The following is a 68060-nucleotide window of genomic DNA, read 5'->3' on the forward strand; positions in this document are numbered from 1 at the left end:
TTCCTCAGGAAATCCTATATAATAAAAGGCTAATATGCAAGTTGACCAAACGCTGGAACAACCAGTCGCTATGACGCACACTGACCACCAGGGGGCAGACGCTCAATGCAGGAGCTGCCCCTGGTGGTCAGTGCGCTCCCGCAGGGGGAGTGCCACTCAGTGGGAAGCCCTGAGCTGGGCTCACGGCTGGCGAGGGCAGCGATGGTGGTGGGAGCCTCTCTCCTCCACAGCAGCGCTAAGGATGTCTGACTGCCCGCGGGCAGCAGGCCTAACCCCGCAGTCGGACATCCCCCGAGGGCTCAGGGACTGCTCCAGCTGAGGGACCCCTGGGAGTGCACGAATTCATGCACTGGGCCTTAAATTATATATATAATTTAAATATTTATATATATTATATATGTTATATATATTTAAATTCGTGGCCCCGCACCTGGAACCCCTCCACGCCCCCTCCCCCCCTTTCCCACCAGGGGCGCCCTCCCTGCTGGCCCAGCTTGCACCTGCCCCCTGGGCCCCAGTGCCTCCTCCCCCACCCCACCCCACCCCACCCTCCTGGCTCAGCCGCCGCTCCCCTCGCCGGCAGTCCCCGGAGCTGCCCTCCCCCGGGCCTGGCCGGTGTCACCGCCGCGCCGCCGCCGCCCCGCCGGGCCTCCTCCGCCCGGCGCCCGGCGCCGCCATGAGCTGCCTGGGGTGAGTGAGCCGCCCCGGGAGGCCCGGAGAAGGAAAAGTTCTCTCTGCAGCCGGTGGGCCGCGGGACGCCCCGCCGCCCGCCCCTCTCCCGGCCCAGGGCGGGCGCTCGGCTGCCCCCGGAGCTGCCCGCGCCTCCCGCCGGCGAGCGGCGGGCTCCCCGGAGGCCGCCCCGGGCCCCCGCCTCCGATCGGGGCTGCCGGTCCGTCCCGCCGCCTCCGCCCGGCCAGCCGCCTCCCCCTCCGCAGCGGCCCCAGCGGCCGGGGGCCCGGAGAGCCGGGGCGGCGGGGGGGGGGGGGGGTCCGGGGAGCACGCGGCTGGGAGCCGGGAGGCGGGAACGGGGCGCCGCTGGGGAAGCCCGCCCGCAGGCAGCACCCCGGGGCGCTGGGGAGGATGGAGCGGCGCCTCTGTTGTCAGCGCCAGGGAAATGCGGCAGGGAAACCGGGGAGGCTGGGAGGAGGGGCCGGGCGCAGCTGGGCCACCCTGACAGCGCGGCTTCAGCCACCCCCACCCCACCCCCACCCCCTATCCCACCCCACCTCATCCTCACCTCCCTATCCCACCCCCACCCCACCCCCTATCCCAACCCCCTATCCCACCCTCACCTCACCCCCACCTCCCTATCCCACCCCCACCCCCCTATCCCACCCCCCTATCCCACCCCCACCCCACCCCCACCCTCCTATCCCACCCCCCTATCCCACCCTCCTATCCCACCCCCTTACCCTCACCTCACCCTCACCTCCCTATCCCACCCCCACCTCACCCTCACCTCCCTATCCCACCCCCACCCCACCCCCTATCCCACCCCCCCACCTCACCCCCACCTCCCTATCCCACCCCCACCCCCCTATTCCAACCCCACCCCCACCACCCATTCCATCCCCACCCCCATCCCCACCCTCACCCCCACCCCACCCCCACCTCCCCATCCTACCCCCACCCCACCCCCTATCCTACCCCCCTATCCCACCCTCACTTCACCCCCACCTCCCATCCCACCCCATCCCTGGCGGCCTGGCATACAGCCATCCGTGCCGCGCGTTCCCGGGGGAGCAGGGTGTGTGGAGGCTCAGACACATCCATCTGTGATCCCCAGGGCTGAGTGCCGGCGGAGACAGCCCAGGGCTGAGTCTGCAGGGGCAATCAGGGCGGACCCCAGGAGGAGGCCGGCGCTAGTCCGCGGCTCAGGCAGTGACTGGCAGGGTCTGGCGGTGTGCCCTGCGGGGTGGGAAGACAGTCGCCTAAGGGTGTTCCTCAGGGCCAGGCATCTAGCCACAGGGCAGCCCCCCCCAGGCCTACGGGGACCCACACCGGGGACCCACCAGTGCCCGGCTGGGACCCATCCTTCACGGGGACCGCCCCTCCCCCGTCAGTGAGGTTTGAATGAGAGGCTGGGCAGCTAAGGGTAGCAGTGAGGGCGTGTGTGTGTGTGTGTGTGTGTGTGTGTGTGTCACACTCAGACCGGGAGATGGTCCCAGTGCCCCGGGGGCTGCAGCAGGCCTCAGGGGGGAAGGAGAAGGAGCAGGGAGACCCGGAGGCTGGGCCTGCGGCTCAGCAGCCGCTGGCCACATGTTCCTTAGAAAGTGCAATTGCACGCGTGCCAGAGGAAGGTTTAAATTCGGCGTCCTGGTCTCACGGGTGTGCTAGCCACAGTTGGAGTGCTCGGTAGCCACACGTGGCTGGTGGCGACCACAGAGATGGGGCACACGCGCACCATCCCGGAGTCCCCGCCAGCACAGGCCACGCCCGCAGTGCCCGCAGCGCCGGCAGCGGCTCATCTTCCTTTGGCGCAGCAGCCACCCCGAGGCTGCAGCCTAATTTGGGTCCGTCCCCAAAGGGCTCCCGGCGGACGAGGCCATGAAACGGCTCTCTAATTAGGACAGACCAGGCAGTTTGGAAAGTGTGACGTGGTTCTGGTTCGGAGGGAACAGGGATGCCAAGCCCTATGGGCTGGGGGTAGGGGGCTGTCTGCTAGTGTTTCAGGAAATATGGAAGGAGAGGGAGGGGCAGGCCTGACGGTGGGAGTGGGGGAGCATCGGAGGTGGTGGAGGGAGCTGGAATGTAGGATCCCGACAGACCTAGCTCGAACCCAGATCCGCTGGCTGGCTGCTCGACCTTGAGCAGGCTCACTGACCTCTGCCGTTGACCTGGGAAAGGGGGTTGGGGACACCCAGTGTGCCCCCCAGCGGGGTTCTCGGTGGGAGACAGCATAACGAACTCTGCCGCCTACAAGCAGAAAAGGGCGATTCCGGTGATTGGGGGATATTGGTTAAGAAAACTATATAGGTTTTAGGTGTACAATTATAGGATCTGTCGTCTGTATATGGCAGCGATTTTCAACCCCTGGGCCGTGAGAATTTTTAGAACATGCAACAGCCGACTGTCTAGTCAGGGGCACTGACCTCTTTTCCCTTAAATTGTTAAATTAAAAAAAAAAAATGACAACAGCCAACACAGTGGCCATCTGGTGCCAATGAGCCAAACGGTGCCTCGCTGTCCATCGGCACGTTGGCCGTTGGTCTGTGTGCCAGGAGACGGAAAGGGTGACCATCGCTGGCATATGGCCTTGTGTGCCTGCCACCCAAACGGAAGGAGGTGGTTGAGCACCTGGGGGTGGCGGGATGGGGACTCTCACCTCCTTCACCCGCTCCTGCTGGAACAAGGGTCAGGGTCCCGCAGTGCAGTTACTGGGAGTTTTCTGAGGCTGCGGGGCTGGCAGTGGCGGGCATTCACAGGTGCCAGTGGTCTCAGCCATGGTGGCACTGCCATCTGGGCCCAGTAACCCTCTGTGTGGGTGGCTGTGCTGTGCATAGTAGGATGCTTAGCGGCTCCCTGGCCGCCACCCACAAATGCCGGTAGCATAGTTCCCTCCTCATGGTCATTTTGTGACAACCAACACTGTCCCCAGACAGCCCAATGCCCCCTGGGGGATGCCCCCTGCGGGATGCCCCCTGGGGGACAGAATGGCCATGAGAACGGCTGGCCCAGAGCGATGTCTCTGTGGGCACACTCCCCCGGGCAGGTCCTCAGGGAGGTCAGCTGTGGCCGGACGCCTGGCCACCCCTGCTGCTCAGGCATCTCACCAGATGTGCCGGGTGCTGGCTCCTTCGCTGGCCCCAGCGGGTGCACGGGCCGGCTGTGTCTGGATCTGAGCAGGACTTGTACTTTGTGCTGGCATCCCCTCCGCCCCAGCGAGGCAGACAGCACCCCGGCCTCCGGGCAGGCCTGGCTGGGGATCGGCCAGACTGGCTCCATCCTGATGGGGGAACCGTGGCCGTGTGGGTGCCAGGGAGCGAGGGCCTCAGACCTTCCTCTCCGGGCAGGCGGGGGACCAGGCTTGGGAGGACACCGCTCTGGCTTCTGAGAAATGCTGACCTCAGAGGTCCCGCGGGGGCAGCCTGGCTGGGGACAGGGACGGGGATGGGGGCTGAGGAGGCGGGGCAGCAGCGCCGGCACAGAGCGGACCACTGAGGGTCTCCCCGCACCCCCACCGTGACTGAGGCAGAGTTGCGTCCTCCGGTTCCTGCCGCTGCGGGTCCAGCCTGGGTGGTGACCGCCTCCTGGTCCAGAGGGCCTTGTGCTCATGGCACCTAAGGTGCCCCCGGCTGCTCCCTGGAATCATCCATCAGCCCTTGCTGGCGGCAGTCAGGGCACAGATCAGTGAGAAAGGACGATACGGGGCGCGGAGGGGGGGGGGGGCGCGAGGGGGGAAGCACAGGCCCAAGGCCAGAGGGACAGCCCAGACCCCCTCTCCTGTCCCCCCTCCCCTCTCCTCTTCCAGTGGGAGTACCCAGCCTGGCAGCCCTCCTCCCTTCCACTCACTCCCAGACCTAACACCCCTCCTGCCTCTGTTTTCCGAATCCAGACACTTGTTCCATCCCTCCCTTCACCCCATCTCCCCTCCCAGCACCCCCCCCCCCCAGTGCCCAAACTTCCGGGGTCCCTCCACCTCCCCTTACATCCTTGGACCCTCCGTGGCTCCCGGGCCTCAGAGCGCAGCCTCAGCCGCTGCCAGTGGCGTCCAAGGCTCCCTCTCCGGCCCCTGGGTAGGTCGTGAGGGCTCCCTCTTTCTGGCCTGACTCCAGCTGAGCCCCGGAGGCCCAGCGCCGTGGCCACCCCCTCCGGGAAGCCCTCCCGGCTCTACAGCAGACGGCCGGGACTTCCGGGGACTGTGGGCTCATTCTCACTGCAGCGGGGGCTGGGGACTCGCCACTGTGCGGGGCGGCCGGGCTCTGCGGGGACGGGGACGGGGCGCCCGGGGAGACGGATGGATGGGGGAAGCCTGGAGGGGACGGCGCACGGCCTCCGGGCGCCCCAGATCGCTGGGAGCAGCGGCAGGGCCCCCGGGGGCGGGGCGCGGGGCGGGGCTACCGGGGCGGGGCGGGCGCGGGGCCCGGGGCCGGCGGAGCTGCGAGGCGGAGCGGCGCCCTCGCTCTGCCCGGGGCTCGGCTGCCCGCTGCGTCCGCGCCCGCCGCGCCGCCATCGCCAGCTCCAGCTCCAGATGGGGAAGGACCAGGGCTTCTCCCGGCACTTTTGGTAGTTTCCCCGCCCCTGCCCCCGCCCACGAGCCGTGCGTCCCCCGGAGCCCTGCGCCCCCCGAGCCGTGCGCCCCCCGAGCCGTGAGCCCCCCGGAGCCCTGCGCTCCCGAGCCGTGCGCCCCCCGGAACCCTGCGCCCCCCGAGCCGTGCGCCCTCCGAGCCGTGCGCCCCCCGGAGCCCTGCGCTCCCGAGCCGTGCGCCCCCCGGAACCCTGCGCCCCCCGAGCCGTGAGCCCCCCGAGCCGTGAGTCCCCCGAGCCGTGCGCCCCCCGGAACCCTGCGCCCCCCGAGCCGTGAGCCCCCCGAGCCGTGAGCCCCCCGAGCCGTGCGCCCCCCGGAACCCTGCGCCCCCGAGCCGTGCGCCCCCCGAGCCGTGCGTCCGCCGGAGCCCTGCGCCCCCAGAGCCGCGGAGCCGCCCGGGCCGGCCTGGGAGGGGGTGGAGCTGGCACCGAGGGGCCGCCTGCCAGGGTGGGCGCCCGCGGTGCCTGTCTGGGGCGCGGGGCTGGGGGGGGGACCTGAACCGGAGGGGTACGGGGGCGAGCTCGGGTGGGTGCCTGGGACCCGCCCTCGGCCCTCGGACCCGGGAGCTGAGAGCTGCGGTGGAGGAGCCCCCTTTCCTTCCTCGCCCAGGCCGGTCCAGGGAACCGGACAGAGCCGGTCAGGGAATGTGGGGAGAGGGGACCCCCGGGGCCCCTGGAAGTGGGTTTAGACCTGACTCCCCGGCGGAAGGAACACACTGACCCCGAGGGTAGCTCCTCGCGTGGCCCCGGGAGAGCCCCCGAGCCCCAGAAGCCGGGCATGGCAGGGACAGAGTTCTGGGCGGCCCGGCCCGGCTGCCAGGGTCAGGGGCACAGCGAAGGCCGTAGGGGCCGGGAGAGTTGGTGTAGGGCAGACCCAGGGCGGGGGTGCCCTCTCCGCCGGGAAGGGCATCTGCTCGCCAGGTCTGGCCCCAAGGACAAGGTTCAGGAAAAGGCCCCCCAGCACCCCCCTGCACTGGTGGTTCGCCGGTGCCCAGCTGGGGCAGCGGGCCCTCTCTGGCTGCGGCTGGAGGTAGAGCTGGGACGGTGGGCTGGCCCCTGCCCAGGTGGGACCCGAGGCTGCTGGCGCCTGGCGCCTGGGGCCGAGCCGAAGTGTGAGGTGGGCAGTGCCAGGCTCCTGTCTCTCTTTTGTCTGAGCAGGAGGCTGTGGCCGGTGCAGGGGCGGGGGGGGGGGGGGGGGGTCCCGGGCAGGTGGGGTGTCGGGCTGCAGAGACGGTGGGGATGAGGCCAAGCTCTGGATTGGGGGGCTGCTGTGGTTGGCCAGGCTGAGCAGGTCCGACAGGGCTGCTGCTGGCAGAGTGGAGAGGCGTTCATTCTGGCCTCCTGGCCTCCTGGGGCATGGAGGAGCAGGGCTCACGTGAGGAGGGGGAGGGGGAGGAGGATGAGAGGGAGGAGGGGGAGGGGGAAAGAGGGGGAGGGGCTGAGGAGGGGGAGGGGTGAGGAGAGGAGGAGGAGAGGGTGAGAGAGTGGGGGGGGGGAGGTGGGGAAGGAGGGAGGGAGGTAAGGAGGTGGTGGGGCAGGTCCTGATGAAGCCCTCCCTGAGGGCTCACATCCCTTCCCTCCCAGCAGGCAGCTTCCTCTGGTTAATCCCCCACGGAGGGTTAGGGAACTGAGTGACCCCAGAGGGTTGTATTCCACCGACCCCCACCCTGGCTCTGGGGCGGGGAACCGTGGGGTGCGCCCCGAGGCCCCTGTAACCAGACCTTCAGGGCTGCCCCAGTGCGAGGCGCAGCGGCCGCCGTCCAGCCGTTAACCTGGGAAGTAACGGGCCCTCCGAATCCCCTGCTGTGGACCCGGATTCCCCTGGATGGCACCTGCCGCCTCACTGGGGGTTCGGTTGGACCGCCCGTGGCCCGTGCCCTGAGCCCCTGAGCCCCTGAGCCCTCCCCTGTGCGAGTGGGGGTGGCCGGGGTCCCGGCTCAGAGCTGCGCTGCGGACCAGCCTCAGAGGGCGTCCAGGCCCCAGGGAGACCAGGGTCGATAAGGAACCGGGGGTGGGCCCCCCACAGGGACCCTGAGAGCCTCCCGCCGCCAGCGCTCAGGGGGCGGCCAGGGCAGGGCTGCCCAGGCGGGGGCAGGGGGCAGGGAGGCAGGAGGTGGAGGAGCCGTGCTGGGCGGAGGGCGAGCTGGCTTCGCTGCGGGACAGCGTGCGGGCAGGGGCAGCGGGAGGGGCAGCGCAGGGCCAGGAGCCGCGGACAGAGGGCAGGCTGGGGGCTGGGAGGCGGTGGTGGTGATGTGGGCGGGCGCTCTGACCGGGCCATCTTCGTCTTCCCCAGCGGCGGTGCCTGGAGCCGGGCTGGGAGGGGGGTTGGGGATCCCTGGCTGGGCAGGCCCGGCAGGTGCCAGGGCAGGGCGGAGGGCGGAGGGCGGAGGGCGGAGGGCGAGGCCAGAGGGAGAGAAAGGGCTGGAGGAGGAGGGGACCCGCTTTGGGGAGAGAGGTCCGCGGAGGCCGGGGCGATGACGGGTGTCCCAGCCTGAGCGAGCGGCCCGGAGCCCGGTGGGACGCCAGGGGGTGCGGCCGCTGACCCCCGCCAGCCCGGGTGGGGGGAGCCGGGCGGCGCCTGCGGCTGGGGCTGGAAGGACCCGACGGCCGGCTCCCCGCAGGATCTTCATCCCCAAGAAGCACCGGGCGCGCTTCGACGAGGTGGTGTCGCAGGGGCTGCTGGGCCGGCTGTGCCGCGCGCGGAGGGCGCAGGGCGCGCAGAGGCTGCGCCGGAGCCGCAGCGAGGAGCGGCCGGAGCGCCTGCTGGTGTCCACGCGCGCCAGCGCCGCGCCGCGCCGCCCCGACGAGCCCCCGCGCAGGGCCGCCTCGCTGCTGGCCGGCCGCCCGGGCCCCGGCTCCGGCTCCGGGCGCAGGTACCCGGGGCGGGGCGGGGGCGGGGGCCCGGTGGGTGGTCCGGCTCTCGATGGAGACCAGGGCGGGGGATGGGGGGGACGGGGAGGCGAGGCGGGGGAGGGTGACCGTGCAAGGAGGTTAAGGTGAACCCATGCTGCCCATCCCGCCCCACCCCATCCCCATCCCCACGCCACCCCCCACCCTCTTCCTCCCCAGGACGGTCCGCGTCTACAAGGGCAACAAGAGCTTCGGCTTCACGCTGCGCGGCCACGGGCCTGTGTGGATCGAGTCCGTCCTGCCTGGTGAGGGGTGAGGGGTGGCGGGGTGACCAGAATGGGCAAGGGCCCCATCGGGCTGCCGCTCAGCACCCCGACCCCCCCCCCCCCCCCCCCCCCCCCCCCCGTACCCACCTCATGTAGCCTGTGTCCTCCAAGCGAGCGCACAGGGCAGCAGCCAAATCATCCATCTGCCGAGCCAAGTTCAGGGTCACCCTGAGCCACGTGAAACAAGCTCTCCACCCAGACCTTCCTGTGCCCACCTGGTGTGTGCCCAGGCTGGGCTGCCCCAGACCTTACTCCCTGTGCAGGGCCCACCTTCACCGTGAAGGGCATCGCCAGGCAGCCAGACCCACGGCCTCTGCCATCACCCCCACCTCCTCCCGCCCAGCCTGCCTTCTTGCTCCTGGAATGGCAGCATCTTGAAGAAGGCAGAGCAGGAATCCCTCCTTCTCATCCTCCAGGGGGTTTGGGGGGGCATGTCTGGCTGAGGCAGCCCCTCCCTGTCCCACCCCCGGGGCTGCGTCCCCTCCCAGCAGCAGAGTGTGGTGCTCGTGCTGATGCGTCCCCCTCGCTGCCTCCCGCCTCTCACGTGGGCGCACTGCCCGGGGCGAGGGGCATCTCTGGCTCCTGGGAGAGCGTGATGCCAGCCACGGGATGCTCAGGTCTAACCCTGGCGGCTGATGTGGGCCGGTCTCCTCCTCAGATTTGGGTGCCCCTGTCGTTGACATTCTGTTGTTGGGACGAGGTCCCAAGGGACTCTCTGGGGAGCGTCCTCTGGAAACGAGTGGTCTCTCCTCTTTGGATGTGTCTCTCCCACCTATGCCACCCCCACCCCCCTCCCTGCCACCCCACCCACCTCCCTGCCACCCCCACCCCCCTCCCTGCCACCCCACCCACCTCCCTGCCACCCCCACCCACCTCCCTGCCACCCCACCCACCTCCCTGCCACCCCCACCCACCTCCCTGCCACCCCACCCACCTCCCTGCCACCCCCACCCACCTCCCTGCCACCCCACCCACCTCCCTGCCACCCCCACCCACCTCCCTGCCACCCCACCCACCTCCCTGCCACCCCACCCACCTCCCTGCCACCCCCACCCACCTCCCTGCCACCCCACCCCTCTCCCTGCCACCCCCACTCCCCTCCCTGCCACCCCCACTCCCCTCCCTGCCTCTCCCACAGTTAACACTCAGGTGCGCTGCTCTGCCCAGCGGCCGCCAGGGGGCACACTTCCCCCGGTGACAGCCGCAGGAGAGGCCTTCCTGTGGACCGTCAGAGGGGGACAGAGAGCTGTCTCGAGTGGGGTGCTCTGGGGGCGCAGACGCCGCAGAAATGCTGCTCCCAGATCTTTGTTTCAGCTCATGGCCAACAGCTCCGGGCTGAGCGGCCGCCCCAGCGCCCCGCCCGCCCAGACCCACTCCCGGCCAGAGCCGCGGGCAGAGGCGCGGGGCCTGAGCCGTGTAATGCGGGCACCCCGGGCAGTCCTCGCCAGGAGGCAGGCCCGGCTGCCCCACTGACCGGCCTCTCTGCCTGCCTCCAGGGAGCCCGGCGGACAATGCCGCCCTCAGGTCGGGCGACCGGATCCTCTTCCTCAACGGACTGGACATGAGGTCAGAGGCCTCTGGGGACACCAGAGCTTTGGCGGGGAACTGTCCCCCAAAACTGCTGCCTCTCGGGACCCCCAGCCCTGGTCCTGGTCTCCTCTGCCCAGCGGGTCCCAGGGTCTGTCCTTCATCCCAGGGGACCTCCCGAATCTATTCTCCCGCCCTCTCCAGGACAACAGAGCAACCTTCCAACCCAGCCCCACGCGGGGCACAGCGCTGACAGCCTTGCCTGTAGGGAAAGCCCTGCGGGGGGGGGGGGCAGGTGCCAGCCCGCTGTGCCCTGGAGCTGCTCCCGCAGAGATGAACTGGCAGAGAGGCTGTGCCGGGCTCTGGCTGTGGCCCTGCTGGGGACGTGTTGTGTGGCCTCTGCAGGCAGGACCGGGAGAGGGGGAAGGGGGTGACAGGGGCGGCGAGGACGGGGCTCACTGGCCAGGCCCTCCCGGGCCGCCTCTCTCGGCAGGAACTGCTCCCATGACAAGGTGGTGTCCATGCTGCAGGGCAGTGGCGCCATGCCCACGCTGGTGGTGGAGGAGGGGCTCGTCCCGTTCCCCAGCGGTGAGATCCCCACTCCACAGAGTCCAGAGGGCCCCCTCTGCTTGTCCCCCAAGCCCCCCTGTGCTGTGGATCCCAGTGGGACCATCTCTGGGTCCCTGCCCGGCTCTCCCTCCACCCCCAGCGGCGGCCGCAGCTGTGCGTCCCAATCCTGGTGCCCCCAGCCACCCCAGTCGGGGGGTCCCTGGCCTGGGGACCCGGGTCACCTGGCCTCTCCTGCCTGTGACCCGCAGACTCGGACTCTCTGGATTCCAGCCCGGCGGCGGCGCTCAGCTCGCTGCAGTGGGTGGCGGACATCCTGCCGGCCAGCATCCGCGTGCAGGGCCGCACCTTCAGCCAGCAGCTGGAGCGCCTGCTCACGCCCGCGGAGCGCTACGGCGTCTGCCGGGCCCTGGAGAGCTTCTTCCAGCACAGGTGGCCGGGCCGGGCGGGGGGAGACCTGCCCGGGGCCCACACCCGCCCAGACTCTCCATCAGGGTCCACCCTCTCCCTCTCCGAAAAAAAAAAGTATTTAAAAATAAAACCCAGCCGAAACCGGTGTGGCTCAGGGGATAGAGCATCTGCCTGTGGACTGAGAGGTCCCAGGTTTGATTCCGGTCAAGGGCATGTACCTTGGTTGCGGGCACATCCCCAGTGGGGGGTGTGCAGGAGGCAGCTGATCGATGATTCTCTCTCATCGATGTTTCGAACTCTCTATCCCTCTCCCTTCCTCTCTGTAAAAAAAATCAATAAAATATATTTTTTCTAAAATAAAATAAAATAAAATAAAAACCAAACAAGATGTGACTTGATGGCCAAAAAGATGAGCTAAATAGAAAGCTGGATGGGGCCGCATGTTGGCGAGGACCCGCGGACGGAGCCGTTCGGCACCGCCGGGTGAGGGAGGGCAGAGCTCCGGGAAGCACTGAGTAAACAAACGCCTCAGCCTCCAGCAATGTCCTCTCCGAGGATAAATGTCAAATGTGCACGGCTCCCGGGGACATGAGCCCTGCGAGGTCATTCTTATCCCCGTGTCACAGAGAGGAGACTGAGGCACGGAGGGTTAAGTACCTTGAGAAAGGTCGCCTGGCTGGTTCGTGGTGGAGGCAGGATCTGAGTCTGGGCGTTCTGTCCCCAGACCTGCCTTCCCGCCCGGCTCTCTGTCTGGGCGGGGGCGGGGGTAGGGCCTGGAAGGGCCCCCTAGCCCGTCCCCCCATTCCCTCAGGGGAGGCCCTGATGGCGAACCCCGGCTGCTGCCCTCCCCCAGGAACATCGACACCCTCATCGTGGACGTCTACCCCGTGCTGGACACGCCCGCCAAGCAGGTGCTCTGGCAGTTCGTCTACCAGCTGCTCACCTACCAGGAGCAGGAGCTGTGCCACGAGAAGATCGCCTGCTTCCTGGGCTACAGCGCCATGACCGGTGAGGGCCCGCCCCCGCCCCGCGCCCGTCCCCAGGTGAGCGGCCGCCCCCTGCCCCCCCCAGCCCCGCCTCCTGCCCCACCAGGTGAGCAGCCCTCCCCCCCCAGCCCACCCCTGCCCCGCCCCCTCCCCTCCAGGTGAGCAGCCCTCCCCCAGCCCCGCCCCCTGCCCCGCCCCCTCCCCTCCAGGTGAGCAGCCCTCCCCCAGCCCTGCCCCCCGCCCCACCAGGTGAGCAGCCCTCCCCACCCAGACACCTGTTCTCACCTGCCAGGCGCTCCAAAGGACCGGGGCCCCTCACACACATGCCCACATGCCATGCTCATACCCAGCACACCCCGCTGGCTCCACGCTTGGATGTGCCCTCCCGGCTTTTAGGAGCAAATGCAGCTATAGCCCCCCCCCCCCAAGCTCGCCACCGGGGTCTCGGCGGCGTGTGGCACCTCAGGTAGTGTGTCACCCGGTGAGAGGCTCATGTGGCCGCTGTTGGCAGACTCAGATTGTGGGCGTGAGCGGGGCCGCACCTGGCTGGGCACAGACGCCCGTGCCCTGAGCCCGTGAAGCCATGCCAGTCTTCGTTCCGGCCACGGGATCCAAACCCGGGCCTGTGTCCTCGCCGCTCTGCCCCTGCCCGGCCAGCCTGCAGGTCCATGTGCTGGCCCTCGCGTGCCCACCAGCCCTAGTCCCAGGGACCCCCAGTGGGCAGGCAGGGGGAGGGCCCGGGTTTTAGCAAGAAACGGGGTGCAGGTACCTCACACGTCTGCCTGGACCCGGGACCTTCCTTTCCGCCCCATCAGCCCCGAGGGCAGCAGTGCTGGGAGGTGAGACCCCGTGTCACCTCTCCCCTCCATTCTCAGGCTGGCGCCACCCCTGCCCCTGCCCTGGCACAGCTCTCTCACCCGGGCTTCCCCTCGGCAGCTGGCCAGAGCCAGGCACGGCCGGGCACCGATCGATCGGCTGCCTTCCCCTCCCTGGGTCTGGCTGCTCCTCTGGCTGAGGGCGGGCCCATCTCCCCTTCGTGTCCCACAGCGGAGACGGAGCCGGAGCCGGAGCTGGACCTGGACCTGGAGCCGGAGCCGGAGCCGGAGCCGGAGCCGGTGCCCCAGCGGCGGAGCTCCCTGCGGGCCTCCTCCATGTGCCGCCGCAGCCTGCGCGCCCAGGGCCTGGAGGCCAGCCTCGCCTGCGGTAGGCCCGGGCCAGACCCAGCCGCAGGAGAGGGTTCGAGGGCGGCCGGGGCTGCTTCCCCGCCTGCAGAGGGAGAGGCCCAGGAGCCAGGCGGAGCGGCGGCCTCCTGGGCTGCGGGCTAGCGGGTTCCTTCTCCCGGGCCCCCTGGGCCCGGCTGGTGCCTGACTCTGCACCCCCGCCCTCCCCCCGGCTCCCAGCAGGTCCCGGTGACTGCACTGAGGTGGCTCTTCCTCCGATCCCGGGAGAGCGCCAGGCAGGCGATGGCACATCCCTCCCCGAGACCCCCAACCCCAAGATGGTGAGACCGCGGTGCCCCTGCTAGTGTCAGTGGTGGGCTGGGCAGGTCCCTGTTTCTTCTTCTTTTTTCACTTTTTATCATTTATTATTTGTTTTAAAATACATTTTTATTGATTTCAGAGAGAAAAGGAGAAGGGGAGAGAGAGATAGAAACGTCAATGATGAGAGGGAATCATGGATCAGCTGCCTCTTGCACGTCCCCTACTGGGAATCGAGCCCCCAACCCAGGCATGTGCCCTTGACCAGAATCGAACCTGGGGCCCTTCAGTCCGCAGGCCGACGCTCTATCCACTGAGCTAAGCCAGCCAGGGCTTTTACTCTTTTTAAAATAGATTTTTGTTGATTTCAGAGAGGAAGGGAGAGGGAGAAAGAGTTAGCAATGTCAATGATGAGAGAGAACCATTGATCGGCTGCCTGCTGCACGAGATGGAGCCCTCAACCTGGGCCTGTGCCCTGACCGGGGATTGAACCGTGACCTCCTGGTTCCTAGGTCGATGTTCAACCCCTGAGCCATGCCGGCCGGGCAGATCCCTGCTTCTCAGACCACCCCCGCCCGGCCTGCGAGGCCACATTAGGGTCCCCGGGGGCAGGGGGCGCTGGACTTCCCGCCTCCTCTCTCCGCAGATGTCGGCCGTGTACGCGGAGCTGGAGTCCAGGCTGAGCAGCAGCTTCTCGGGCAGGAGGGGGTCCACGTCCCGGGCCCGGGCCTCGCCCCCGGCGCCCAGCCCGGCAGGCACCGCAGGTGGGCGCTCGGCCGCTCCCTCCAAGGGCAGCACCGGCTCTATCCGCCCGCTGGCTGGGTGCTGGCCGCCTGCAGGCCCCCCTGGAGCCCCACCACTTGCTCCATGGCCATGGGCTTGTGTTCTGGGGCCGCAGCAGCCTCCATGGCGAGGGGCCACCAAGGTCAGGGTTGTCTCTGTCCCTGTGTGTCCCCTCTGAGCCTCACCCCGGCTGTGGATCTAGAAAAGCAGAGGGAGGGCTGCCCCCAAGGACCCCCCGGCCGGCATTGGCTGCTGGGTAAACCTCTCAGTGCGGGCCTGGCTCTGTGAACGGCACAGCTGGAAGGGCGGCTGCTCTCAGCGCGCGCGCGCGCGCACACACACACACACACACACACACACACACACGATGACGCCGCTGAAGTTCAGAAGGCAGGACCCCTGGCGATGCTCCTGACAGCGAGGTGCCCATGACGCTGGGTCCGGGGCCTGGCGAAGGCTCCTTGGCCCTCGGAGCTGTGTGCCGGGGCCTGGGCGGTACCCCGGTGTCGCTCCCAAGATGCACTGGGTCTGGCCGGTCCTAGGCGGTGCCCCACCTCGAACCTGTGGCCACCCTCGGGAAGAGCACGGGGCACGGGGTACCCCGGTTTCCCGGTGCCGTGTCCAGAGAGGGAAGGAAGGTGCCCGGGGACGCACAGCCACCCCGCCCCAGGCCCTCCCCTCCAGCCCGCACCTGGAGCCCAGGCCCTGACCCCAGGAGCGGGTCCTCATGCGTGCCCCCCCCCCAGGGCCCAGGACCCTGCCCGGCGTCTCCTGGCCTGGCGAGCGGCTGCGGCCCTCCCCCTGCTACTACCCGCTGTGCTCCGAGGGCCCGGCCTCGCCCAGCAGCTCCGAGTCCCACCCCTACGCCAGCCTGGACAGCAGCAGGGCGGCCTCCCCGCAGCCCGGGCCCGGCCCCCCGGACAGCCCCCCCAGCCCGGCCCCCGGCCGCCAGCCCGGCCGCAGGAAGCGCTTCACCTTCTCCCGGCCCCCGCGGAGCCGCGACACCAACCGCTTCCTGGACGCCCTGAGCGAGCAGCTGGGCCCGCGGGTCACCCTGGTGGACGACTTCCTGAGCCCCGAGAACGACTACGAGGAGGTGAGCGGGGGTGTGTGTGTGTGTGTGTGTGTGAGGCGGGTGTCTCCACGGGGGCAGTGTCCCTGAGGCCTGGCCCGCTCCCTGGCTAGAGCTAGACACTCTTTAAAAATGCATATTAGCTGAAGCAGTGTGGCTCAGTGGATAGAGCATCAGCCTGCAGACTGAAAGGTCCCAGGTTCGATTCCGGTTAAGGGCATGTTCCTTGGTTGCAGGCACATCCTCAGTGGGGGGTGTGCAGGAGGCAGCTGATCAATGTTTCTAACTCTCTATCCCTCTCCCTTCCTCTCTGTAAAAAAATCAATAAAGCCGAAACCAGTTTGGCTCAGTGGATAGAGCGTCAGCTGAAAGGTCCCAGGTTCGATTCCGGTCAAGAGCATGTGCCTTGGTTGCAGGCACATCCCCAGTAGGAGGTGTGCAAGAGGCAGCTGGTCGATGATTCTCTCTCATCGATGTTTCTAACTCTCTATCCCTCTCTCTTCCTCTCTTGTAAAAATCAATAAAATATATATTTTAAAAAATCAATAAAGATATATATTTTTAAAAATGCATTTTAATTGATTTCCGGGAGGAATGGAGAGGGAGAGAGAGAGAGAACATCAAAGATGAGAGAATCATTGACCCGCTGCCTCCTGCACACCCCCTACCGGGAATCGAGCCCTCACCCCGGGGGGTGTTGCCCTGATGAATTGAACCCGGGACCACTGAGCCACACCGGCGAGGGCCGAACCACATTGGACTCACGTATGACACTCAGTGCCTGCCCGAAGCCACACAGACGCCTGGGCTCAGGTCACCTCCTCCTGTGCTGGGCTCCCCCCTCCCTCCCTCTGCCTCCGGCTTCCCCCAGCCCAGCCCCTGGCCCAGCCCGCCGCCCCCTGCTCTGTCCCCGTCAGATGAGCTTCCACGACGACGACCAGGGCAGCTTCGTCACCAACGAGCGGAGCAGCGCCAGCGAGTGCGCCAGCAGCAGCGAGGAGGGCAGCTCCCTCACCTACTCCTCCATGTCCGACCACATCCCCCCGCCCCCGCTCAGCCCCCCGCCGCCCCCGCCGCCCCTGCCCTTCCACGACCCCAAGCCCAGCGCCCGCGCCCCGGACGGTCCCCGGGGTGCCCCCCAGACTCTAGCCAAGCCCCTCACCCCACTCGGCCACCCGGTCCCGCCCCCGCCCCCGCCGCCCCTGCCCCCGCCCGTGCCCTGCGCCCCCCCCATGCTGTCCGGGGGCCTGGCCCACCGCCGCGGCGGGACCAGCCACATGAGCGTCAAGCGCCTTCGCTGGGAGCAGGTGGAGAACTCGGAGGGCACCATCTGGGGCCAGGTGGGCGGCCGGGGGCCCCGGGCCCTGGGGGGGGGGGGCTGGCCAGCAGCATTGAGGACAAGGCCCTGTCCCGCGTCTAGCCCCCGGCATTTCCCTGCCTCCGTTTCCCCAGCGTCGGGAACACGGGCAGCTCACTCCCTGCAAAGGGCCCCTCAAAGGCCCCTGGGTGGCTCCGGCCCCTTTGCAGCCCCTGCTGCCCCACCCCACCCAGGGCTGGCCTCTGCGGGGGGAGGGGTGGGAGTGGGAGTGATTGGCCACCACAGGAGCGGCTCCCCACCTGAGAGCCGGGATGTGGCTTCTCTGCAGGCCGCCCAGCACCAGCCTGAAGTGGGCTCTCCTTGGGGATGGGCGGGGGGGGGTTTTCAGCCCAGCTGCCAGGCTCTCCTCACTGTGCGCGGTCCCCTGCAGCTGGGGGAGGACTCTGACTACGACAAGCTGAGTGACATGGTGAAGTACCTCGACCTGGAGCTACACTTCGGCACCCAGAAGCCGGCCAGTGAGTGGCCGAGGGCCCTGGGGTCCCCCATCCCGGGGCCTCTGGGACAGTCCAGGGCTCAGAGCCCCCGAGGGCTGCCTGGACGGCCATCCACTCACTGTGTCCCTGAGTTCAGGCCTCCAAACGAGGGCTGCCAGCTGGCCCCGATGGCACAGTAACTACGCGCAGACGCCCTGCTCCCTCACCTCAGAGCCAGCCCGGGACTGTGCCTTCCTGATGCGGAAGCCCAGGGGCTGGTGACCGCAGGCACAGCCAGATGAGGCTGCAGGAGGCGTCCACAGTGCCCCTGCCAGTTCCTCCCCCGCCCTCCCTGTGCCCCTCCCTGCAGTTGGTGGTGGTGGGGGTCTGCAGGCAGCCAGGGACACCGTGTGGACAGTGGTCCCCGATGGAGGAGAGCGGCTGTGTCCACCAGGAGGCACCTGCAAGGCCCAGAGGGGGGGTGCCCCTCCCCGAGCAGCTCAGTCGGCCAGCCGGGGGGAAGGTCGGGAGGGACGCGCCATGCATGCTGAGTGGTAGGCTGGGCCCGGGAGGCCGGGCGTGGGGCCTGTGGACCCCAGAGCTGAGTCAGTCCAGGCCACGGAGAGGGGGCGTCTGGGCTGGTGGGGTGCCCCCCGCCCCGCCCTCTCACAGCAGCCTCAGCCTGGCCACCCCCCTTCAGCCATCATGTCCCTCCAGAGCCAGCGCCCAGGCCCGAGCCCTTCAGGAAGAAGGAGGTGGTGGAGATCCTGTCCCACAAGAAGGCCTACAACACCTGTGAGGGCAGGGGGCCCGGGGCCATGGGGGGCAGGAGGCGGCCGCCCGGGGGGAAAGCAGAAATTAGGCTGTACCCCCCCCCATACACCTGCCACCCAGCGGGGCAGAGGCCCCTCCCAGGTCCCACATCCTCCTGGGTGGCACGGCCCTGGGTCCACCCCACAGGCCCGCCCTCTTGCTGGCCGGGGCTCTGACCCGCTTCCAGGCCCTTTCTTGGCCCCCTCGCCAGGTCCCGCTCAATCCTAGATCTCTCTCCCGGAACCCCGCCTGGCTCTCCCCTCCGTCCCCCAGGGGACTGTCCGCCTCTCCGGCTCCTGCCCCGCCCGGGCCCCCCCCAGCCCCGGGCCCCCCAGCAGCCCTGGCGGAGCCCCGGCCCCGCTCACCCGTGCCCCCCGCAGCCATCCTGCTGGCGCACCTGAAGCTGAGCCCGGCCGAGCTGCGCCAGGTGCTCATGGCCATGGAGCCGGGGCGGCTGGAGCCCGAGCACCTGGCGCAGCTGCTGCTCTTCGCGCCCGACGCCGACGAGGAGCTGCGCTACCAGGCCTTCCGCGAGGCGCCCGGGCGGCTCAGCGAGCCCGACCAGTTCGTGCTGCAGGTGCGGCCGCCGCTGCGGGCATCGCCTCGTCCTGCTGCGCGTGCCCCCGTGCCGGGCAGCACTCCACCGGCCCTCGTCCGGCTGCGCATGCCCCCGCGCTCCCGCCCCTGAGTGCCATGCTCACCTTTCTCTTCTTCCTTCTTCTTCTAAAAAAATGTGTTTTATTGATTTTTCACAGAGAGGGAGAGGGATAGTTAGAAACACCTATCAGCCGCCTCCTGCACGCCCCCTACTGGGGATGTGCCCGCAACCAAGGTACATGCCCTTGACTGGAATCTAATCTGGGAACCTTGAGTCTACAGGCCGATGTTCTATCCACTGAGCCAAACCAATTAGGGCTTTCTTCCTTCCTTCCTTCCTTTCTTTCTTTCTTTCTTCCTTTCTTTTATTTTTATTTTTTTTATTTTTTTAAATATATTTTATTGATTTTATACAGAGAGGAAGGGAGAGAGATAGAGAGTTAGAAACATCGATGAGAGAGTCATCGATCAGCTGCCTCCTGCACACCCCCCACTGGGGATATGCCCGCAACCAAGGTACATGCCCTTGACCGGAATCGAACCCGGGACCCTTCAGTCCCCAAGCCAACGCTCTATCCATTGAGCCAAACCGGTCCCGGCTTCCTTTCTTTCTTTTAAATATATCTTTATTGAGAGGAAGGGAGAGAGAGAGAAACATCCATGATGAGAGAGAATCGTTGACTGGCTGCCTCCTGCACGAAGGGGGGATCGAGCCCAAAACCAGGGCATGTGCCCTAACTGGGAATCCAACCGTGACCTGTGACCTCCTGGTTCATAGGTCACCGTGCAACCAGCAGTTCACACCTTTCTGAACCAGGTCCCATAGGGATCCAGCTGGATGGGGTGCTGGTGCCCTTAGGGGCCCTGCTTAGTTTCCTCAGGGAACCCCTGGCCCGGTAGCAGCCGGGGCCCCAGGCTGCACTGGGGGTGGGTCTCCTGGCGGTGCTGGCGGACCCATGACGGGCCGGCCTTCGCGGCAGATGCTGTCGGTTCCGGACTACAAAACACGCCTGCGCAGCCTGCACTTCCAGGCCAGCCTGCAGGAGCGGACGGAGGAGATCCGGGCCAGCCTGGAGTGCCTGCGCCAGGCCTCCCTGGAGCTCCGGAACAGCCGGAAGCTCGCCAAGATCCTGGAGGTCAGCCCGCATCCCCGCCTGCGCCCCCGCCCCCGCCTGCCCCTCTGCCCCGGGCTCCCACGATGGGCCGGGGGGAGGGGGGAGTACCCGCCCGCCCACCGCCCACCGGCCTCTCCACAGTTCGTGCTGGCCATGGGCAACTACCTCAACGACGGGCAGCCCCGAGCCAACAAGACCACGGGCTTCAAGATCAACTTCCTCACCGAGGTGGGCCCTCGCCCTGCTCCGCCACTGAGGATGGGGGGGGGGGGGGACAGCAGAGCAGAGGAGGGAACATCACGGCGGTGGGGGCTCCCCAGGACAGCAGCAAAGGTTGGGGGTGCTCCTCCATCTCCCGCCGGCCTCCGGGTCTGGGGCTATGGAGTGGCGGGGAGCAGGGAGGGAAGGGGAGCGCCCACCTGGAGGTTCTGTGCCCCCGCAGCACCCAGTGTCAGTGCAGACACCCCCACCCCAGGGCTGCGGGCTGTGTACCCAGCCTTCCCCTGAGCTCCTGGGACTTCTCCCCAGGGAGCCTCTTGTCCTTTAACCAAAGAGGAAAACTCCGCCTGCAGGTGTCAGTGGTTTAGATGTCTGAGGCTAGGGGGCCACAGACGCTTCCAGAAAACCACACGAGGGAAGACTGGGAGTGGAGTCAGGGAGGTGTGGGCTCTGTCTGCTGACAAGGGCCAACGCTCCAGACACAGAGGCCTGGGGCCTGCCCCTCCCCGGGGCTGCGGCCTCGTTCCGGGCCTCAGAGAGCTGGCCGGGACCTCCAGACTCCCAGGGGGCCTGTGGCATCCCGGCAGGTAAGACCCGGAGAAGGGACACAGCAGCCGGGGTGTGAGTGTTAGAGCCGGCTGAGGGCAGGGACCGAGGCGGGCTGAGTCTGAGAGACGCATGGCTGGTCCCCGGGTCAGCGGTCTGGCCGGGGCTGAGGAGGATGAGCGTCGGGGTCCCTTGCAGCTGAACTCCACCAAGACCGTGGACGGGAAGCTCACCTTCCTGCACATCCTTGCCAAATCGCTGAGCCAGCACTTCCCGGAGCTCCTGGGCTTCGCGCAGGACCTGCCCACGGTGCCCCTGGCTGCCAAAGGTAGGCGGGCGGGCGGGCGGGCGGGAGGCAGGCTCCGCCGCCGGGCGGGCGGCCCCACGAGGCCCTGCCCCTCCCCGCAGTGAACCAGCGGGCTCTGACCGGCGACCTGGACGACCTGCACGGCACCATCCGCGAGATCCAGGCTGCCTGCCAGAGCGCGGCCCCCTCCGGCGAGGACAAGTTTGCCGCCGTCATGACGGTATCCTCCGCGGCCGGGCCCGGGGGCACAGGGGGCCCAGGGCGGTCGGCGGGAGTGGGGGCGGGGGGGTGGCTGGCTTCGGCTCCGGTGACCACCGCCTCCCGCAGAGGTCCTGGTCCTGCTGGGAGAGGGCCGTCCTGGGCTGTTCAGAAGCCCGGCACCGGGGCCCAGGCTGTGCCCCTGGAGGGCGCTCTTGGCTGCGCCGAGGCCGCCGCCTTGTCCCGGGTCCTGGTCCCCGGCAGAGCCCGGACCTAGGTTAGGAGGTCCAGAAAGAGGCTTGTCCGGCGCTGGCGAGGCAGTCGGGAGAGAGGGCCATTCCCTCTGTGGGGCCCAGAGAGTGACAAATGCCATAGAAAAAGAGAGAGAGCCCTAACCGGTTTGGCTCAGTGGATAGAGCGCCGGCCTGCGGACTGAAGGGTCCCGGGTTTGATTCCGGTCAAGGGCATGGACCTTGGTTGCGGGCACATCCCAGTAGAAGGTGTGCAGGAGGCAGCTGATCGATGTTTCTCTCCCATCGATTTTTCTAACTCTCTCTCCCCATCTCCCTTCCTCTCTGTAAAAATCAATAAAATATATAGTGGTGCCTCACACAACGAACTTAATTCGTTCCAGGAGCAAGTTTGTTATGCGAAAAGTTCGTTATGTGAAACGCATTTTCCCATAACATAACAATACATGTTAAAAAAAATAATTCGTTCTGTAGCATAAAATATGCTTTTTTTAGAAGCCATGATATAAAAAAAATATTGAGTTTAACCTGAAAGGACGACTGCCGTGATGCGTGCGTGATTTAATTCGTAATGAAGAACGATTGCCGCGATACGTGCTTAAGTTAAGCGCAGTGACTAACGACTGCCTGCAGTGCCTGCAGAAGGATGCAATACATCGGCAGCGATCGTGGAAGCTCGGGCAAAGCGGTCGTGGAAGCTCAGGCGACTTCGTTGTGTGAAACGAAGTTCGTTGTATGAATCATGAAATGAAGTTCATTGTGTGCAGCGTTCGCTGTGCGAGGCGTTCTTTATGCGAGGCACCACTGTAAATTAAAAAAAAAGAAAAAGAGAGAGAGGGTCAGGCCCGGAGAGGGGCAGGGGCCGCTCCCGTGAAGGGCTGGGCAGAGGGTGGTGGCCTCTGAGCAGAGTGGGGGGAGCTGCTGCAGAGGGAGAGGCCCCGCCGGACAGGGCGTGGTGGACAGGCCGTGGCGGGGTCCAGGACTAGCTCAGGGCGCAGCGCTGCAGGGCGGCTCCCCGCTGGGCACTGGGTCTGGGCGCTGGGAGGGGGCTGGGCTGGGTCTGGGGCACCGGCCGCGGGCAGTTTCCTGAGCGGACGCCAGGCCTTCCTGGAGACGGCGCAGCCGGTGCTGCGGGCGCTGGACGGGCTGCAGCGCGAGGCGGTGGAGGAGCTGGGCCGGGCGCTGGCCTTCTTCGGGGAGGACTCCAAAGCCACCACCTCCGAGGCCTTCTTCGGCATCTTCGCGGAGTTCATGAGCAAGTTCGAGGTGAGCCTTCGTCCGAGGTGAGCCTTAGTCCGAGGTGAGCCTTCCTTCGAGGTGAGCCGCGGGAGGGGCAGGCCCGCGGGAGGGGCAGGGCCAGCGGCCCCCGGAGGGGTCTTCTGTGAAGTGGGGTGTTGGGAGAGCACCCCGGTGAGTGACCCCCCTGCAGGGAGGGGTGTATGTGGGCCTCTGCTTGCTCGGGTGCTGGCATTGGGGAGGCAGGTGCTGGGCGAGGGGCTGGGGCTCCCGGAACCACTGACAAACCCTCCCCCCTCCTCCCGCAGCGGGCCCTCGGCGACCTGCAGGCCGGGGAGGGCGGGCGCAGCTCCGGCATGGCCTCGCCCCTGGCCTGGTGACAGCGCGATGGCGCCCCCAGCCCGCTGGAGAGGAGCGGGCGCTGCGCCCCGCCCACCCGGAGCCCCTCCTGCTGGGACCCTGGAGCCCACGCCTCCAGCTACCTCAGCGCTGACCGCCAGCCACCGCGCAGGTCGGGGTTCCGCTGGACCCCAGCTCCCGGCCGAGCCCCAGCCCTGAGTGCTGGGGGCAGGGGCCGCCGTGAACTCGCAGGGAAGGTGACCCCCAGGAGGGCCGCCATGGCTCCCCGGCCTGGCTGTGCCCCAGGTCCCGCTGGCCCCCTCACCTCACTGCCCCGGCCCCGGGCACGCCAGCAGGGCTCCTGCCCGAACCCTCAGGACGCAGGGGACTGGGGGTGGGGGCTGCGGCCGGCAGGTGAACTGCGAGTGGCCGGGGCCCGGGGCGGCTCTGCTGTCTGCTCCTCCATGGCTTGGCTCCCATGGGCCCCTGGGGGTCATCATCGGGGGCACAGACCTCCTGGACCCGAACCCTGGAGAGGGCGGCAGAGGCCCTGGAGCACGCCCCCCCACCCCCGGGGCACTGTGAGCCCGCAGGCCCCTCTCAGCCGGGCCTCGGCTGCTCAGAGGCTTGGGAGCTGGAGGGAACTCCCTGGGCTGGTGCCTGGGGCGGGCAGGAGGGGGGGTGAGGGAGGAGAGGAGGCGAGAAGAGGCGAAGGGCTGGGTGAGGAAGACCTCTGTGCCCAGTGGGGGCGGCAGCACTGAGGCCTTATGGGGGCACGTCACTCAGAGGCGAAGCAGCGGCCCCTTTGCAGCCTGCCGGGCGACGGGCAGGGCTGGAGAGCCGGCCGGCCGGGTGGCGCCTGCACAGGCGGTGTCTGTCGGAGGGCGCTGTGACAGCCCCGGAGCCGGTCCGGGCGGAAAGCAGGCCTGGGGGCAGGGACACGTCCGGACCTTCTGGGAGCCCCGGTTGTCCGGCGTCTGGAGCTGCCAGGGCGCAGGGGGGCACGTTGGCTTCTTCCGGGGCTCCCGCTGGCGGCCCCGGGCCTCGGCAGCTCCCTGTGGCCTCTCTCTCTCCTCACCTTCTCCGGGGCCTCTGGTCCGGCTCCGGCCCGTCCCTCGGAGTCTCTCCCGGCCCGGAGGCCGCAGGGCCCGTGTTGCTCCCACACAGACGGGACCGTCCATCCTTGTGATTTCTGCCCCTGCCCGCTCCGGCCAGCCCCCGCGGCCCCTCTCTGAGGCCGTGTGGGTGGCTTTTCCCGGTTCCCCTCTCGTGGCCACACCTAGGACTCTGAAGCCAAAGGCATGATCCCAGGGTGGGGCGGACGGAGCCAGAGGCGGCCAGGGGTGCGAAATCCACGCACTCCCTCGGGAGGCCAGTGCGGACCCACGGGAGATCTCGGAGATCAGGAACGCCCCCGGCCACGCACGGGTGACCCCACAGCCTGTGTGGCACTTCCCAGCGAGTGAGAAACGTGGCGGGTGCAGACCCGGGCCAGGAGCACGGCCTCACCCGCCTCCCGTCAGTGACCCACTGGCCACACAGGCCGTGGAACAAGCCGTCCCGAAGCTCAGCCGCTGCCCTGGCCGGTTGGCTCAGTGGGTAGCGCCTTGGCCTGCGGACTGAGGTTCCCGGGCCCCATCCTGGTCAAAGGGCCGTACCTTGGATGCAGGCCGCTCCCCGGCCCTGGTCTGGGCATGTGCGAGAGGCAACCTACCCAGGTGTCTCTCTCTCACATCTCACATCCATGTTTCTCTCTCTGTGTCTCTCCCCTTCCCTTCATCTCTCTCTAAAAATCAGTGGAAAATATCCTCAGGTGAGGATCAACCAACACGAAACGAAACACAACAAAAGCCTCCGTTGCTTAACACAGCAGCCACTTACTGCTCTGAGCAGGGCCTGTGGGCTCCCGTGTGTGTGTGTGTGTGTGTGTGTGTGTGTGTGTGTGCAGTGACGGGGTCCGCTGGGCGCGCCCCGGGGCTCTCTCCCGTGACGGGGTCCGCTGGGCGCGCCCCGGGGCTCTCTCCCGTGACGGGGTCCATCGGGCAGCCTTCCAGGGCTCTCTCCTGTGCCGGGGGCCTTCCTGGGACGGCGGGAGGCTTTCACGGGACCTCTCGTCCTCCAGGCAGGTGGCCGGGATGGTTCACAGGGTGGAGCAGGGTCCAGGCGAAAAGCAAAGGCCCGAAGCCCCCTTGTGGCTGAGCTCAGGACTGGCACCCCAGTCTCACAGTGACAGAGCCAGCCGGGTCTGGGGAAAGGGAAATACACTCCATGCGTGTGAGAGGCGCCATGAAGGCGCATTGAGGGGGCCCCGGGCGGCTTAGAATCAGGGCCATTCTTGCCGTCTGTGCACCACATGCCCCCTGGCTGGGCCCCTGGCTCAGACCCCAGCCGCCTCCACCTCCTCTGTGGCTGGTCCTGCCTGACCCAGCCCGGCTCTCCTTACCCCCTGTCCCGTGTCCTCCTCCAGGTGGCGTGCTTCTCGCTCCCACTTACCTAGTCACCCGAGTGCCCGTCCCCTCCACTCTCACTCAGTCCAGGGGCGGCAGAGCCCGTGCCTGCCTGGAAACCAGTGTCCCTTCTGCTGGGGGCGGCGGGGGGGTCCCTGGTGTTCCTCTGGGAAATGATCCCTCCCCCGCTGCCATGCCCGGGAGCCATGCCGACTGGATAAGGAGGGTCTCGGGACTGGCCGGTGGCTCAGGGTCAGTTCAATGCTGGAGTCAGACCGTTTGGAAAGGGAGGCTTCGGGGCGAGCTGCTGGGCGCGGGGAGGGTGGGAGGCTGTCTTCAGCACCGCCCCCTGCTGTGCGCCTGCCTGGGTGGGAAGCCAGCGCTGGAGAGCAGAAGGGAGACCGCTCCGTACACCTCCTCGTCCCTGGATCCAGCCATGCCTGAAGCAGGATCTGGACTTGTCCGTGTCCAGGACAATTTGTAACCGTGGCGCCCCCGCCCCCACCCCCCGCTCCATTTGTAAATTCCTAAATTTTATTTTAACGTTTTGGCTCAGGCGGGGTTGAAGGGGTCCTGTCCCTTGCAACACGAAGCGTGTTGCCGAACACTCCCGCCCGCAGGTGGCTGTAGATACTGGGCCTTTTCCTGTTCTCCGCGAACCCCCTTCCTCCATAAATGCATTTGCCAACACCTTTGGACTGCCTCCTGTGTGCCCGGGCAATGTGGGTGCCAGGGCGATGCTGGGTGCCAGGGTGATGTGGGTGCCAGGGCGATGCTGGGTGCCAGGGCGATATGGGTGCCAGGGCGATGTGGGCCAGGGCGATGTGGGTGCCCACATCGTATGGGTGAGATGCTCGCGTGTGGCTCCCTAGGGCTGTATTTCATGGTGGCTCTGCACCCGAGTCCGGACAAAGCCCGACAGGTGAGCCCATAGGTGCACCCTATCCCCCACCAGCTCCTCACCCAACAGCATGATGGGAAGGCAAGCGCCTTCGCCCCAGGATTCCCTGGTCTCTCACTCGCGATAAGGGAGTCACAGCCTGGTTACACAGCCTCTCCCGCCATCGGCCGTGGTGGCCAGGCTGTGTGCTCCGTGTTTCCACAGACCCCATTCCATTCGACTTTCACAAGGACCCTCTGCGGTGGGCTTTACAAATAAAACGTCTGACATGCAGGACGGTCATGTGACTTGCCCGGTTGAACTCGCGGCTCCGTCTAAATCCAAAGCCCATCCTCTGAGTGGAAATATCGTCTTTGTTTTGCTTTACATATTTTTTATGCTTTTTAGATTTTAACAGTCATGTTCCAAGGCCCATGAGTGACTTTGACATAAGCCCTTATAGCTCTTTTTTAAATTCCCCCACCCGCTCATCCCCCCTCCTGCCCTCGTCTTCCTCCGGCTGCTCAGGCCTTGTCGGCTGCTCATTTCTGTCCGTGCTGTGTTCCTGCCCCCGAATCCCCAGGCATCTCAGCACACCAGTGGCCTCGGCTCACTCTCCACTAACTCCTCCTCCCCAGCAGCCCCTCCCCCTCCCCGTCGCACCCTCTAGAGCACATGTGTCAAACACAAGGCCCGCGGGCCAAATCCAGCCCGCCAGGCCTTGCAATGTGGCCCGCACCGCGCTGTCATCACTGCACTCCGCTGTCAGTTTATGACATTGTCAGTTTATGACTGTTCAGTAAACCATTCGGCTGGCGATTTAGGCTGGATTTTAGATTTTGGCCCCTTCTCTGATTGAGTTCGACACCCCTACTCTAGAGCAATCTTGGCTGGTACCCCCTCCGGAGCCAAACTGTTCGGACTGTCGTCTACACCGGCTGCCTCTGCATCCTCGCCATCCGCTCACCTCCAGCGCCGGAGTGTGGCTTTCTCCCTCTTCACCCCGGACCTGCTCCGGCCCCTGACAGGAGCTGCCAGGAGGGCTGCGTCCCTATCGTCACTGCCCTTACAGCCTCCCGGCACTGTTTGCCCTCCCTTGGCAAACCCTCACACGCCCAGCTCCAGTGGCCAGCTGTCTGCCCCCCCAACCCTGTCCTCGGCTTGACTTCCCATGGGCCCCGCTGCTCCTAGACTTTGCACACAACAAGTGCTCAATAACTGCCCCTTAAATCAAACCCAATGACGTCAGGGTAGGGAGCTACCGAGAGTGCCGCCTCCTTCCCATGCAATAACTTGGCCACCCGTATCCAGGCCCTTGAACCAGGCGTGCGGAGGGAGAGTCTGCAGGCCGGACAGGCAGTGCGGACACGCGGCCTGGGCGGGTGAGGACACCAGGACACCGGCTGCAGGGGGCGCCCGGCCCTCCCGCCGGCCCTCCGGCCTCGGACTCCCACGTGGGAGACACACCTTGTGGAGCCCCAGCTTCGGGCTTTCGCAAAGGAGGCCAGAACCCCAGATTTTTATGTGAAACGTTGGCAACCCATTCAGAGCTTTCACAGAGGTGCTCAAGGGGAACCAAAGAAAAGGTCTCGGAGCCGGGGGAGCCCAGCGGGGAGTTTGCAGGCCCTGGAATAGCACGCCTGCCTCACTGGATGCGTTCACACCACCGGGGTACGGGGGGGTGTCCCCCACAAAGGGGCTTGATTGGTTTCCAGTGTTAGCGGGGAGCCGTGCCGGGGCCAGCGGCAGGCCGGTGGAAGGTGCTGGCGGCCTTGTTCTGAGGCGCCCTTTGTTAGGGAAAGTCACCCCGATGGGTCACCGAAGGCGGGCCCCACGCAGTGTTCTGGGGGAAACTGGAGTCACCCCGAAACCAGCGCTGTCCCCAGGCCGGGGCGAGGGCCTGGCTAGTGGTTCGAACCACCCCTTCACCGTGAGAGTGGCCCGATCCCTGAGGAGGGTGTGGCTGGGTTCCGGAGGCCCCAGCAGTGGCCAGCCCTGCGACTGTCTGTCCCAGGGAGCAGGCAAGCCCCCTGGACACGCCCTCATCGTACACGTATTGAATCACTATGTTGCAGCCCTGAAGCTAATGGAATTGGATCGCAACAAAAATGGAGAAATGACAATGCTCTGAATTATTAAACTGTTAATCCCAATACACACACACACACACACACACACACACGCACACACACACACACACACACAGTCAGTATCACGCGAAGAGGTGACCAAAGAGGGTGCAGTGACAAAAATGTAGGAAAGAAGAGCATTTCGTACATGTGGTGTGCGCGGCGGTTCATTAGTAAAAGTGCTGTGAGGCCTTGCCCCGGAGGCCAGCCTGGGTCGGAGACCTGGTCTGACTGCGCGCTCATCTCTGCTGGCCTGTGCCAGTCAACAGCCTGGCACAGGCGCTTCAGCCATGTCACAGCTTCTGCCAAACTGGCATGATTCGTCCAAATCACCCAAACCGCCATCTCTAACTCAGGCTTCCATGTGTGGGATCCGTTTCCCTGGACAGGTCTTTCCTGGGTTGGGGTGTGGTGCCTGGGCTGCTAGGCCCACATGGCCTCCCGGGGGCCGTGCAGTCGCAGAGCAATGGCGGGAGCAGGGGCCTGGGCCCTGGCTGCTGCAGGAGCTGCCTGGGCCAAGCAGGGTTTTGACCGTCCAGGGACTAAGCAGAAGCCCACCGCCAGCTGGTGGGTTCTAGAGTCCTTGCCGGGAGCTGGGGCAGGAAAGCGAGGTACCATCCACGTGAAGACTGCCCTCCCTTCGCCCACAGCGCTCCTTGGGCAAAGAGGTTTGAAGGGAACTTCCTAATGGGGAAGCTCCCGTAGAACAAGGACAGGGTGGTGGGCCGGCACTCCAAGAAAGAGACAAAGTGACCCGCGCTGAGCTGAGTGTGCTTGGCACCCACCCCCAGGGCGTTTACCATGTCTTCAGCCCAGGGCGGAGGATTTGGAAGAGGCTTAGAGTGAAGGGGAATCTAAGAGGCTGTGATTTTGGTGAAGGTGCCTGGTTTACTACTGTGATTACCTTATTTTTTAAATATATATATTTCATGGAGTAAATCCAATATAATAAAAGCCTAATATGCAAATTGACCGAACTGTAGAACATCAGGGGAACAACCGGTCGCTATGATGTGCACTGACCACCAGGGGGCAGATGCTCAACACAGGAGCTGCCCTCAGCCCACAGGCCCCAGGCTGTTGACTGTTGCCCGATATAAAGACAAACGGTAAAACTCAGGATCACAATTTAAGTATTTTTTCTTTACTGAGAATGAATGGCAGTAAATAGCAAACGGGAAACACCCCAAGTTGGGAGGGACTGCAGGACAGGGGAAAGCTTCTATTTTAGTCTCTTGAACAGCATTTCCCCCTGCTTTCCTCCGGAGATCCCACGTTTCTGCGCGGGGACCCCTCAAATTATGCAGAAGATTCTGTTTGTCGGCTTCATTCTGCTGTTAATTGCTGTGATTTCGTCTCTCACAAGAGTTGTTCACTTTTCCGCCTAATTTTGCTCTCTTTCCCAAAGGGAGCCCCCAGAACGACAAAATCCTCAGACCTCCTCAAAAGTGAGCTGGCGATTCCCTCCCCAGACACCCCCAATATCGGCCTTACCCTCTGTGATGCCACCACGGATTAATGTGTATTTTTCTCTTACACTTTCTCATACAGTAAGCCTGCAGAGCTCTTACCATTAGAGGGAGGGGGGAAAAATCACTCACAGGGAGTGTCATTTCAAAAATTAAAAGGAAATCGCTGGCTCCCAGGAGAAGCCGGAAACCCAGCAAGGGGGAGTTGGCGAGAAGCCCGGGATCCTCCGCCCGGAGCTCGGGAGCCGGTGCTCCCTGCTCGGCCTGCGTTCCGGAGCGGCCCCTTTAAGGGCCGGGGCGGGGGCGGGGCCTGGCGGGGCGAGCTTTCCCAGGCTGCCCCGCGCGCGCGCCGGCAGTTTGGCCACGTCCCCGGCCACGTCGCGCCGCTCTCGCCATCTTCGCCGCTTCCTCTCCGGGGCCGCCGCCGCCTGAGCCGCCGCCTGAGCCGCCGAGCCCCCGGGCGCCGCGCCGACCGCCGCCGCCATGAACATCTTCCGGCTGACCGGGGACCTGTCCCACCTGGCGGCCATCGTCATCCTGCTGCTGAAGATCTGGAAGACGCGCTCCTGCGCCGGTGAGCGGCGGCGAGGCCCCGGGAGGCTGGGGCGCGGGGCCGGTTCCCCGGGAGGACCCGCCGACCTCGGCCGCCGCACGGCCCGCGGGCCTCCGCCGGCCGGACACGCCCCCTCGGCCGGCCCGGCGGGCGGCGGGCCCGGCGGCCTGCGGCCCCCTCGGTCGGCGGGCGCCCCGGCGGGGCGGGTGGCGCGGGGCCGGGCGCCGCTCCGCGCTCGGTCCGCTCCCGAACTTGCACCTGAGCCGTCGGGGCGGAGGAGGCGCCACCCCGCCCGCGCGCGTCCCTGTTCTGCCGGGAAAGTTTGGCTGGTGGCGCGGGGGCCGGCGTGCCCTCGCCCCCGGCTTCCAGGGGGCGCCTCCGGGGGTCCGGGCTGGGGGCCGGCGGTGCGGGGGCCCGCGAGTCCCCGGGACGGGCGGGCGGGCGGGAGGAGGATGGGCAGGACCGCGGGCGGCCCGGCCTGACGTGGCAGCCGGCGTGGAGGGAGCACCTCGCCCGCACCCTGGCCCCGGGAGGACCGGCCTCTGGGTTGGGGTGCCGGGTCCGACCTGGCCTCGGCGTTCGGCGGGCTTCGCCGCACCTCCCGGCCCGGGGTCGCGCCCGTCGCGGGGAGGGAGGGCGGGGAGGGCTCGAACGAATTTCCCGGGACCATTCGTGCTGCTTTGAGACGTGGACCAGTCACTAGTCACTAGTTTGTCCAACTCCGAGCGACCCCATCTAATGACGGGTCTAGGCCGCCGCGGCGCCCGCAGGGACCGCCTGGCTCTGTGGTCGCTGTGATCCCTCGCTCCACGTCACCAGTGAGCTGGCGACTCCCGCCCGGGTGCACGTCTCCTGCAGTGCTGGCGGCGGGCGGGCGGGCGGACGGACGGACGGACGGACGGACGGACCGACCTTCTCGCCGGAGACTCCTGCACTGTATCAAGCCTCAGCATTTCAGAACGGCCGCTTCTTAAAGGGCTGTCAGGCTTGCTTTTGGCGCCACGGCCTCCGCGAAGTGACTTCTGATGGATCCTAGAACTTAATTGTTGCAGAGGCAATGAAAGCTGGAGGCCTACGGGGCCTGGGCGGCAGAGATCCCGTTTACCGGGATTGGTTCCTAAAAACGTCCACGTCTGAAGCAACTCCCCATCTTTGCTGTCCTCGGGCCTCACCTCTCTCCCTGGCTCAGAGCCAGGAAGTAAGCAAAAACAAAGAAGACCTTTGAGCAGTCAGAATGGATGTTACAAAGTCCGGGTGCTGAACCCAGCGCGTCAGGCCTGGAGGCGATCCCTCGGTTTCTGCTTGGTTCGAGGTTCGAGGTTCGAGGTTCGGTTGTGTGATTTCCGATGGCAGCGAAGTAAAAGCTGGGAGCGGACACTTGAGCACTTGCTGTGCTCGGGGCAGGGAGCTCAGTGCCTCAGGTGCTCATCCCCTGATGTCCTTAAAATAACCTTCCGAGGCGGGTGCTATTGTCCCGGTCTGTGGAGGAGGGACTGAGTCTGCGGAGGTGAGGCACTTAGTGGGAGAGCCAGGATTAAAACAGGCAATCGGTAACTCGGAATTAAGGATTTTGAAATAACTATTTTGTTCTAAGTAATTTCAGTGTAAATGTTTGATGCCAGACCAGTTGGTTAGGTCATTTATTTTTGCACTCAGAAAATTATTTTTCTTGCTTTACTGAGATATAATTGACATATTGTGTTAGTTTTTTGTGTACAGCATAGTGATTCGATATGTGTATTTTGCAAAGTAATTATCACAGTAAGTTTAGTTAACATCTACCACCACGGGTAGTTACAGTTTTTTTCCTTGTGATGAGAACTTTTAAGATCTTCTGTCCTAGCAACTTTTAAATATACAACACAGTATTGTTAACTATAGACACCGTGCTGTACATTACACTCTGGGACTTAATTATCTTATGACTGGGAATTTATACCTTTAGAACACCACCCATTTTGAACACCCCTCCCACACACACTCAGGAAATGTTACTTTTAATCTTTATTTTTACTCCAAAAATTTTGGATGAGTCTCTTTATTTTCTTTCACTTGTTTCTCAGAATCCCTGCCTCTGTCAAGTCATGAAGTTGAAGCATGATGTCTCCTAAATATGTATGTAAACTAAGATGTTGGATAACCTCAGATAGAAAATTCTTTTTTAATCCTCACCGGAGGATATTTTTTTATTGATTTTTAGGAAGGGAGGGGGAGAGACAGAGAGAAACATCATGTGAAAAAGACGTATTGGTTGCCTCTCACATTCACCCTGACCAGGGCCCAGGCTGGGGAGGAGCCTGCAACCAAGGTACGGGCCCTTGATCAGAATCAAACCCAGGACCCTTCAGTCCGAAGGCTGACGCTATCCACTGAGCCAAACTGGCTAGGGCTAGAAAATTCTTAAGGGAACCTTGAGTAATAAAGAAAAAAACGAGTTTGCTCTTTTGTTTGTTATTTAATATTCACTATTTTCATTTGAGAGATTTAGGAGCATTTAGGAAAATATAAAATACTTCAGCCAAAATAATTAAGGAGATAAATAGGTGAATTCCATTCATGTGTGCTTGTCAAGTATTCCTACAGTTAGGCCTGTAGTTATAGGGCATTATTAAACTATTTCCGTTGTCAGACTTAGGATCATTTTAGTTCTTATACTTGAGATTTCCTAACCTTTTAAAAATCAAAATCATGAGGGTTTTTCTTCAGAATTAAATGCTAAATTTGACTAGCTGCTTGGTTTTTCCATCCTAAATTATAAAAGTTGTTTAGAGGCTTTTGAAAGAGTAAGAATTTGATATGAGTTTCTCAAATAACTGGAATAGGAGACATGTGCATCCAGGTTGTGTTTCTCACTTTGAAAATAGTAGTATTGGGCTCACGTTAGGAATTTGGCACCTGTTTTGAACATGCCTGCAGTTACAGAACCAGAGGGCTTTTTTCTCTGAGGTCAGCGATGAGGCAGGCTAGTAAGGAAGTTGGAGATTGTTTTCCGGGCAGTCTAATTTGAGAACAGCTGCTTAAAGGACCTGTTTTAAAGTAGGGGCAGAGGACTTGATCTTGGTTAACTCTCTTTGCATTGGCATTCTCCTTGTCTGTGTCTGCCATTGTCATTACAGAGGGATGCCCACAGGAAATGGGAGTTTCTCAGATTCCTGAACAATCGCTGCAACTGGATCCACAGTTTGCTCAGGTTATCACTTTGTCCTTTTCCTAAACACTGACCGTAGCCTCCTGAGAACAAGCCTGGGTTTGTAGCTACATTTTCCTGTAGGCTGACAGTTATTCATAGTGCTGTGTCTGTTTTACTTAAATTATTAGTGGGATCTTCTGAGACCCAGGTGCCCCAACCATCCTCCCCTTGTCTCTCCCTTCCCTCCTCCACCTACAGCTTAGATTGTTGTCATGTAGGCTGTAGACTTTTCATCCTACCAGACATGCCAGGCATGTACTGGGTCCCTGCGTTTCTCAATCTCAGTTTAGTTTTGAAGTAGATGAAATACCTCATCTTCTGTTGTTGTCATTGAGTACTTCAAGAAGCTTTTGCATCACATTCCCAGCCAGTCTCGTGAGTATTCATTGCTCTTAAACGTTTATTGACCACCCACTATGTGCAAGGCACCCAGGGCACAACTCAGCATCAGCTTGCCGCTGTCAAAGTTTCTGCTCTCAAGAAAGCTGCAAGTTAGTTGAAATAATATATATATATGTGTGTGTATATACATATATATTTAAAGATAAAATATAGGGTATTAAGCCATATAAGCAGTCAATCCTGTGAATGTGAAGTTGCAGGAAGGATTCGGGAAGGGCCCCTGACTTCCCAACAAGCAGTGTGTAAAAGCTCCATGAAGAAAGGTACAGGACTTGGCTGATGGACATAGAAGATGAGCTGAATGTACGTTCAAACCCTAGTTCTGGGGGGACCAAGCAGACTGGTGAGGAAGCAAGAACATACGTCTCCCCAAATGAACTTATTCAGAATATCATCAAAGTGAAAAGTCAATGAATGGAGAGAAATAATCTGTAAGATATCTAAGTGACAGAGGGTTAAAACCCATAAGATACTCCTACAATAAAATTAAAAAAACTGCTAGAAAAAATGGACAGAGTTGGCAGTTCACAGGAGGGAAAGGCAGGCGGGGTGTGAAATAAAGAGGACTCTCACCTGGTGTTAATGAATGGGTAAGGTGGCACAGCTGTCTAGGGGAAGTTTGGCAGTGTCCACACTTCAAGTTGCATATATTTTATCCCAGCAATTCTAGGGAATCTGAACAACAAAAACTGTAATGTGTATGAGTAAACTTTATATAATTATAAAGGTATTGTACCTAATAAGTACAAAGCTGCTACTTCCTAATCGGATCCCAGGCCAGAAAGAATAAAGGAGAACTGTGTGAGTGTCCTCAAATTCCACAAAAGCACTTCCTGCTTGGATTCTGCACAGCGGGCCAAGCCCCAGGCCACACGCTGCCCATCCCTGTCCTCTGCCCGTGCCTGCTCGGGGCTCTCCCGCCCTCTGGGGGCAGTAAGTTAGGGCAGAGCCCAGAGCATATTGCCCTCTTCCAGTCACAGAGACACAGTATGACTTAGAAACGCTTTGGAAGTATCACAAAATGAGAATTCACCCCATGACATGAAAATAAAATGAATTTCTTTTTCTTTTGTCCATTTGTTCATTGATTTAGCAAATATTTCCTTAGCCTGCTGTGTGTCAATAATACCAAATGGAATAGGCGCATCCTGGGCCTCTGAAGATCTCCGTGTCTAGAGGGGGCTGGGGGAGAGGGGAGACAGGTGTTTTATAAGTACTGGAATAGGACCTGGGGGAGCAGCTGGCGTGAGCAGTTCCCACTGTGTAATAAACAGCACTGAGGATGGGTCTTCAAAGTTGCCTTCCAGAGGGAGTGATAGTAAGTTGGGTTGTGAGGAGGAGTGGAAAAAGCAGCATGGTAGTCTCTGGTCTTCAGTATAGGATTGTTGAAACTGGAGGACAAAATTTCAAGTCTGAATGGCTTTCAAAGTTCCATTAGAATAAACCATTTGCAGCAAAATTTGCCCATATGTATCCTACAATTGTTTTTAATTTAAAATATTGGAGTGAGCCATATAGGAAAGTCACTAACATTTATCTTCCAAGGCTCCAGCAAACACCAAATGTGAATCACAGAGCCCCTGATCTCCCCCTTCCCTTTGTGTCTTCTCTCATTCTGTCAGCTCTCCTCTTCGGTGGAACATTGGACTTCAGTAGGAAAATAAAGTTTCTCATTCCGGGGAGAAAAGCTAAAAAGAGCAGTCTTACCGATTGTAGCTCCACTCCTAGCCTTGAGGTTGGTTACTATTGATGGGTCTGGAGTCATTTCTCCTTAGGTGTTTTTGTGAATAGGCTAGAACTGCAGTTATTCAAACATAGGAAGTAACGTCCTCAGATCCAGGCATTTAATTTCAACAAGCTGCAAAATTGTTCTGTAAAACACTATTTTTTAAATGTGATTTTGCCCTGGAAAGGCGGCTCGGTTAGTTGGGGTTGTGGGTGTGACTCCCTGTCAGGACACATATCGAGGCTGCAGGTTCAGTCCCGGTTGGAACACATGCAGGAGGCAACCAATTGATGTTTCTCTCTCTTTCTTCCTCTGTCTCTAAAATCAATAACATGTTCTTGGGCAAGGATCTTACATTCTGTCGGTGTATTGCTAGTTTGCGTGCAGTAACAGACCTGCACATGCTTACAGAAGTCTAATGCTGTGAGATTTGCAGTGTTGATGAGGGGGATGGGTTCTGTTTCCTTAATGAAGTCACTCAGTCTCCAACTGGAGACCTGGTGCAGGTCCTTTTCACAAATATTTGGCCAAATGTCAAAGTCCAGTGCATGCTGGGTGTGACCTGGACTTCCAGCTGACTCCAGTTGTACCACAGCAGTACTCTGGGTGTGGAAACAGTTTCAAGGGGTTAAAAAAAAAGACTGCTGCTTTTGAAGACTGGCTGTGTGAGCGTGAGGTTGATTGTATGATGAATCTAAGAGATGGAATTTTAAAACATTGTAATGTGTCTAAGTCAGTGCTGCTCTCACAAAAGAAGTGGCCTTGGCTCAGACTCTGACCTGAAGCAGTGTTCCTCGTCGCCTCGACCAGAGAGTCCAGCTCCATCCTTGGAGGGTTTGTCACATGAGGGGCTGTTTCCTAATGGAAAGACAGGTGCTGGAGGTAACAGATGAGCTGCCACAGTAAATAACAGCAGACTAACGGGACATGTTTGAGAAATAAATGTTCATCTGGACAATGTGCAACCTGGTATATTGACTCTGGCCCCATCATACAAGAACCTCCCAGAGGAGCATGTTCTAGAACGTGAAGGGAAAGGAAAACGAACACTCACTTATTCAGAGGCATCCCAGGCGGTAGCCTTTGGGCCTGGTGTCCCATTCTCCAGATCTGCTTGCTGCACAGTGTTAGCTACACGAGTGAATGCTCTTCGCGCTTTTCTAACACTTTCCTTTCATTTCTTCAGGTATTTCCGGAAAAAGCCAGCTTCTCTTTGCACTGGTCTTCACAACTCGATACCTGGATCTTTTTACTTCATTCATTTCATTATATAATACATCTATGAAGGTGGGTATGGCATCCAGTGGAATGTATTTCATCCATAATTCACAGATCTATGGAAACATTATTGAGCATTTTTTCCCCATTTCAGAGCAGTATCTATTTAATTAAATGTTTTGTACTTAGAAATTTTTAATCTTAAGTTCCTTGAGTATAACAAATTTCTAATGCTCTTGATAATCCTATAAGAAAGAGGGGTAAGCCCTGGCCAGTTGGCTCTGTTGGTTGGGCATCATCTCCAAGATGTTGCCAGTTCGATTCCTGGTCAAGGGCACGTGCCTGGGTTGTAGGCTCCATCCCTGGTAGGGGGTGTGCAAGAGGCAGCTGATTGAAGATGTGCTTGTACATCAGTGTTTCTCTCCCCCTCTCCTTTCCTCTCTCTCTAAAAATCTATAAATTACTCTTTGGAAAGCAAAAGGAGAGAGAGAGAAAGAGGGAAACTTGTATGTTTTTGAGCAGCAGGAAATGAGACTCCTGGCAAACCAGCAATGGGTGCAGGGCCAGGAGTGAAAGCCCGGCTCCTGCTGCGGAGCCTTCTTTTGCTGCTGAGGGACTACCTTAGGCCTTTACCCTTTTATTTCCCCACTAAGTCCATGTTTCATCAACTTCTGCTGTGTGTGCCATCTTTATTATTTTTGCCAAGCTTAAATGTGCCATAATTTACTAAATATGTATTTAAACCTTTTAATTTATCCTCAACATTAGTATCAGTGTTACCTTTAGTGTCCATATATTTTCCCCAATTCACATTAAACAAATGTATGACTATTAAATACAAAACATTTGCATATACTTAACACCCTGTGCAGCACTGGGGGCTCCCACTCCACACTAGGAGAAGCAGAGTGCCCACGGGGCACGGGGTGGAGGGGGGGGAGATGATGGGGGCGGCATTTCCCTGGCACCAGGACAGGGCGGGAAGCAAGCAGAAGTCAAGATCTGGTGGGGAGTGGAGACCAGCTGTTGCCAGCCTTTCAGACCTCATGGGCCACCGTGGTCTTCCCAGTTCTGAATGAATGGCTGTGGTTTGTAATGGGTACTATGGAGGAAAAGTAGGGGGCTCTCAGGATGTGAAAAGGAGTCTGATTTCATTCATTTATTCATTCATTCATTCAGGTGCTTAGTGAGAGTGTGCCAGGCAATGTTGTAGATACTTGATTATTTGCACAGCCAAGAAAATGATGTTTAACTGAAGCTTATTGATGTGGTATTTATGTTTTGGGTTTTTAAAAATTATTTTTGTTAATCCTCACTTGATATTTTCCCATGGATTTTTAGAGAATGGAAGGGAAGGGGAGAGACAGAGAGAGAGAAACATGGATGTGAGAGGGACACATTGATTGGTTGTCTCCACACAAGCCCTGATCAGGGCCAGCGATTGAGCCTGCAACTGAGGAACATGCCCCTGACCAGAATGGAATCCGGGACCCTTCAGGCCTCAGGCTGAGGCTCTGTCACCTGAGTTGGCTAGGGCTTGGTGTTTTATTTGAAACAATTCCACAACACTTTGTGTTCAAAAGCATTTTAATAAGCACAGGTCAGAGTTGACCGAGCAATATTTGAGTGTCATCTTTACTAAAAAGCAAACTTGAGCTGCCTGTAATCATTCCATTCTTCATTTCTAAGTGATGGCAGCTTAGTCATTGGGAAGTTGGCTTACTTCCAGATGCCTGTATCCCTGCTTGTCCATGCAAGTTACAGCTGCAGGACACGTTAAAACTGGAGGGGTGGGAGCAAGAACGCTCCCTCCCCCTTCAGAAGAATCCTGCTTGGCTCTAGTTTCCAAGCACATCCTAAGAATCAGAGAAGTATAAGTCGAGTTTTATATGCTCATAGCTTTTTACTTCAAGTGCCAAAGCACTGAGTAGAGAGAAGGGGCTGCTCTCCCCAGAGGCTGCTAAGCCTTATGGACATAATCTGGTCAGGCCATAGCCTGGATGCTGGGCGGGCACCCTGGCCACCGTGTTCCTCGGCCAGACGTTCTGTTAGTGGGGACTCTGCACATTGATTTTGTGTGTGGAGAGAACTCCAACAAATCTTTCATTTTTTTATTAAGGTATTATATGTGTACATACCTTACCATTGTCCTTCCCTCCTCCCTTTTATGCCCTCACCCCCCGAGTTTTGCATCCATTGGCTATGCTTATAATAAGATTAATCTTGATTTTTTTTTTTGTAGTTCTTTTTTGTTTGGATGGGTATGATCAACAATTTTAATACTTTAGTATTTGCAAATACAAGGTGCCAGGGACAGTTTAGTGTCTTTGTTTTGAAGCAAAACCAAAGGGCTTGATGATGGCTTTCGTTGTCCTGTTATGTCATTTGCCCAAATGTGTCATGATTAAGCTGTGCAAGGTGCTCTTCCTAAGGAGTAGCACTGGCAGGGCTGCTGGTATCCAAGTTTTCTTTACCCACAGGCTAGCCCTGCTGTTTGGTTCCTGAGCCTAAATTCTGCTGACTGAAAATTCGTGTCATTTAGGAATGTCAGATTTTTCTTTTGGATTGGATGAATGCAGGAGCATCTATAATAATAAAATCATGATATGCTAATTAGACCAGACGTCATTCTGGACGACCTTCCGGATGAAGCTGGAACTCTGAGAAAAGCCTGGTCTTGGGTGTCAGAGGGGGAGGAAGGCCTACTCTTGCACGAATTTCGTGCACCAGGCCTAGTATTACATAATTACAAACCTTGAGTGATGCAGCTGAAATCACTCCCTATTGTAGGCAGCAGTTTTGTTTTTTGTTTTTAAAAAAATATATTTTACTGATTTTTTTACAGAGAGGAAGGGAGGGGGATAGAGAGTTAGAAACATTGATGAGAGAGAAACATAGAGCAGCTGCCCCCTGCACACCCCCTCTGTATGTGTCTGCAACCAAAGTACATGCCCTTGACCGGAATCGAACCTGGGACCCTTCAGTCCGAAGGCTGATGCTCTATCCACCGATGCTCCATCCACCGGGCCAAACTGGTCAGGGCATAGTCAGCAGTGTTTTACTGCCTACATTTGCTTTTGCTTTTGGTTTTGTTATGTTACCAAAGTTTCATAGCAACAATCTGAAGTTCAGTGTTAAAGGAATATAATTTAAGTAAAAACCACCATTTTATAAAGTTTAAGATTAGTTACATTAACTTATCTTTAAAAAGCAGTATTAAGAAATATTATGAAGCTGAAACAAAGTACATTGGTTTTGAACTGCGTTGAACTTTGCATTCCTTTTTTTTTCTTAAGCTACATTCTAATAGTTCAAAATGGGATTTAGAAATACATTCTTTGGCAGTTCCTTATAGTTATACTTAACACATTGCAGACGGATCATGAGAATTCTCGTGTTTTTTAAGGCTTGTGGCCAATCACAAGAAGGCTTTAAAAAGTTATTAGCTTGTAAGAACATGTAATAAATAACTTCAAAATGCAATGGGTATTTAATTTTAAAGCGTGCCTTTAACATTTATGTAAAACATTTTTTGAACTCGTTCAATGGAAACTTATCTGACCCCTGGGTAAAGCTAGCAGTAAAACCACTGGTCCGCAATGTGTGTTGAGATATGATCCAGCAATCCCATTCCTCGATATTTACCCAAGAGAAATGAAAAGTCACACAAAAGCCTGTACACAAATGTTTATAGCAGCTTTTATCCCCCAAGCCGGAAACAGCCCACCTGTCCTTAACTGGTGCGTGGGGAACAGACTGGTAACACGCACAGTGGGCTGCTGCTGCTGTTTAACAGCAGGAAAGAGTCACTTGTTTTATTAATATACCAGATGCATAGTGCTAATTAAAAGAAGCTGGTCTTAAAGTCAGCATATTGTATGATTCCATTTTTGCACATTCTAGAAAAGTCAAAACTACAGAGACCAAGAATAGATCTGAGATTGCCAGAGGTCAGGCCTCAGGGGAAGGCTTACCCACTGAGGGAATTTTGTGGGGTGACAGTACTGATCTGTTTTTTGATTGTCGCGGTGGTTATATGACTCATAGAACTGTATACCCCCCAAAAAGTGAATTTTACTATACTTAAATTTTTTTAAAATACGTTTTTATTGATTGAGAGAGAAAGGGAGAAGGAGGGAGAGAAATATCGATCAGGGAGATTCATTGAACCAGCAAACCAGGCATGTGCCCTGATAGGAATTGAATCTGCGGCCTCTTGGTGAATGGGACCATGCTCAACCAACTGAGCCACACTGGCCAGGCTATATTTAAAATTTAAATTAAAATAATTCTATATAATAAAACCAAACGGCTGAACAATTGGTGGAACAACCAGTCACTGGGATGCACACTGACCACCAGGGGGCAGATGTACAGTGGGAGGTGACCAGTGGCGGTGAGGTGGGGGAGGAGGGGCGAGGCTAGTGAGCAGGCAGTGCCAGGCCACAAGCCAAGGCAGGTGCCAGGAGGGGCCCCGATTGCCCCTCTTACCAGATAGCCAGTCACCCCACAGATTGGCTCTGATCTCCGGCCAGGCCTAGGGACCCTACTCTATATATTGGGAACAGTTTCTTAGATTTAAAAGTTAAAACCTGGCAGTGCTACTCTTAACTGAAAAAACAGGATGATGCAGTGATGACATGCATGGACTCTGCTTGCACATTTTGTGGTCAGTCCTGATTCTGACACATACCTGTGTGACAAAGCCCATTACTTAACTTCTCTCCACTTCAGTTCTTCTACCATAAGAGGGAAAATGGTACTACTGCCTCAGAAGGATCACGTTTTGCACTACTTTTTAAAATCAGGGTGAAAAAGTGTAGCTGCCATACAACAGCACGATGCCTTTCACCTGCATGAAAAATATGGTCACAGGTGCGTGCAGCCTCCGGATTGCGAGAGGGATGTCTGTCTGCCATCCCCTGAGGGTGCAGGAGGGCCCCCCATGGACGAATTTTGTGCACCAGGCCTCTTGTGTGTGTGTGTGTGTGTGTGTGTGTGTGTGTGTGAATATGAATGATGTAGACAACCAAGGGAGTTGGAAGCATTGATGACCTGGTGTTTTTCTTTTGCTTTAGCTTATCTACATTGCCTGCTCCTACGCCACAGTGTACCTGATCTACATGAAGTTTAAGGCAACTTACGACGGAAACCATGATACCTTCCGAGTGGAGTTTCTGGTGGTCCCTGTGGGGGGACTCTCGTTTCTAGTCAATCATGATTTCTCTCCTCTTGAGGTCAGTGAAGAGGTTATTTAGTGGACAGGTCTGGTCCCCTAGGGAAAAGGACCTGTTTGTAGACAATGTGGGTTCTGGTGTGCTTTTTCAGTTGGCAAGCTTCTGGTGCAACAGAAACTCTTGGGTGTACATAAATGGTGGGCAGAAGTTAACTCCAGGTAGTCGGTTTTTGAGGTACCAAACACTCTGCCCGTCTGCATGTTCACTGAACAGGATCTTCTCCCCACTCTAGCCAGCTCTGTTTCCCCTAATGTACACAGCGATGCTGTTTGCATGGTGCCCTGGCACTGTGAGGCTGTGGTGGCCCCTCAGTGCCCAGTCCTTCCCTCAGCACCTGGGGGTCATGACCCCCTCAGCACCTGGGGTTCAGTTACTGCGCTGCTCTTGGTTCTCTGATCGGTGCTGCAGGCCTGGGCTTGTGAAACACTCCAAGGACTGCTCCCAAGTCCTGCCGTAGGTGTGAATAAAGTACCATGTTGGGCAGAGTTTGCATAATAACAATTCTGATTTCTTCCCTCCTTTGGTTTAACCCCACCAAAAGAGCCTGAAGAGTAAGAATAGACTATTTGGAGTCTGGAGAGAAGGTCAGCTGGGAGGAACACTGGCAGAGGGAGTGGAGGGGGCCTGGGTGGCAGTGTGGTCCACCCTGGCAGGAAGCAGGGTTGCCTCGGGACCCTAGAATCAGACTGGGACGAGCTTATCCGGAGAAACAGCCTCTGTGTAGATTCGCGGAGATGTGTACAGGGAAGAATGCGATGCTGGAGAGACGAGGTAATAACCTTCATAGAGGTAGAGGTGTCCAAGGTGACCCAGCTTGTTACTGGACGTGTCCGTGACTTAGGAAATTGATCAGCTGCCCTGTCCTGGGCTCAGGCACGGACTCCCCGCTTGCTACACTCTCCCACAGTAAAACCAGTGTTTCCTGTGATCCTGGGTGCTGGGTGCTGAAGGATCCTCTGTTTGCCTTACAGATTCTGTGGACCTTCTCCATCTACCTGGAATCCGTGGCCATCCTCCCGCAGCTCTTCATGATCAGCAAGACCGGGGAGGCGGAGACCATCACCACCCACTACCTGTTCTTCCTGGGCCTCTACCGGGCGCTATATCTCGTCAACTGGATCTGGCGCTTCTACTTCGAGGGCTTCTTTGACCTCATCGCTGTGGTGGCCGGCGTTGTCCAGACCATCCTCTACTGCGACTTCTTCTACTTGTACATCACGAAAGGTACGCGCTGTGCCCTGCCTGTCCCTCAGGCTCCCTAGCCGCGCGCTTCTGCTCTGGCTCTAGCTTTATGAATCAGAACCGGCTGCAGAAGAGCGTGTAATGGGCTGTGAAATTCCGTTCTGGATCTGGTGTTGAGTCTTTCTTCTTTTGGCTGTAGCTGTATTTTTTTACAATGGCACATTTTCATTGTCAGAAATTCAGTCAGAGCTAATAATTCTGAAAACAGCCACCTGAAATCCTGCCACTCAGAAATCCTTATTACCGTTTTTTGCCGGGACCGGTGACTCTTTCTCATTGATGTTTCTAACTCCCTGACTCTTTCTCATTGATGTTTCTAACTCTCTATCTCTCTCCCTTCCTCTCTGTACAAAAATCAATTAAAAAAAAAAAAAAAAAGAAATCCTAATTACTGTTTTAGTAAATGGAATTCCAGATCTCTCAGATACATGGTTAACTACACCTAATCTGCCTTTTCCCACTCACAGTTGTTCATGTCAGTAAATAGAATATAAGTGATTTTCAACCTTATGTGTATTACCATAATTTCCTTAGCCTGTTCATGGATAGTCACACTACCACTGCTATTTTGCTATTAAAATCTAGTGCTTAAGTCAGCATCCTTGTATATGTACATTTTTGCATTTATGTGAATGTAGGAATGTGAACTTCACAAAACTCAGGTGAAAACTATGGTCCTTGATCAGGGAAAAAAATGCATATGCGTATTTATGCATATAGTTTTAGGGGGTTCAGGAGACCCTGAACCCAGCGGTAGACCCCAGGCTAAGAACTGTTGCTATACAGTAAATTCCCAATGGTGGTGTTATTGCTGGTACCAGGGCATACATATCTTATCCCCCCCTTTTTTGTTAAATATGCTTTTATTGATTTTAGAGAAGGGAAGAGGAGAAAGAGAGAAACATCAATGAGAGAACCATCGATTGGCTACCTCTGGCACGCACCCTCCCTACTGGGAATTGGGTCTGAAACCCTGGCATGTGCTTTGATGAGGGATCAAACCGAGAGCTCCTGTTTCATGGGTTGACTTCAACCACTGAACCACACCGGCTAGGGTCTTATCCCTTTTGTAAGGTACAAATTTTATAGGCATAGTGATAGTTACTTTTTAATATATGTTGATTAGGGAAGAAAGTCATGATAACAACTTCTGTGAATGTAGCAACAATTTCAGTTAAGTTCGTATTTTCTTAACTATAATTGCCATGACATCCAGTACATGAAAACCCCAGCATATGTGTGCGTGACATTTTCATAGTTGAGCGGGCTCTTGTTTGTTGACACCAAAATCCAATGACTTGGTTGCCAAAGGCTTATTTCCTTGAACCTGATCTTGGCCTCTGGGAATGGGAGGAAGGAAACCTCGAGCATGTCACTGTCAGTAATCTTTTGTTTTCCTCTCTCAAATTCCAGTACTCAAGGGAAAGAAGCTCAGTCTGCCAGCGTAAGTGCCAAAGACCACCACCAGCCTCTGTCCTTCAGGGTGCTCGGACAGAATTCCTACACAGCAAAGGCACAGATGCTCGATACGGAAAAGCAGAAACTTCACTCTTTTGTTGCAGATCGTCATCAGTGGCTCTGTAAGAACCAGAGGAAAAGAACCAGGAGGTTTCTGTTTAATGCATCTTGCCTTATCTTTTTTTATTACTATGTACAAAGATTTTTTTACACAAAGAAACTTAATGCTGTATTAATAAATTCAGTGTGTAGCTTCTATTGGAGTAGTTCCAAAAGTGAAGATTTTGTGAGAAATAGTGCAAACTTCTTTTTTTAAAAAATTCTTTGAAACTTTTGATTCTTTGTGTCTGCAATGAAATCATACTCCTTGACAGTTGGTAGATTATATATTCTTCCATCTATCTAACTTGCATTCCACTATATTTATTTTTTGCCAAAAGATGAGACAAATTTGTTTGAAATCTGAGATGCTATGTTCAATTTGGTGTATCTGTCCCAATTTCTTCCACTGGATACGAAACCCTCCCTTGGACAGCACACTACATTTAAGGCTGGTAAGGATGACATGCAAGTCTGTGGTTCTCGCCACCACAGAGGTTAAGATTCTGAATGTGGACCGAGTCTCATTTGAGAGTCACCAAAGGTGCCTGCTCCCCTCCCCTGCTCAGAGGTGTCCATTTGGGACTGTCCCACGGGCGTCGAAGGACTCGGTGGGCAGGGTTCTGGCTGCCGTGTGAGGGCAGGATGCGAGGACACGATGATGGTTTTGGATCTCTGACTTGACTCCTCTGAGGACTAGAACGCCAGGAGTCACCTATCACTTAGTTCACGTCCCGCAAGATGGCCGCCACCATGTCCGTGCTCAGATTCCAACCCTTCCCACTCCCTTCGGGTAGTAAATGATTGACATTTGTAAATTGGCAGCACCAGTTACCATCCCTTATATTCTTACTTTTTGTTTTTACTGAGCTCTTGCATGATTTATCTTGTGTTACCACCTTAATAAACATTTTATTAAACATAGAATAAATCGTCTCTTTCATGAATTAGGCTTTTGGAACATCCTGTGTCAGGATTACTTTTTTGTTTATTGTTCATTTGGCAACCAAAGCTCTATACAGGGCTGCAAACGTTTGTTGTCCACTTAATCTGGAACTTTCTGTAGTTTGTGGAAAAATTGGAATTTTTCATCCTGATTTTGCCATTAGATTTGACTTATGACTTATGCAAAAGCATATGAATGCACCGTAACTGTTAAAGTATTGAACACTAACAGCACTTACTACAAGAGGGGCATAGGCTTGCTGCGTTATATGTAGTTCCTCGTGGAGGAAGGAAGCTGAGTGGGTTTGTTTTTATCTGGATCTCAGCAGCTTTCTCTGGTGGCTGTGACTGCATGGCTTAACCTCCCGTCTTTACCTCTCAGTTCGCTTCTCTCCTTGCCTCTTGGTTTTGCTTTTGTGTATCACTCTCTTTCCAGCATCCTCGTCTGGTTTAGTGTCTGTTTTCATCCTCCTTGGAAGATTCTGGAGGAAGGGGAGGAAATCCTGTCACTAGAGGAGCAGACTGCTTGCTGCCCGACTGGGGACGGGCGGGGGATCTCGAAGGCTTCCGTGCATGTAACCCAGACCCCAGCAGGCTCGACCACGGACAGCACAGCACCCGACCTTGGCCTAGGACCCCAGCATGCCGCCTGACTGATGAAGTTCCTGTGCTCTCTGGCCACTGCCCAAGTAAAAATAAAACTGGCTGAGATGCGATCACCATGTTGTGCCCAACCGGAAAGACACCTTAATAAACAGGCTGCCCACGGGAGGGCAGGGCCCGGGCAGTGCCCGGCACATGGCAGAACAGAGGCCTGGGCTGCCTCGCCTTTGCAGCACTGTTTCAGAGTAACTCACTTCCTGAATAAAGGCTGGCAGGTAACTAATCTTTTTTATGGTGCTGTTTGATTTTGTTTGTGTGGACGTGTAAAACTGTGAGCACACAGGAAACACATTGCCCACTAGGTGACAACTCTGAAAAGCTGCTGGCCATTGGCTGCTTACAAAGACCTGTCCGTTCCCTGCCCAGTTCAGTCCGACTTGGAATGGCATTTCCTGCTCCTTTTCAGTCCGGTTAAAGAGAAGGTAGAGGGACAGGTGGAAGGCCTTGAGGGAGCCACTGGGCTGGGCAGCTCCCTGGGAAGGTCCCCGATGACTTCCTTTCGATCGCAGTGGCCAGCGGGGAGCCTGAGGAGGAGCAGCACAAGCTCGGCGGCCTGTGTGATGAACCCTGGCTCCCCACACTCGGCTGGGTTGCACATGAGCCTCGCCCCCGGTCGGTTAGATGCCTCCCGTGTCGGTGAAGTATCAGTCCGTGTGGGAGCTCGGGACTCAGCTTGGAGCACTGTAGGTGCTCGCCATCAAGGCGCCCCCTTACCCACCCTTTGTGCTGAGCTGGGAGCAGCTGCCTCAAAAGCTGGCGGAACCGTTCGGTCAGGAGTCCCTCTGGCCCGTTTGCTGGCCTTGGTCAGCTCTGCCCTGTGGGAGAGAGGCATCTAATAGACGTGACTCCCCGTGCTTTCCCAAACTCCCCATCCCGGGGCGGTCTGTGAAAATGCCGGGGGGTTTCTGTGCCTCGCCCTCTCCAGCTGAAGGTGGAATTTCCAGGGATCCTGTGTTCCTCCCAGTATGTACCACTGCTTCCCCGCACTCGACACAGGGGCTTCACAGGTGCTGTGGGTGTGTCTCCTACCTATTCAGTTTAGAAGTAAATCGAAATCATATAGCACTATTAAGGGCACTATTTCTTACAATACTAGAATACTTGAGATCTCTACTTCTAGTTTCACTTTGGGCACTTAAAGAGTGAGGTCCTTTTTTAAAAAAAAAAATATTTTTTGTTGATTTTAGAGAAGAAGGGAGAGGAAGAGATAGAAACATCAATGATGAGAGAGAATCATCATTGGCTGCCTCCTGCACACCCCCTACTGGTGATGTGCCTGCAACCAGGGTACATGCCCTTGACTGGGATCGAACCTGGGACCCTTGAGTTGGCAGGCTGATGATCTATCCACTGAGCCAAACCAGTTAGAGCTGCACCAGTGACTATTCCTGGGTGGACGTTCCAACAGCTGAGCCACACCCAGCTGGACAAAAGGCGAGGTCTGTAGGCAAACACTTCATGACATTTGACTCCATTACCAAAACAATGAAAATACAAAACCTATTTACTCAAGAGGTTTCTAAGACAATAAATGGTTCCATAGCAGGGAAACTGGTGTGCCCTGAAACTAAAAACAGTGACTTTCAAGTTCTGATATCTGAAGATCTTGGGGCTGTAAAGAATTGCTTAGAAGCAACGATCCAAAGAAAGCTCGCCTGGCTAAAACTGAACACCCTGGCTAACCGCAGCAGCAAACCTTAACTGCAAGGATATTATTCATTTTACTCAGGATAGAAACTTACTCAAAGAAAATCAAGTCCTAAAGAGAGAGAGAGTAGGAGATGAACCCAGTGATTTGGGAAAGTGAGAGTAAAAGTCAGTTTCTCGCCGAAACTGGTTTGGCTCTATGGATAGAGCGTTTGGCTTGGGGACTGAAGGGACCCGGGTTCGATTCCGGTCAAGGGCATGTACCTTGGTTGCGGGCATATCCCCAGTAGGGGGTGTGCAAGAGGCAGCTGATCGATGACTCTCTCATCGATGTTTCTAACTCTCTATCTCTCTCCCTTCCTCTCTGTACAAAATCAATAAAATATATTTTTTTAAAAATCAGTTTCTCCAACTTAATATGAAGATGAGATGAAATGCCAAGAAAGTCTGAACAGCCCTGACCAGTTTTGCTCAGTGATTAGAGCGTCAGCCCTTGGCCCAAGGGGTCTCAGATTTGACTCCTGGTCAAGGACACATACCTGGATTGCAGGGTCCCTGCCTGGTGCATGCGGCAGGCAGGCAGTTGATGTGTCTTTCTCACACTTCACATCCATGTTCCCCCTCCCACTCTCTAGGAATTAATGGAAAATTATCCTCAGGTGAGGATTTAACAACAAAAAAATCTCTGAAAAATACTTATAGTTTGCAATTAAATGGCGAAATTATTCTGAAACAGCAGCAGAGGATACCAAAGGTTTTTTTCTCCCAAAATTCAAGATGGAGCAAATATGGCAGGATGCTACCCCTCACTAAATTGGGGTGCTGGGCCTTAGATATCCCTCATCTCTGTATTTGAACATTTTCATCATAAAAAAAAAAAAAAGGACAGTCACCCTTTCAAGAGCTGTGCTTTGCTGTGGAGTCCCGTTTAGGAAATAACAAAGTTATTTTAAAAATAGATCTTTTTTTAACAAGTCTATTTTAAAATATATTTTTAAAATTTATTTCAGAGAAACAGAAACATCAATGATGAGAGAGAATCATTGATTGGCTGCCTCCTCCATGCTCCCTACTGGGGAATGAGCCCATAACCCAGATACATGCCCTTGACTGAACTGAACCAGGGACCCTTCAGTCACCAGGCTGATGCCCCATCCACTGAGCCAAACCAGCGAGGGCTAAAATATCTGGTTTTAATAGCAGAAAATTAAAAAAAACCTGTGTTTAAAATAAGGGACTAATATGCTTTTCACATGTACCTTTACTAACAAAAGTTTATGTAGAAGCATTATGGCTAAGCCTCACAAATCCTGTTTTCAAAAGGGGACAATTATATTTAAGAATATGTGTGATCACAGGTGTAACCTTCTAACTTCTGAATCACCCTCTCACCTTAATTCCTACTTTTCCTTCAGATCTCATTTCAATATCTCCTTCAGGGGTACCTTCCCTGACCTCTCATTGTTTAATCAAGTGCCCAGTAAATACTAATTTTGTGAAAGGATGAATGGCTTTTTTCTATAAAAACCTCATTTCCCTATTTACAAGTCTCTGTATTATTTTGACAACCATCAGTACAATTCCAATATTTTTAGCCCTGAAATAATGCCCTTTAGAAGAACTCAGAAAGCTTTAGTAAGTCTGTTCATTCATTCATGGAATGTTTAATGTGTCCCATTGTGTGAACCGAGATGGACAGGGAGTCTGTGTGAGGGCGGGAGGAGAGGTAATGAGCATGAAGGACAGGGAGTGGTCAAGTGCCATGAAGAAAGCTGAGTGGGAGGGGAATGGGAACCGGCGGGTGAGCTGTTTTAGATAAGGTGGCGGGAGGCCTGTTGGAGGCGGTGACACCGGAGCTGAAGCCTGAATGAAGGGATGACAGGGAAATGCCTGAGGGAGGAGCATGCCGAGCAGAGGAAACAGAATGTAAGGAGCCCTCAAGGAGACAGTTTCTGGGGAATACCAGGAGGCAGGTAGTGGGGTGATGGAGGGAGAGTAGTAACCCCTTAGGGAGACGGATACGCACTTATTATAGACTGGTGATAAGTGACTATTAGGGAAAGGCTGGGGGTTGGAGGTCGGAGCCCATTTAATATACAAAGTGAAGGCTTGCAAGATCCAAGCGGAGGATGGGCTGGGTCTGACGGTGCGACAAGGTCACTGTGGGGGGAGGCAGGGCAGAAGGACCGGCGCTGTGAGTCCGGGCGGGGCTGAGGATGGAGGTGTGAGCCCCGGCTCGGACCAGGGAGGAGGAGAGGGGAGGTGCTGAGACGGGTCAGGAGGCACTGAGCGCCGCCTGCTCCGGAGGCTAGGCCCCAGCTCCAGTCCCAGCCCTAGGCTGCCAGGTCAGCGGTCGGCAAACTCATTCGTCAACAGAGCCTGATATCAACAGCACAACGACTGAAATTTTTTTGGAGAGCCAAATTTTTTTTAAAACAAACTTCTTCTAACGCCACTTCTTCAAAATAGTCTCGCCCAGGCCGTGGTATTTTGTGGAAGAGCCACACGCAAGGGGCCAAAGAGCCGCATGTGGCTCGAAAGTCTCAGCTCTTGCAGGATCACCTGCTCCCTCCTCCCGCCCAGGGACGCACAGAGCGGGCCACACGCCGCAGGCCTGGGTCCGCGCGAACGGCCGGGGGTCTGGGCACCGCCGGGTCCTCCCGGGGAGGCGGTCAGCGGACGGGTTCTGCCCTCCCTCCAGCTCATCCGCTCTGGAGCCGCCGGCGTCCCCCTGGCCGGCCGCACGCGCACGCGCAGAGCGCCCCGCCGCGCGCGCCAGGCTCGGCCCCGCCGTGCGCATGCGCCGGCCCTGCTCGCGTGCGCGTGCGCGTGCGCCGGGCCGCGGCCAGTTTAGTTGGAGCCGGAGGGCGCGGAGCGGGAGCGGGAGCGGAGCGGCGCGGCGGGCTGTCCGGGCCGGGCGGCGCGACCTCCGCCATGCCGGGCATGGTGCTCTTCGGCCGGCGCTGGGCCATCGCCAGCGACGACCTGTTCTTCCCGGGGCTGTTCGAGCTGTTCCTGCGGGCGCTGTGGTGAGGGCGCGGGCGGGCGGGCGAGCGGGCGGGGGTCCGGGAGGGCAGCCGTCCGGGCGGAGTGCGTGGCAGTGTCGTCAGGTCCCCGGTGCCCAGGCTGGCCCCGCGTCCCCTTGTCTAGTCCTCTCCCGCCCCCCGAGGAGGGGGTGCTGTTATTCCCCCATTTTACAGCCGGCAGACTGAGGCAGAGCGGGAGGGAGGCGTGCCGGGCCGCCCGGGGGCCCTGGCCCTCCCCTCCCGCCGGGCCCCGTGCCCGGCCCCGGTGAGGGCCGCCCCGGTGAGAGCCGCCCCCGCCGGGCCCCGGTGAGAGCCGCCGGGCGCCCCTGGAAAGCCGTGGCCCGGGGCTCTGCCGCCGGCACGCCCGGCACCTCGCGTGCACCTGCCCGTGACGGAGCGCCCTTGCGCGGCGCGGTGCCTCCTGAGCCGCCGGGGCCGCGTTCCGCCGGCAGCGGACGGGCTTGGCACGCGCCCTCGCGCCTCGCTCAGCGTGGGATCCGCGGGGAGTGGGAGTGGGGCCCGAGGTCTGTCCTCAGAGGGCTGAGCGAGGAATAACAGCGTTGTTACTGGTTACTTTTTTAAAGTCGGTTCGAGAGGGGGAAGAAAGAAAAGCACGCAACCTTGGGATCTGCTACTGAGTAGTTCCACAGTTTTGAGAGCTAAGCCTTTCCGAGGTCAGGTCCCACTCTTCCTAGCCACGGGGTCACAATGTCACAGAACCGACAAAAGCACACGCCACCTCCCTAGTCCCTTTCCCCGGGACTGGGATCCTTGGTCTGGGCTGGAGTCCTAACTCTTGCCAGGCAGGCTGTGCGCTGCTGAACGAGCTCCAGCGGCAGCTGACACTTCCATCGCGGCGCACCCACCGAATTGCAAAACCTTTGTGCGTCCGGGATGCTTCTCCTTTGTGGTTTCCCGCGCTCCCCACCAGCGCCGCTGCAGGCTCACTCCCCTCCCGCTCGGCCTTCTGTGTCAGACACAGCAGGCTCCAGTGTGTGCTCCCCGCGTCTTGTGGATCCACAGAAGTGGGACTTCTCCTGTTAATAACGTGGCAGGCACCCCAGGGTGCTGGTGTACCAGGCGTGCATTTCTGAGTCGTGCCATTTGCTTCCTTCCTACGGCTGTGAATGCTGCTCGTGCCTTCCTGCGGGCAGGAAGGCACAGCGCAAGACGTTGTGCAAGCACGGGAAGTAGAAAGTACATTGTGAAAAGCCGCAGGCCTGGGTGACTTTGTAGATTTTTAAATATATATATATTTTATTGATTTTTTACAGAGAGGAAGGGAGAGAGAGAGAGTTAGAGACATCAATGAGAGAGAGTCATCGACCAGCTGCCTCTTGCACACCTCCTACTGGGGATGTGCCCGCAACCAAGGTACATGCCCTTGCCCGGAATCGAACCTGGGACCTTTCAGTCTGCAGACCGATGCTCTATCCACTGAGCCAAACCGGTTTCGGCTGACTTTGTAGATTTTTATTGATGAGCGGAGTATTTCAAAACCGACCTCCCCCGTGGAAGGGAACGATGGCTCCTTTTATTTCCTTCTGTCGTGTTTGGCAGAGCAGCCCCGGGACCTGACGGCTGACCTCCTTGTTTCCCTCAGGTGGGTCGGCATCCTGGCCTTGTACCTCCGGTACCGCGGGAAGCTGGACTGTGCTCGGGGGACCCTGCTCAGCAACTACATGGTGGTGCTCATGGTGCTCCTGGCGGTGATCGTATGTACCATGCTGGCCATCGTGTGCGTGAGCACGAGAGGTGAGGAGGGGCGGCCTGCGCGCGGGCGAGGCCGGTTGGTTGGAGCGCTGTCCTACACCGGAAGGGGTCAATGTTTTTATTGATGTCAGAGAGGAAGGGAGAGGCAGAGAGAGATAGAAACATCAATTGATGAGAGAGAATCATTGCTCGGCTGCCTCCTGCACGCCCCCTACTGTGGATCAAGCCCGAAACCCAGGCATATGCCCTCGATTGGAATCGAACCCAGGACCCTTCAGTCTGCAGGCCGACACTCAATCCATTGAGCCAAACTGGGTAGTGCTATATGACTATATGACTTCTTTTTTAAAAAGGTGTTTTTATTGATTTTGAGAGAGAGAAAGAAAAACATCATTGTGAGAGGAAAACACCCATAGGTTACCTTTCTCATGTGCCTCTACTAGGGACCCACCTCATGGGTATGGAGCCCAAAACCTGGGCATCATCCTGCCTGGGAATGGAACCAGTGACCTGTTGGTGCACAGATGACACGCCCACAGACTGAGCCACACCGGCCGGAGCTCTGTGCCTCTTGGTCACGGCCATCCCAGCAGGCGGGAAATAGCAGCTCATCGTGGTTTTGATTTGCATCCCTGATGAGTAACAACATCAGGCATGTCTTCGTATGGCTAGTGGCCATTTGTGTATCATTTTTGGAGAAATGTCTATTTCAATTCATTGTCCAATTTTAAGTTGGGTTATTTGTCCTCTCGTTAATGAGTTACATCTATTCTTAATGATCATTCTCCCTCCATGCCGCCATTCTCTGCAGACAGACACTTAGCTGGGAAGGGTGGACCCTCCCCTGTCAGTTGGTCCGGCTCACAGGAGGAGCTGCGTGCTCCGTGCTCCCATCAGTGACGCTGCCCGTGGGAGCAGGGCCTTATCACTGCTTGCATCAGGGTGCCTGCGGATGGTGATGAAACCGGGGCGTCGCTGGTCCAGTGGCAGAGACCGGCATTTTGAAATGATAGATTGGGATGTACAAAATGGTGGTTGGTGAAGAGAGACACAGAGAGAAGTGCTAGTGGCAGCGTGTTTTATGGGGAACGTCTTGGGGTTTGGATGACCAGGAAGCATGGCGTGTTCCCGCTGACTGGGGCAGGTGGCAGGAAACAGCCCTGAGGACGGGAGCGTGGGGTCTGCGGCAGAGCAGGGTGGTCCTGTGGCTGCCAGCCCCGGTCTGGATGGCGGAGGCGCTGGTGCTGAGGACGGGGTGCGCTGGCTGGACGGGGAGCGGCATCGCGACGTTAGGGAGCCAGGATTTCTGAGAGGTGAGGTACCGGATGGTCCTCATTTCAGATGCCATTGCCTAACCTCTGCCCTTTCTGTCCAGGTCACGCTCTGGTTAATGCACCATGTTTACACGGTAATCATGGGCTCAGATGTGAAGCAATAAGTGTAAGTTTTCCCCCAGAAATGTTTTCCTTCAGATAGATTTTGGGAGCCAGGGCCCAGTCACACCCCTGTGATAAATGGCCACATCTCCCCGGTCCCTCCCAGGCCCTGGCACACGCTCCATCACCAGGCCCAGCAGCCTCCTCCAAACAAAACCCAGTTCAACTCAGGACACAACCCCCCCCCCCCCCCCCCCCCGTACATGCCAGGGCATGTGTCACAGCCTGGCCCCTGCCCAGCTCCGGAACCATGTCCATGGTCAGGGACTGCTTTCAGGAACTGACATGTGACCCATTTGGGGTCATGACATTCAGGGAATTTACTGGGAATTTCTGGAGAAGTCCTTCCTTGCTTCCCCAGGACTGTCCCCCCTTCAGGATGATGTTATGTGCGGATGAGCTGCTGGATTCCTGCTGCGGTCAGGCCAGGATGAGCCAACACCCAGGGAGGACAGCGCGGTGGGGAGGGGACAGCGTGGTGGGGAGGACAGTGTGGTGGGGAGGACAGGGAGCACGAAGCCCGTCTGCAGCCGGGGAGATCTTCCTGGTTTGGACACTTGGATCTGGATTTCCTGTTGCTTGTGGTGGGAAACATCGCAGCTGATCTGAAGGCAGAATATGTTTCATAAAAGCATGCTAGCTCATGCCAATTTGTTCGAAATAATTAACATCATGTGCCGTAGCATAAATATGTAGGTGTTAGTGAAACATACCATACAGGAAGTTTAGAAAGACAAATGGGATACAAATATGAGACTTAGAGCCAGACTCTTTCATTATGAGGGCTTTTGTCACAAAAGAAGAAAAAAGCCACTAGTTGGTAGAAATTGGGCAGAGATCATGAACAGTTAAATAAACATCAGTAACGTGCACATTAAGCTCCGTCACGTAAGCAAGGTTCACGGGGACAAAGCCTAGGGCTGGGAGGCTGCAGGATCAGGCAGCTCGTCTTGTTGGTGGAATGTCCTTTGGTGGCATCTCTGGGCAGCCCCGTCTCGCTGTGTGTGGCTCCGTTCTTTCCTGTGTATTTGAAGGGGTGCAGAGTCCCGTGGGGCTGGCCCCTGCAGGGTCGTTCATAGGGACAAAGGCTGGGACAAATCCATGCCTGTCGGGCCACTGGCGGGTGAAGGTGATTCAGGCTGTGATGTGTGCTGTGCCCCGAGGGAAAGGTCGGGAACTGCTTGGACACGGAAAGTCTCACTCGGCTGAGGGACCAGGCGTGGCAGTAACTTGCTCCCGTTTTCTAACGGGGATGTGTACACACATGGTTTGTTCACGCGCGGATTGCAGGAGGCCACGGAAGTTAACTGGCACCGCGTCAGCGGTGGAGGCAGATGCTTTATACCTATCTGAACGGTTTGCACTTTTTACCTTCACATGCATCCCCTGCACAAAGTCAAGTGTTTTACAAATTGTAAATTTTAGGTATAAACATTTTTTAATGTATTTTTATTGATTTCAGAGAGGAAGGGAGAGGGAGAGAAACATCAATGATGAGAGAGAATCATTAATCTGCTGCCTCCTGCACGCCCACACTGAGGATGGAGGCCACAACCCAGGCATATGCCCTGACCAGGAATCAAACCGCGACCTGGTTCATGGGTTGATGCTCAACCACTGAGCAACACCAGCCGGGCTTGATTCCCATGTTTTTTTTTTTTGTTTTTTTTTTAAGGGAAAATTTCCCATTGCATTTCTTTTTTTTTTTTTTTTTTTTTTTAATATATTTTATTGATTTTGTACAGAGAGGAAGGGAGAGAGATAGAGAGTTAGAAACATCGATGAGAGAGAGTCATCAATCAGCTGCCTCTTGCACACCCCCTACTGGGGATATGCCCGCAACCAAGGTACATGCCCTTGACCGGAATCGAACCCGGGTCCTTCAGTCCCCAAGCAGACGCTCTATCCATTGAGCCAAACTGGTTTCGGCCCATGTTTTTGATGGAACAGCCTCGATGTAGGGGTCTGCCAGTCACTGTGTCTGATTCTTGGACATGGAGCATCTCTGCATCTCAAACGTTCGTTGCTCGTCTCCTGCCAGAGAAGATTCTAAGTGGGGAGAAGTGTTGAATCCAGAGCCTGGTGCCTGGTGAAGGGTTGCTTCACCGAGACTGCTGGGACATGACATCCAGGGCGTAGCTTCTTGTTAATCATGACGCGGTGCCTCACGGGGCCTCTGCAGCAGCCAGGGCCACGCCAGCCGTGCTTTTTCTTGAGAAGAAAATAAGCAGCTCAGAAAGAGAAAATGCTTTCCGGGCAGGCACAGCTATGTAGAGGGGACTTGCTCAGTGTCTATGACTTTTCTGGAACCTTAACCAGAACTCCATTTCCTGATTCACGCAGCAGCCACAGGTTGCCTTGCGGGCTGCTGGGTGTCAGGCACTGCTCCCTTACTTGGGCCCCCGGGCTCCCGGAAGCAGGGGTGTGTGTAGAAGATACTATAATAACTTCCCGTTTTTCCCCTCGGTGATCGCCGGTGGTTACACAGTAATGGGCTCCGAACACAGGACTGGATTTTTCATGCCGCTCTCATTCAGTTCCCTTGTAAGATTTGTCTTTGTGCCCAGAATAAGACCCCATGGTGTCTGGTATTTAAACGGTGACTTTAGCCTGGCTGGCATGGCTCAGTGGTTGAGCATTGACTGATGAACCAAGAGGTCATGGTTCATTTCCTGGTCAGGGCACATGCCCAGGTTGTGGGCTCGATTCCCAGTAGGGAGTGGCGTGCAGGAGGCAGCCAATCAGTGATTCTCTCTCATTATTGATGCTCCTATCCCTCTCTCCATCTCCCTTCCTCTTGGAAACCAATAAAAACATATTTAAAATAAAATAAAACGTAAGTCTACATAATTCATTCTAATGGAAGATAATTTTTGGATTTTACAAGTGATTTCCTTACCAAGTCATTCTTTAGAACTTGGGTTTATTGTATTTGTTTCAATCATGGTATTTTGGTGTCACTTAAATTAGTGTTTATCATAACACTTTCTCACAGGGAAAGGATGCTGGGATGTGTTTCAGACACAGAAATGTGTCGGAATGTCAGGCCTCTCTCAGTGGTCTGACCATCAGAATTACTTCTTCCCAGAAGGGAGGCAGTGAGCCAGGGTCATGGTCACGGGTTTACTTTAGGAAGTAGCTTCTGAGCTCAGAGCCTCGGGTCCCTCGTTTGTGAGCGGGGATGGCGCCGGGCTCACGGTCATCTTGATAACGAGACAGCGTGGCGGTGCCTGTGGCCACGGAGGGCTCCGGGCTGCAGCTCAGCTGCTTGTCGGTCAGAGCGGGAACGGTTTCTCTGTTTGTCTGGGCTCGTTCTGTTTACTCTCGTCCCAGCACAATTACCAACAGCCCCTTCTTTGCTCTCAGAAGCGTCCCAATTGGGATCCTGGTTAGGAGCCCGAAGTGTTTTTAAACCCTGCTGAGTCCAAGAAGTGAATTGAGGTGGCCTGTCCAGCTCCCCTCATGTGGTCACATGGTCACGTGGTCGCTCTCAGCGTGGATGACTGGTTAAAGTAGGAACAGCAGGGGGGCCGCGCAGAGCCGTGGCCGCCCTGGCCATGCTGCGGTAGAAGGCGAGCCCTGCGTCTCCGAGGGAGGCTGGCCAGCCCGAGTGTCTTCTGTCCTAGGAACCATCTTCAACCCTGCGCCCCGGAAGTCCATGGCGACGCTGCTGTACATCCGCCTGGCGCTCTTCCTGCCCGAGATTGTCTGGGCCTCCCTGGGGGCCATGTGGGTGGCAGAGAGCACTCAGTGCGACAAGATCGTGGTGAGCGCCATCATCGTCACCGTCGTGGTCAGGTGAGCTGCCCGTCGTCTCTCCCGCTTCCTGACACAGGTGCCCCGAGACGTAGGTGAGAGAGCTTCCTGAGGGCGACAGCCCGCCCGGCGACCGTGCTCCCAGCGGTTAGGAACTGGCCGTGCTGAGGCCATGGAACCATTCAGAGGCACCTGTTCATACGTGAGAAACGGTTCGCCTCCCAGCATGCGTTTTTAAATAGGTTTTTTTATTGATTTCAGAGATGAAGGGAGAGAGGTAGAAGCATCAATGATGAGAGAATCATTGATTGGCTGCCTCCTGCACTCCCCACACTGGGCATGTGCCCTGACCGGGAATCGAACTGTAACCTCCTGGTTCATAGGTCGACACTCAACTCCTGGGCCTCATCAGCCGGGCTTATGCATTTATTGATGGAGTCTTCTTTCTTACCAGTTCCCATTTCTCTATTCCCTCCCTTCTCATACAAGAAGGAGGAGGGCCTGAAGGCCAGAACAAGGGCAGATGCTAACGGCAGGATGGGAAGGAGTGCACTGGACAGAGTGTAATGCACTAAAATAAGACTTTGGCACTCCCCAGGCTGAAACGTTTTAAAGTGATCTTGTTATATCCCTGTTGTAAATAAGGAAATGGACAGCCATGCTGACGGTGCCGTCCCTGGCCTCGCCTCCAGGGGGAGCAGAGCCCCTCCTCAGGGCCACTTCCAGTAGAGACGCGTGCTGAACCCAGAGCCTCTTGTATCCCGACAGCCTGGGATGACTTAAACACCGAACCAAAGGCCAGTCAGGGCCACACCACACACTTTTTATTGATCTCTTACAGAGAGGAAGGGGGATAGAGCGTTAGAAACATCGATGAGAGAGAAACATGGACCAGCTGCCTCCTGCACACCTCCCACTGGGGATGTGCCCGCAACCAAGGTACATGCCCTTGACCGGAATCAAACCTGGGACCCTTCAGTCTGCAGGCCGATGCTCTATCCACTGAGCCACACTGGTTTCAGCTCAGTGCCGCGCTTCGGCAGAATTCTTTTGGTTTTACTGACAAGAACCCTGAGGCCCTGAGTGAGGCGGGTCCTGGTCGGGGCTACAGCTGCCCACGCAGTGCCTGTCTCTTGTGCTGGCATCGTCCTCGGGGCTGTGATCCTGGGCCTCAGCAGGAACTTTCTAGGGGAAGCCAGCCGCTCGCCTTTCCAGGTTCCCGGCCTCACCCCGGCCCCCTGTCTGCAGCTGGATCATCATCGGCTCCACGGCGGTCACCATTTTCGTTGTCTTCGACCCGCTGGGGCGGAAGGTGGCGCCGTACTCCTCTGCCGGCCCCACCTATGACCCCGAGGCGAGCCAGTTCCTCAGCGGCCTCCGGACGGCGGCCACCAGCGTGTGGGAGAAGAGGATGAGGCTGCTGTGCTGCTGCGTGGAGCGGGACGACCAGGCGCGCATGGCCCTCTCCAGCACGGCCGAGCTCTTCTCCACCTACTTCTCCGTAAGCCCGCTTCTCTGCCGCCTCCGTCAGAGGGGCTCTGCACTCCGGCCCCCACACCACAGGTCCCGGAGGCCCCTGGGGGCGGGGCCCTGCCTGTGTGACCCTGCCTCTGGTCACTGCCTCCTGGTGTTGAAACCTGTTCGTTACTCTGTCAGGATTTTGAATTAGTTTTTAATGAATAATTCACCAGTGTCTTTTCACACCGGCCAACCAGCTGTGAGCAGACACGGCGGGGAGGGTCCCGCTGCTCCTCCGCTGCGCAGCGCGGTGGAACCACCGGTTTCCCTCCGGAGGAGGGCCGGAGGAGACTTCCTGCGGGAGGGGCGCCGCCCTAGAGCGGCTTCTCAGCGTCTCAGACACACTCGTTCTGCTTTCGCACTTAATGTGCGTCTTTTCATAAAACGGCCCGATAAACTGCTCTCTGTTCACGCGAGACCACGTCAGGGAGAGTGCTCGGGGCCTTTCTCGGCTCTGTCCAGGCTGGGCCTGTGGCCAGCAGAGCCTCTGGGGGGGTTCGGGAGGAGAGCTGCAGCCTGGTCTGGCAGGTGGGGGAGGGAGGAGCTCTGGTCTCCCTGGAGGAGGCCGTGCCGGCATCAGGGCAGAGTGAGGGCTGAGAGGTCGCGCTGGTGGGTCCCTCCTGGAAGGGCAGCCTCCCCAGTGGACGGTTCCTCCTGAGGCCGCTGCCCCTGTGGGCGTGAGCCAGGCTCATCCCTCCCTCCCACGGACCTTCCACCAAACCTTCAGCTTGAGAGGCTAGCCCTGCTGACATTGGCCGTCACTGCAGCAGTGGCACATCTGCCACTGACTCCCCGCTCCGTCAGAGATGGGAAGTAGATTAAAAAGAGCCAAGTTACGTGAAGAGAAATTTTTAAATGGAGATCCACCCAGGCCCTGTGTTCGCCAGTTGAGTTGTCTGAGGGCAGAGTAACACACACTGAGCTCACATACAGGAGGAGTCCCGAAAGGAAACTTTTTAAAGCACCTTTCTACAGATGCCTGTGTGTGTGTGTGCATGTGTGCCTGTGTGTGTGTGCGCGCGCGGGGACTGTGTAAGCGGGTGTAAGGGACTCGGGGGCCATCCTGCTGAGCTTTATGACAGGCCATATGGCTCCCCGTCCAGGACACAGACCTGGTGCCCAGTGACCTCGTGGTGGGCCTCACCCTCCTCCACCAGCAGCAGGACAGAGCCAGGAGCAGCCAGCCGCCGAAGGAAGTGGTCAGCCACTCTCCAGGGTCCTCCCAGGTGAGCCATGTCTGTCGGGTGTACAGTTGTGACATTGACGCCCATTTGTAAATCTTTTAAAGGAACACACACACACACACACAACCTCGCCGCAGTCCCAGCAGCGGCTGGGATCAGGTCTGAGCCTCGTGCTGCCTGGGCAGCTCCGTCACCGGAGTCGGAGGGGCTGTGCCCGGCCTGCTCCGCCGCACTCTCCCAGGGAAGGGGCCGCGGCCCCGTCTCAGACCTTCCTCCTGGGGCTGACCCGGGTCACGTGCTGCTCTCTGCTCTGGGCCTGGAGAGCAGACAGCTGTTTTGCTTGCCGGGAGTTCCTGCCACGGATTTTAGCTTTGAAAGAGAACTTCCCACATAAGCACGTGGTTTCTCTGCAGTCATCCGGGCACCCGGTGCTCAGCGGGCCGGTCACAGCGGCGTGAACATACCGTTTCCACCCTGACAGCGGCCGGAAGGTCCCGGGACTGGCTGCCGGCTCACGGCACGTGCTGCCCTGAAAGTGAGGGCCGGCTCGGGCCGCACTGAGGGCAGCGCCCCCTATGGCGGCCTCCAGCTCAGGCTCCGGGTGAGTGTGGGCTCCGGAGCCACCCCTAACCAGACGTTCTCTCCCAGGAGGACGGCCTGGACACGGAGCTGGAGAACTGCCGCCACTACATGCCGATCGCGGCCGCCGCCTACGGCTGGCCCCTCTACATCTACCGGAACCCCTTCACGGGGCTGTGCAGGGTCGGGGGCGACTGGTAGGTCAGCAGGGTGGCTCCCCCTCCTAGATGGCGCTCACCGAGGCGCCCATACGTTGTTTTCTAAAAACAACCTTTCTTCCCTTTTAAAAACCTTTCTGTTGTGAAATATTTCAAACGCTGTGAGAGCAGCACTGAGATTCCCGCGTCTCAGTGATGGGAGCCGCCAGGGGGACGCGTTTTGTCACGTGTGCGGAGGCTCTCCGCTCAGCTGCCCCTCAGCGTGCGATACTCCACGTCCCTTCGTCCCACGTACTCCAGCCCGACGCTTAAGAACAAGAGCGTTCTCTTATGTGACACAGTGCAGTGTTAAACTCAGAAAATTACCATTCATCATTAGCTCATTTACAACTTATATTCCAACTTTTGCAATTCTCCCAATGATATTTAAAAAAAAATTTTTTTTAATATATTTTATTGATTTTTTACAGAGGAAGGGAGAGAGAGAGCTAGAAATGTCGATGAGAGAGAAACATCAACCAGCTGCCTCTTGCACACACCCTACCGGGGATGTGCCCACAACCAATGTACATGCCCCTGACCGGAATCGAACCTGGGACCTTTCAGTCTGCAGACCGACGCTCTACCACTGAGCCAAACCGGTTTCGGCGATATTTAAAAATTTTTGTTTATTGATTTCAGAGAGGAAGGAAGAGGGAGATAGAATTATCAATGATGAGAGAGAATCATGGATTGGCTGCCTCCTGCGCGCCCCACACTGTGGATCAAGCCTGAAACCCAGGCTTGTGCCCTGACCTGGTTCACAGGTTTACACTCAACCACTGAGCCGTGCTGGCCAGGCAGAAATATATCACTTCCATTCTACGTTAGCCTAACAGTCCTGAACATTGTGAACTCTGGTCCTCGGGTTTGCTAGAGAAACAAGACGGGTGGAGACCCGGGGGCGGGGCTCAGGCTGTCCGTGTTTTTAGTTGCAGGAGCAGGACCACAGAGTTCGACGCGGTTGGAGGCGAGCAGCCGCACTGCCATTCTGGCTCTGTCCTGCGGATGACGGGGCTCCAGCACAGCGACTTCATCCACATGAGCTTCCACGACAAGGTAGCGTGCACAGCGCTCCGGCCTGCCTCGGGCAGAGTCCTTTGAATGCTGATGGAAGCTATAAACTACGAGAGGCCCAGTGCACGGATCCGGGCACCAGTGGGGTCCCTCAGGCTGGCCGCGGGGATCGGGCTGAAACCGGGAGTCCGACATCCCCCGAGGGGTCCCGGATGGCGGGAGGACACAGCCAGGCCGAGGACCCCGCCAGTGCACAGTCGGGGCCGGGGAGGGAAGCAGCAGCAGCAGCCCCCGAGGACTGGGCACTCCGTGTGCTCAGCTGGAGAACTGCCCCAGCTTCACCTGTGCTTGGTGCTGGCAAGAGGGGTGCGGGCCGGCCCAGACCTGTCTGCTCGAACGTCAGGAAGGGGGCGCTGTCCTGCCCGCCGAGGGGCCCACCGCCTGGGGCAGCCTGCAGCCATGGGAACGCAGCTGTGGGGCCAGGCCCGGAGGGCGCCTCTAGCCAGTTAGTGTGGAGCTGTGCGGCTGCAGGAGGGAGGCCCCACCGTGCAGCACATGGCGGGCCACAGGTGGGAAAGAGGCGGGAAAGGAGACCGGGCACGTGTTCCAAGAGCAAAGGCAGGCTCACCCAGCCTGTGCGCACAGCGTGAGGCGCGGGCGGGCGGGCGGGCGGGCGGGCACACGCTTGAACCTCCTGCCTCTTCTCCTGCAGGTCTACGAGCTGCCCTTCCTGGTGGCTCTGGATCACAAGAAGGAGTGCGTGGTGGTGGCCGTGCGGGGGACCATGTCTCTGCAGGTGAGGCCTGGGGAGCCCCCAGTGGCCGCCCAGGCGCCGCAGTCCTGGCCCGCCTCAGACAGGAGCACCGGGAGGGAGGAGGGAAGAGCGTGCAGGCTTGTGAAATGTCCTTTTGAAAACGTTCAAGTCATTTCCTTTTCGTTGAGAAACTTGAAACAGACACAGGGGTGGGGGGTGGGGGAGCTGGGGTCCCTGCTCCAGGAGGCGCCTGCTGACTCCCCCGGTGTGCCTGGCCTGGCCCCAACCCGGGTGACCCTTGAACTTTTACTCCCACCCAACCCCAGAATGGGACAGCAAGTCAGCAGTGCTGGCCGAAGTTGCACCCGCAGTGGGCACGCCCGTGCGGCCCCGATTCCTGTGTGGACCTCAGCAGGGCCCAGGGGCCACCCTGCAGGGGCTGCACGAACCTCCTGGTGTCCTCAGCCCCGGGCCCCGCCACCCGACCTCTGCCCTGTGGGAGGCGGACCCCTCCCTTTGGCTCAGGCTGGTCTCTTGGCCGTTCCTGACTCATTGCCTGGCTCCCGCCCACTCTGCTGGCCCGGGAAATGCCTGAGTGCATGAGCCTCCAGAGCCCGGCCCTTCCTCTGCCCTCTGCCCTCTGCCCTCTGGGGCGCGGCTTGCAGCCCCGCTGGTGGCCAGGACCTGGCCCAGAGTCCAGGCCTTCCCCCTCCAGCCGGCTCCCCGTGGCCCCCCTTTCTTCTAACCACGAGGCCTGCAGCGTCGCCTCGCTTTCTGCCAGCGTCTCCGCCCATCTCCTCCCCGGTCCCCGCACACGGCCCGCGCTGGCCAGGCTGCCTTCCTGGGCTGGAGGTGGTTTCCCACTGCGGTCCCTGCCTCTGTCTCCCTGGCCCGTCTGTCCTGACCTCTTTCCGGGGCCTGGTCAGACCGCCCTCCTCCCAGGAAGCCCAGCCAAGATTGTGCTTCTGTCACAGCTCCTGGTGCTCCCCGGCCTGACCCAGTGCCTTCCCGCTCCCTGGGTGCTGGGTGCTCAGGGGCCCGTTCCGAGCCCGCAGCCTCAGTCACCTGTGAGCTGGTGGCGCGCAGGTGTGGGGCCCCTCACCCAGCGGCTGGGCTCACTGGGTCCTGGGACACACCCGCCTCACAGCCCCCCTCTGCCCGGGTCCCCTTGACGTCTCCAGCTGGGAGCCCCTGAGCCAGGAGCCCGCCGCCCACCCAACTGACGCCCCTCTCCCCGCGCTTACAGGACATCCTCACCGACCTGTCCGCAGAGACCGAGAACCTGGACCTGGGGTGTGACTTGCAGGACTGCGGGGCACATAAGGTAGACGCCCAGGGAGGGCCAGGACTTCCTGCCTCCGAGTCTCCTGTTCACTGCCAGGGGCTGCGCACAGTGGGCGCTTTTCCCTGGCAGCCTGTCTGTGCTGGCGGGCAGCACTGTGAGAGGCAGGCTCAGAGCCAGGCTCACTTGCCAGCAGCCTCCCGGTGCCTGAGTGAGTGTCAGTCGGGCCTGGACCCACAGACGTTCCCTCCCTGGTCATCAGAGGGGTGCATTCTCAGGGCGCCCCCAACCGCAGCGCCGCCCTGCAGGGCACCGCCGCCAGGCCCGTCCACGGCCTGAAGCTTTCCATGCCACACGGCCCTTCTCCTTTAACTGTCTACGTGCGGCCAGTTCAGTGCGTCAGACATACAGAGCGCTGCGGCCACCCCCTCTCCATGTCATCCCATCAGCTCTGGTGCCACTGAGTCCCTCCTCCCCTCCCCGCACCGCCCCCCTCCCCCCCCGCCCCTGTCTGTGGGTTTGTGCTCTCGGGACCTCCTGTCGGAGGAGTCGGTGTCCCTCCTTCACGCTGGTGGTTGCCTGTGCACCGTGTTCTCAGGGTCCGTCCTCTTCCAGGCTGAGCGGTACCGCTGCTCACACCCCCTGGCCACCCGCCTTCAGACGGCGTGGGCGGCTGCAACGTCATGCCCGGGGGTGCAGGCTCTGCTCAGGTCCCGGCTTCTTCCTTCGGGTGGAGACCAGAAGTGGGATTGCTGAGGATTGATTTAACATTTTTTAAAAATACATTTTTATTGATTTTGGAGAGGAAGGGAGAGAGATAGAAACATCAAATGATAAGAATCATTGATCGGCTGCCTCCCACCAGGGATCAAGCCTGCAACCCCGGGCATGTGCCCTTGACCGGGACCCTCTGGTCTGCAGGCTGACACTCTGTCCACTGAGCCACACCAGCTAGGGCTTGATTTAACTTTTTGAGGAACCGGGACAGTTTTCCAGCGGATGCACCATTTCACAGCCGCCAGTACTACGGACTTCCTGTTTCTCAACGCCGTGCTTCCTGTTCCGTTCAGGCACCCCCCATGGGTGTGGGCGGCCTCTCGGTGGTTCTACCTACGTTTCCCTGGTGACGGGCGGCTGCGGGCGGAGGCGTGAACACTGGAGGGGCGTTGGGAATGGTACCAGGAGGCTGTGAGGGTGCAGGGCAGTGGCGTGCTGGCTACACACTTCATGGGCTTCTCAACTAAAACGTGTCACGTGGGTAGTGACCACTTAAAAACAAAAGGCCTGAGCTCACAGGCTCCGTGGCCCGGCCCGTGTGTGGCGGCCTGCTGGCGGCGACCTGCTGTCCCCAGCTGGAAGCTGGCGGTGCTGGGAGGGGAACTACTTACCTTTTACCCAATGGCTCTCCCGTTCCTAACGCTGCGGCCCTTCACACAGCTCCTCCTGTGGTGGTGACCCCAGCCAGGCAGGTGTTTTCCTTGCTGCTTCCTAGCTGTGACTTTGCTGCTGTTACGAATCGTAACGAGAATATCTGTGTTCTTAGGCTTTCCGCAGCGACCCCAGGTTGAAAACTGCTAGCAGGGTCAGTCGCCTAAGGCCATCGGATATTTACATAACGATACACAGACATTTACATTATGATTGGTAATAGTAGCAAAATGAAGTTATGAAGTAGCAACAAAAACTTTATGGCTGGGGTCACCACGTGAGGAGCTGATCAAAGGGCGGGGCGTTAGGAAGGCTGAGAACCGCTGCTTTAACCCTTGGCTGTTTTTTTGCGCCCCGGTTCATAAGATTCTGGTTTGACCACTATTGGGTGTGAGTGAAAAAAGCGTAAACCGTCTTCTGGACACATCAGCCAGCCAGGGTCTGGGCTTGGCCGCAGTTCGGCTCCTACAGGGTCTGCCTCCTGCAGCTCAAGGCCGTCTGTGGCCCTTGGGGCCTGGCTGATCCCCCGAGGCCTCCCCCTCCGGCGGGAAGACAGCTGCTCCAGGCACAGGGCCCGGCCTGCCCTCTGCTCTTGGCTCGTCTGTGCCAGCGAGGCCTGGCAATTGGAGTTGAAAGCTCTGCGCCTGAAAACGCCCTTGGCACCTTGTCTGCGTGAGGCGCCTGCCAGGGAGACCCCAACAGCAGGTGAGGGCCGCCTGTTGGGCTCTGACTGCCCAGAGCAGACACTGATCGGTGCCTGAGTGCAGAGGAGCTGGCGGCACCCATGCTGTGGGGAAGGGGGCCTGGTGGTTTGTCAGGACGTGTCCCAGCTTTCTCTTCCCGAGGACGGCGGCTGTCTGTCTGTGGGAACCTCCCTGGTTTGATCGTGTTGCCTCCCTGTCTGAGCTGCTTGCCTTTCCATAGCTGTGAGGTAGCTGGATTCCTTAGGAAGTCTTACATTTTTGTTTTTAAAATTAAATCAAAGCCTGACCTACCTCTGACAGTCTAAGTTCTGCCTTTTCAGGAATAGGGGACACTTAATGTCACCGATTCAGAACTTTGTTTTGATGCCATTTTGAAACCTGAGTCATTCATGATCTAAATCTGACCAACCACAGGGACTTGGCCAGACTAGGCTGGCACTCCACATGGCAGCACACTCGGTAGCTGCAGGGAATGCCGTAGAAACACCCACTGGATCAGCAGGAGGTTCCTGATGTCACCCGTGTGTTCACGGGCCCACCTCCGCACCGGGTGCCAGGAACGAAGAGCAGCGGGCACGCCACCGCCCGAGACGCTGCTCTGCGGGGCGCCGTCACAAATGCCCGGCCACACCAGCCGCCCTCTGTTTCAGGGGATGGCTCAGGCTGCCAAGTACCTGTACCGACGCCTCGTCACCGACGGGATCCTGACCCAGGCCTTCAGCGCTGCTCCTGTGAGATGTCCCTCTCCTCTCATTCCCGCCCTTAGCTGCCGGGCGTGGTGCCCTCGCCTCACTGCGCTCTGTCCTCTAGGAGTACCGGCTGGTGGTTATCGGGCACAGCCTGGGAGCGGGTGCTGCAGCCCTGCTGGCCATCATGCTCAGAGGCTCCTACCCCCACATCCGGTGCTACGCCTTCTCGCCGCCCAGGGGGCTGCTGAGGTACCGCTTCCTCTCCGGGCGTAGTGAGGCGAACGGATAAGTCTAGTTAAGACTGGTCTTTTGTTGGTGACTTAGTTTTTTATCCTTAGAAGTGTTTTCAAGTACTCTTTTGTTAAAGACTACACAGTCTTTTTTTTAATTTGTTTTATTTATTTCAGAGAGAGATGGAAACATCAGTGATGAGAATCATTGATCGGCTGCCTCCTGCACAATCAAGGATGGAGCCCACAACCTAGGCCTGTGGCCTGGCTGGGAACCAAACGTGACCTCCTGGTTGATAGGCTGACGCTCAACCACTGAGCCACGCAGCAGGGCCTAACCAGCTCTCCGTGGGTCTGACCATGGCTTTGACTTCCTAAACGGTGTAATGCCAAATGGCAAACACCCTATTTTACTCATTTCAGGCACACAACACAGTGATCCAATGTCTACATATATTGTAACATGATCACCACAGTGTCTAGTTAACATGTTACCATGCATTTTTTTGTGATGAGAACTTTGATTACAGTTAGCAACTTTCAAATATGCAAGAGTGTTAACTACAGTCCTCTTGTTTTA

The 68060-nt window shown here is 58.3% G+C and overlaps 3 protein-coding genes across 6 annotated transcripts in view; all 3 read left to right on the forward strand.

Annotated features, from left to right (window-relative positions):
- Positions 1-646: 646 nt before the first annotated feature.
- GRID2IP (Grid2 interacting protein) lies at positions 647-23281 on the forward strand. Of its 4 annotated transcripts, none has more exons than XM_084886143.1 (21): positions 647-690; positions 7869-8120; positions 8317-8402; positions 9920-9989; positions 10444-10538; positions 10769-10949; positions 11782-11936; positions 12962-13117; positions 13315-13415; positions 14039-14156; positions 14922-15271; positions 16165-16587; positions 16996-17083; positions 17759-17836; positions 18235-18431; positions 19432-19587; positions 19708-19794; positions 20530-20659; positions 20740-20858; positions 22189-22353; positions 22632-23281. In XM_084886143.1, exons 1-21 carry the CDS (start codon positions 677-679, stop codon positions 22701-22703), a joined length of 3093 nt encoding a protein of 1030 aa, XP_084742269.1. In that variant the 5' UTR covers positions 647-676; the 3' UTR covers positions 22704-23281. The 4 variants fall into 4 exon arrangements, with proteins under 4 accessions (XP_084742269.1, XP_084742270.1, XP_084742267.1 ...); XM_084886144.1 differs by having other exon boundaries at positions 13318-13415; XM_084886141.1 differs by lacking the exon at positions 647-690 and adding an exon at positions 5115-5226.
- A 6660-nt stretch (positions 23282-29941) lies between these two features.
- Positions 29942-45673, forward strand: KDELR2 (KDEL endoplasmic reticulum protein retention receptor 2). The gene is made up of 5 exons (XM_084884099.1): positions 29942-30161; positions 36645-36745; positions 41755-41913; positions 42885-43137; positions 44569-45673. The coding sequence occupies exons 1-5, from the start codon at positions 30071-30073 to the stop codon at positions 44601-44603; spliced, it is 639 nt and encodes a 212-aa protein (XP_084740225.1). The 5' UTR covers positions 29942-30070; the 3' UTR covers positions 44604-45673.
- Positions 45674-50800: 5127 nt separating this feature from the next.
- DAGLB (diacylglycerol lipase beta) overlaps positions 50801-68060 on the forward strand; it is a 20443-nt gene continuing 3183 nt past the window's right edge. Inside the window, exons 1-11 of the mRNA XM_084886171.1 lie at positions 50801-50996; positions 52597-52748; positions 57769-57940; positions 59147-59399; positions 60520-60642; positions 61249-61376; positions 62309-62435; positions 63106-63189; positions 64394-64471; positions 67212-67292; positions 67372-67499. Of these exons, the coding sequence (XP_084742297.1) occupies positions 50902-50996; positions 52597-52748; positions 57769-57940; positions 59147-59399; positions 60520-60642; positions 61249-61376; positions 62309-62435; positions 63106-63189; positions 64394-64471; positions 67212-67292; positions 67372-67499 (1421 nt within the window). The 5' untranslated portion in view covers positions 50801-50901. The remainder of the gene's footprint in view (positions 50997-52596; positions 52749-57768; positions 57941-59146; positions 59400-60519; positions 60643-61248; positions 61377-62308; positions 62436-63105; positions 63190-64393; positions 64472-67211; positions 67293-67371; positions 67500-68060) is intronic.

This window comes from Pipistrellus hanaki, assembly GCF_964339955.1.
Source record: "Pipistrellus hanaki genome assembly, chromosome: 5".
Taxonomy (NCBI): Eukaryota; Metazoa; Chordata; class Mammalia; order Chiroptera; family Vespertilionidae; genus Pipistrellus; species Pipistrellus hanaki.

Excerpts from the sequence above, each read along its gene's own strand:
- GRID2IP (XM_084886141.1), top strand. The coding sequence starts at position 5,192 with ATGGGGAAGGACCAGGGCTTCTCCCGGCACTTTTG. Across the intron at positions 10,950-11,781 it reads GAGAGCTTCTTCCAGCACAG|GAACATCGACACCCTCATCG; the intron begins GTGGCCGGGCCG and ends GCCCTCCCCCAG. Across the intron at positions 11,937-12,961 it reads GGGCTACAGCGCCATGACCG|CGGAGACGGAGCCGGAGCCG; the intron begins GTGAGGGCCCGC and ends CGTGTCCCACAG.
- KDELR2 (XM_084884099.1), top strand. The coding sequence starts at position 30,071 with ATGAACATCTTCCGGCTGACCGGGGACCTGTCCCACCTGGCGGCCATC. Across the intron at positions 36,746-41,754 it reads TATATAATACATCTATGAAG|CTTATCTACATTGCCTGCTC; the intron begins GTGGGTATGGCA and ends CTTTTGCTTTAG. Across the intron at positions 43,138-44,568 it reads CTACTTGTACATCACGAAAG|TACTCAAGGGAAAGAAGCTC; the intron begins GTACGCGCTGTG and ends CTCAAATTCCAG.